Source organism: Motacilla alba, chromosome 1, assembly GCF_015832195.1.
Source record: "Motacilla alba alba isolate MOTALB_02 chromosome 1, Motacilla_alba_V1.0_pri, whole genome shotgun sequence".
NCBI classification, from domain to species: Eukaryota; Metazoa; Chordata; class Aves; order Passeriformes; family Motacillidae; genus Motacilla; species Motacilla alba.
In genome coordinates this window covers 6,200,791-6,252,218 of record NC_052016.1, presented here as the reverse complement: position 1 = coordinate 6,252,218, position 51,428 = coordinate 6,200,791, and the positions used below count along the sequence as shown (strand labels likewise).

The 51,428-nt window shown below is 43.5% G+C and overlaps 1 protein-coding gene across 7 annotated transcripts; it reads right to left on the bottom strand.

Annotated features, from left to right (window-relative positions):
- Nucleotides 1–19,658: 19,658 nt before the first annotated feature.
- On the bottom strand, nucleotides 19,659–39,278 carry LOC119706050 (norrin cystine knot growth factor NDP). 7 transcript variants are annotated; one of them, XM_038149202.1, is made up of 4 exons: nucleotides 39,202–39,263; nucleotides 29,134–29,190; nucleotides 28,147–28,501; nucleotides 19,980–20,474 (listed from the first exon to the last, which is right to left on the bottom strand). In XM_038149202.1, exons 3-4 carry the CDS (start codon nucleotides 28,363–28,365, stop codon nucleotides 20,247–20,249), a joined length of 447 nt encoding a protein of 148 aa, XP_038005130.1. In that variant the 5' UTR covers nucleotides 28,366–28,501; nucleotides 29,134–29,190; nucleotides 39,202–39,263; the 3' UTR covers nucleotides 19,980–20,246. The 7 variants fall into 7 exon arrangements, with proteins under 7 accessions (XP_038005119.1, XP_038005108.1, XP_038005130.1 ...); XM_038149159.1 differs by lacking the exon at nucleotides 39,202–39,263 and adding an exon at nucleotides 38,161–39,172 and having other exon boundaries at nucleotides 20,247–20,474; XM_038149191.1 differs by lacking the exons at nucleotides 29,134–29,190; nucleotides 39,202–39,263 and having other exon boundaries at nucleotides 19,659–20,135; nucleotides 20,231–20,474; nucleotides 28,147–28,493.
- Nucleotides 39,279–51,428: the final 12,150 nt, after the last annotated feature.

Genomic DNA, 51,428 nt, shown 5'->3' with positions numbered 1-51,428 from the left:
CCCAGGCTATCATGTGTTGATAAGGAGGTTATTGTGGATGTATTAGGTGTTACAATGTGGGTACATGGCAATGCTGCTGGGAATAATGGGGATGTTGTTCCCTGCACGTTTCCAGAGTCCAAGATGGCCCTGTGTAAACTGGAATGGCTTCAGTGAAAAGCCCTGAAAATAATTAATAGATTAGGGAATATGCTTGCTAGTGAAAAATCAAAATTTGAAGAGAAGAAGGTAAAGAGGTTATCAATTATACAGGTGGAATTCATTTCATCTTATGCTGCTCATGTGCACTGGCTCTCAAGATCTCTTCTCTGGACCATGGGAGGGACAGGTAGTTCTCGAGACTGGTTTATACTGTACTAAAGTAGTTAATCAAGACAGGCAGGACAATTTTCCTCCTGAGATTCCTGGCTCTCTCAGAAGACAATTGACTTGGGCTAAATAAACTTTGAGATTATTAGAACCAGTGAACTCAGTCCCACTCCAGGTATGTGCCTGGGGAGCAAAGAGCTACTCATACAGTTCTCCAGTGAAGGTGACAGAAGTGTATCTAATACTTCTGCCCTAGGAGAAAGGGAGAAACCAACACAAAACTTCCCTGGAAACTTAGCACTGGGTTTATTTTGTACAGACCATAGGATCTTTGCTCCTGAGAAGCAGCAGGAGGCTATTAGTTCAAGATGATCTGGCTCCTTGCTCCTCCAGGAAGGTTGGGACTACCTTGCAAAGGTCTGTGTGGTCCTGCTCATCCTCAGTGCCCTGGGACAAAGCTGAAACACCTTCCTGGGTGGGCACAAAGGACCCTTTAGCATGGAGCCTTGCACATTTTTAATGCCATTGCACAGATTTTATGCAGCCACAGACACAAGCGACATGAGCTGTGTGCTGGCTGGACCAGAATCAAGTTTTTATCTTGTAATTGCCCTTTGCATTCTGTGTTTGCTAAATACTCAAAATCCCAGCATTGCCAAGTGCTGATTTTAATCCAAATCTCTCTGTGCTAAATCTTCTGAGGTCAGGGCTTGATCCTGTTCTCTGAGGTTTGGTTTAGAGTTTCCATGCACATATTTTTTATTCTATATACAGTTTTCATTCCTTTCAGGCCTAAACTTCATCCAAAATCTTTAATTACCCTATAAATTCCAATGTCCAGCTCCTCATCAAATTTTCCTTGTCTACTTCTTCCTTTAACTCATTTCCATAAACACAAACATCCCCTAAACAATTTAAAAATTGCATATGTATCCTCATACAAGATGTACAATAGTTTAAAATTCATAGAATCTGGATCTGACAATAAGCAGGGCTTTTCATATTCATGCTATTTTTAGTGTCTTGAAGTATTTAGGGCTAACTTTGCTTGCTGTCTTCCCTTTTGTAGGTGTCTGCTTCTGAGGTGCTTGGTTATTTTGATAAGCCAGACTTGCAGAGGGGCTTTGTTTATACTAGCACTTCTGTGTTGGGCAGCTAGGATCACACATAAGTCTCTTTGTTTTCTGCAGAATGAGGCTGCTGTATCCATTTTATGTTTACACATCTCCTGTTGAAGCCAATCTTCTAGTATCAATGTAATAAAAATGAGTTTGGATGCATGAGAATTTTAACTACTGTCCATGCAGACACTGAACAATAGTTTTCAAATTGAAATATTATTCAATCTTCTCTCACATTTCTCATGATCAGTATTTTGGTTTCATGAGGTAGCCAGCACGTAGTTAGTGTTACTGTGGCTTGTATTTTACAAATAGCAGATTTTAGAGGAGATGATCGGTACCAAACTGGGTATTTTAAAGTGCTGCTATTTTACAGATGTGATCAAGAAACCAAACAGCATCAGAGCCCCTTGTTTTGTCCCCTTCCTCAGCTCAAGGGTATATAATTTCTTGCTGCTGGTGACTGCATTGAATGAAATTGCCAGGGCCGAGGGCAGCTTTGACTATTTTATTAAAGACCTCACCTGGCCCTGGCTCTGACTTAATGAACTAGATCCTTGAACCAGAATATCACCTAGAACCTAGAATATCACTTAGGATCTAGAATATCAACCATCTAGGTTGCAATGTGATAACAGAAGCTTGTCATGTTCAAATACCTGACCCTACTGTCCTCAGTCTCCTTGAGAGAAGGATTGCAGGGATCCTCCATCTTCTGCCAATTGTCGTTTCATGGCAGATGGCAAACAAAAAAAGAAATCAAGGTGAGCCTTCTGCATTTCCTCTGATGTGATTAAAGTCTTGATCCTGAGCCACTGTGTGCATTTTTCTGATTGAGTCCTTTCTGTATGCAGTGGCCATGGCTTTCCCTCATGCCTATCTAGGGAATGGTTGACACCCGATGGGGATGCGTCAGGTGTTTGTAAATCTTTGTGTGCAGGCACTCAGCAGTAGGGTACTCTGCAGTGCTATTTCCATCCACTTTCCTAGTTCAGACAGTGTTTTATTTTAAATCTTAGAATTGTAGAAAATCCTGAGTTGGAAGGGACCCACAAGGATCATCAAAGTCCGACTCCTGGCCCTGCAAAAAACAGCCCCAAGAATCCCAGCATGTGCCTGAGAGCATTGTCTAATGTTCCATCAAAACTCCAAATGGCGCCATGGGATCAGATCAAACCATGCATTGATTTGGGTCTGTAGTCTTTTTGAAGTCTTGCCTGCTTCCCTAACATCCTTTTTGTCTGTCTTGGTTTGCATTATTACTTTTGGTTCCACATTATTGGCATTTTCTGCTTTTGTTGTGTGAGCCTGAGCTCCTTCAGGCTTTGCTCCCATTCCCTGTATGTATCTGCAACATAAGCTCAGTGGCTGGGAAAACTGCTGTGGCATTTTGCTGAGAACAGTGACTGTGCTTACTGCTCTGTACTTGTTGTTGGGTCTCCTGCCCACCCAGGGATGCCAGATGTGGGGTTTCATGTTCCGGATTGGGGTGACCCCAAAAGATGGAGAAGTCTCTCCTCCAACCCGTGCCTTCGAAGAAAGACTCAGTAATCTTCTGTTGTCTGGTTTCAAGGTTGATTATTGTTGGTTATCTAAAAGATTCTTCTCCTGAACTGCTGTGACCCGTTCAGCAGCTCAGACAAAGGCACACTGCCCTCCCAGGGGGCTGGTGCCATCTTTTATATCATATATTACATACTACATGTTTATGCTTTTTCCCCAATGCCTACTATCTATATTGAATGGTGACTTTCTACTCTAAACCAATCTGTGAGTGCCAGCATCACCAAAGACATGGAGGCTAGGAAGGAGAAAGAAAGAGGACAGGGCACACCCAAACCCCTCCATCTTAGATCCCCTGACCCCCATGTACAAAACCTGGACCCCTGTGTACAAGGCTTAAAACCCCCCTGGACAGCACTCAAAAATCCTTCCTTTCACTTTGTGATTACTTCTACTATACTATCTAAACTTTTGTGTGTGGCTTGTAATTCTTCATGCAGAGTTAGTAATTTGCTCCATGGGCTAAGATCAAAACCCCACGTGTGTCTTTGGCTGCATGCCAGGGTCTCAGAGCCCCCTGCCAGTGGCTCTGGCCATCCAGGACACCCAGAGGGATGTTCTGGATTCCGACACTTGCGGTTTGTTAAGCTGAGGGGTGATTCATCCACTGTGTTTCCCCCAGTTTGAAGATAGGTCACAAAATAATTTTCATTGTTGGGTGTTTTTAGTGTTGCAGACTGTGGTGGGAGGGGCTGGTTTGTCTGCTGCTTCTGCCATGTATTTTTGTTTGACACGTTGCACATCACTGATGTATTTTGCAATCTTGTTCTGGTGACTGTCAAGGGTCAGTGGAGCAATTCTTGCTGCTGTCAGGGACTGCTTTCTGAAAGCCTCTGTTATGGTTTTTATTGTTATTCTAAAATGTGGCGAAAAACCTGTTTTTCTTTCCGGGTATTATTTTAAATGAAAAGAACCTTAACATGTGCAAGCAGACAGACATTTGTCTAAATCACAGTGCTTTCTGGAACTGGTACCTGTTCAGAAATACCTGGACAAAGGTACAAGAAATATCTCGTCTGGTAATTCTTTTGACAATTAAATATGGCTTTTAATCTATGTCAGTCAAGTGAAGCAATTGGAGCAGTTCTGCCAGTCAAGTCCACTGAATTCACAGTCATAAGTTGGCGTGGTCTTCAGGGCAGCCAGGACTTGGTGAAGGGAAGGAGAAATCTTGACTCCATGTTTCAGAAGGCTGGTTTATTATATTATGATATATATTACATAAAAAAGACCACACTGAAACTATATTACAAGAACAGAGAGAAAGATGCATCAGAAGGGAAGACAGGAATAGAAAGGAATGAATAATAAAGTTCTGTGAGTCCCAGAAAGTCCGAGAGCTGCTGCCTCCTTGATTGGTCACTGAGTAGAAACATCCCACATCGACCAATCGAGGAAGCACCTGCTGCATTCCACAGTAGCAGATAACAAATTGTTTTCATTTGTTCCTGAGGTCCTCTCAGCTTCTCAGGAGAAGAAAATCCTAGCAAAAGGATTTTCATAAAATATCATGGCTACAATAAGTGCCTTAGCACTGAGGTAAGATTTTAATAAACTGAGTGTATTTGCATACTTTCATACTTGAAGAATGTGTATAGACAGCACCAGAAAGAGCTGGCCTTTTGAATATTGGTTAGTGATTTCAAATACCTTGAGTTCATTAGAAAAGTCAGCATTTCACCTGGGATTTACTGACCAATGAAAATAGTAGACATAAGCAAAGTAAACACACTATGATTAATTAGCAAATATATGTGGTATTTTGTATTTCTGAAAAAAAAAAAAACCTGACATTTTCATACGAGGCTCTGAGATTGCACATTATATAACCACGAGGCTTGCTTAATGAAGGAAGATATTCTGAAATGAGGTACCTTGATGTGCCTGTGTCTTTTAAACTAAAATAGCCACATCCTCATGAACGCTGGCCTTTGCTACATTATAAGATATCATTCCCTTGAGAAGCAGGTGCAGCTTTCCCCCTGAGCCAGGGGTGGCACAGCATGGAATAGCACAGCTCCTGGAGATCACTGTGCATAAAACTCTCTTCTAGGTTCAGCACTGTGTTGCAGAGCTGGGCTGGCCAGTAGTGCCTGTATTTACTCAGGCTGATGAAAAGGTCAGAGATGAATTGACCTTTAAACCCATGCAGGTTTCACATGAGCTCTGTGTTGGTGGAGGGCCATGCCTTAAACCACTACAGACTTCTTCCAGGCAACTCTGTTCTACCTAAAAGTTCGGCTTTTCTCTCCCAAATTATTGTCTGGAATTTTCCATAGCTGGTTTCCCTTTGTGCAATTCTTTGTAAACTGCAACCATGCCTTCTGAACTAGATTGTGAAATTTTGTTGTCTAGTTGTCATCTAGTGGTGACATGGCAGTGCTGCTGAGCCTACACCCTCTGTGGTTTGCTGCTCCTGAGGAGGAGGTGGCAGATGTACAAGACTTTGGCAGTGAACAGCACACAGGGTGATGGAGGTAAAGCTGATTTATTAAAGACTTCATGGTGGCAGGAACTCAAATCCTGCCACCTCTACAGGTACTGTAGAGGAGTGCAGGTAGTGACATTTAATTGATCCAGATGTGGAATATTGTCATGACAGCTGTTCAGTGTTGATTGATTTCTCCATTAGGAATAGCTGTAATTTGTCTTCCCTCCTCTCTGAAAAGTATTCATGAAAACAGCCTATGCAAGGTGTCCTGGGCTCCAGATGAGAGTTGACCAACAACTGCAGAAACAGGCGTGGCACCTGTGAATAGGACATGCTCTAACAATGCCAGGCACAGGGAGGTGGAAATTTAAGGTCCCTTCCAAACCAAATCATTCTATGATTCCACAGACCCAGGATAATCTTGCAGGCAAGCAGTAAATCTTATGTGGCTACTTTTGGATTTGAGGACTTTCTTAAACTTGGGGACATTGGAACCTGTTTCTGAGGTTTGTATTTTAGGATGGCATTATGCATTCATGATAATTCTTCCCCAAATGACCAAGGCTAGATAATCATAGAATCATTTAGGTTGAAAAGACCTCTTATGATCATCAAGTCCAACTGTTTATATGCTGTAATGGACAGGAAGTGTATAATTTCTAAAAAACAGTTTCTGACATTCATAGCCTGCCTTCATCATTCCACCAACTGTAAAATGCATCCTGAACAAGGACCTGATAATGGTGTTGCTTGTTGCTCACCAAATAATCTCATTCTGAATTCTGAAGGCTCCAGCCCTGGCCAGGAGATAACTCCACTCCTGCCCCTGGCACAGGGAGCACTGCCCACAGGTCAGGCTAGGTGATCCCCCAGGAGAGGTGCCTGAGCTCTGGGGGAAAGTCACCATCACTCCTGTCTTCAAAAGGGCAGCAAGGACCACCCAGAAACCACGAGCCCATCAGCTTCACCTTCATCCCCAGGAAGGTGATAGAAGAACTCATCCTGGATGTCATCTCTAAGCCTGAGGAGTCATCACAGGCTAGTAAAAGGTGAAGGTGCAATACCAGAAGTCAGGGAAGCTGCCCAGAACCCTCCTGAATTGGGATCTCAGAGCTGCAGTGCTTTAGCAGGGACATACACCCAGGGGAACACTTACCTTTGGCTCTTTGCCTTTGGCAGAGATTCCAGTCACCCCCACAGGACTGCCCTGGGGGTGTAGCTCCCTGTGCCTGTTCTCTGTGGAACCAACATTTGCCTCTATTTTTTTTATTTGTAGTTCCCTATGCTCACCACTACCCCCTCCCTTAAAATATTTTCTCTTGGACTGTTTTTTTTGTGAGGTTTCAAAACATCTTTTCTCCTGCTTTTTGACTGTACCCTTTCCTATATAGTTTCCCAGCTACAAAGCCTAAGCCTATTATGGTCTGGACGCTGTACTTCAGACCAATGGCATAGCTGTTGAGAATCATCACTCCTGGAAAGAAAAAGTGGGGGAAAAAGGAGTAAAAGCACTAGTAGAGAGGCATCTTCAACACTATGTATCAGTTTCTCTGGGTTTGAATTGAAGGCACTCGACACAGTAGTTCATGTTTGGACTTAGGTGTTTATTATTTCTTAGCAGTAAAACAGTCTCACAACCATGAGTTCAGCAGCATTTCATTAGCAAGGCACAAAATGGCTAATGATGTCTTGTTAGAAGGTCTTTTAAGACTAAACTACCCAATTAAGAACTGACACCTAGATTGTTTTCCCTTTTAACCCAATAACTGATCCCTCGAAGCCCGCAATGTGGACCTTTCTGCCCCACTACAAAACATCACCCAAACCCATGAAGAAGAAGGAAGAAGGGAGAGAAGAACAACCTGCCTCCTCCCTAAAACCTCCATCTTGCTTCATATTTATTTCTATATTCTAAAACCCCAAACTCTAAGTTTTACACCCTGTGATATTGCACGCTTCTAACCAACTGCACACCTGTAATCCCAGTGCTATCAATCAATTTTGAAGCCTTCTTCACAGCCTCAGGTCAAATGCAGTGCTCTCTTGTGGGTCTATGCCTTTAAGCACAGAAAGTTTAAAATTCTCAGCATGCAGGGTTCCAACAACTATGGGTTCAGACTGTCTCAGACCTACAGCCACCTGCAGCAGGCACTGAGAGTTGGTGCTCACTGCTGCAAGCTGGGGCTAGATTTTCTCTAGCCAAACAACAGTCAGAAAAAATAGGGTACCTGGGCTTACACTTCAATGTGCCAAATATTGTCAGACCTCTGCAGGCTGCCCTGCTGTGTGAAACAAATTCTCAGTGTATTTACTTTTTCTAAATACTGTAGCTCTGCTGTCTTTGTAGCTCAGTTTTTGTGGCAGCTTGCAAGTGATTCTGCTTTTCTGCTTCCCAATTAGAGTCCTGTTGCTGCAATTTTTATGCAGCAGCCCCTCCACCAAGGGCACAAGCCTTGAGCTCCTCTGCTGAGTTTAGTGGCACAATTTTAACCCCAAGGAGAGGATTTTAACCCTCTCCTTGGAGGTCATGCATCATGAGCTTACCCTAAAGAATGATATTGTGACAAAATGGTCATGATGCACTGTTACACGCCAGGGCATGGAAAGAAACCTGAGGAGATCATTTAATTAACTGCACCATCTGGAGGCAGGATTGGCTATACCTAAACATTTATCTAAGCTTCTTAAAGGCACCTAAGGATGTGTCTTAATAGCCACCTACGGTATTTCCATGTTTTCTGTGCAAGAATGTTTCTTTCATTATGGATACTGTGAGTTTAATCCCTGCAGCTGCTTATGTTAATATTTTCAACAGATTTTTCCTTTAGCCTTCTCTTCTCTAGACTGTACAGCCCAATTCCTTCAATTCTTTCTTGCAGGCAAAGTTTTCCTGCCCTCTGATTATTTGAATTTCTCTCCTCTTTACTTTCCCCAGTTAGTGAATATCTTTTTTGAGCTCGAAATTGATCCCACTAATCTGGTTGAAGCATCACTAACACTGAATAAAGTGGAAGGGTTGCTTCAGGTACCTCACAGTGCTGCCTAGTATTGCATTTAGCTTTCACAAAGCAACATAATGTTGACTTATGCTCTGCTGTGACCCACCATAATCCCATATCTCCACCTGGAGAAGGTTTATGTTTGTACTGCTGATTATTCTTTCCTGTCTCACTGCATCTTTCAGGTTTCCCTTCTGTTTGCTTTAGGCAGTGCCTTCCATTTGTCAGGATTGCTTTGAATACTAATTTGTATTTGCAGCCCTTCCTGCTTAATGCCACATGCAAATACAAAAGGCATCCTCTCCATTCCATCATCTCAGTCAGCAATGGAAATGGGAAGGGCCTGAACTGAGGCAGTCTCACACTTGGACAGTGTTTGTGAGTAGCTACTCCTGGTAGGTTCTCTAAGTGCTACTCACCTCTCAGAAGCTCCATCTAGACCATGTTTCCTCATCTTATTTATTTGGATATCAGCACAGAGAATATATTAACAGCATCTCTGTGATTCCTGTTGATCTCCACAGCTGCTGTATGGCTGTACATGGTCCTGGGTTCTTTGAGTTAAAATTTTCCTTTTTTTTTTTTTTTCTGTACTGTTTATTGATCTGCATCTGTGACTTTCTGCTATAAGAATGATAGTAAAAAAATAGATTAGAGGGATGGAATTATTCCTACTTTTTTTTTTTTAAAGAAAGAAATAGGTTGATTCAACTTGAAGATTAAAACTGGAGAGGATATGTCTACCTCTGCAATAGGTGTCTAATTTCCTGTTGTAGACCACAAGCATCTAGTCAGAACAATCAGTCTAGAAAGTTACTCAGCTCACCCAGGGTATACACTGAATGTCTGCTCAGGTGAGTTGGCTTTGGGCTCAGTTGTCTCACCTGGATCTTCTCCACCTGCAGTAGGAAGTCAAACACAGGCCTGATTCTGGGCCCCTTAATTCAAGAGCCACATCCTGCCTGCTAAATTCTGTGTAACACACAGGGCAACATGCTGTCTTCAGGATGTTCTGGTCAAGTTTTGCTGAACATTTTTAGAGTGTAGAAGAAAGCCAGAGTAAGGATAATATTTACAGTGCAACTTGGAGTAATGCTGCAGCACTGGAATTTGTTATTGCTGATCTCAATAGATGTTTGCAGTGGTGGGTAGTGACCTGTAATGAGAAAGGGGTAGTGAATCTTCCTAACTGAGCTATGAGATCATCCTAAATTACTAATGTTGCTTACAGGAATTGTAATTAGGCATTATCCTGTAAAAAAAAAACCAAGGGGCTGGGGAGAAAAGTAAAGTAGTAACAGAATGAGAAGCAACACTGTTAAACTTTGTTTCCCTTGTAACTGGATTTCCTTTCAAAACATCTTCTCTTGGGTACATGAGAAGGAGGTCAGGATGCTGGTTTTGAGAGATTACAAAATAGTGAAGAACTTTTGGCACAGATGTAGTTTCAGCTGGCCAAGTCTTATGGGAAACATTACTGAACAATTTGCTTTTCCACAGGTCCTCAGAACCATTAGGGTTTTGGGGGGTACAAGATGGGACTTGTACTTCTTGAACAAGTAGATAAAAAGATGAAAAAAATAGTGAAAATCCAACTGAAACAAGCAGGCACTGAAAAGCAAGAAAGAAAATAGCATCTCCTGATCACTCTGTGATATCCATGCAAGATCCTCACTATCCCACAGCTGGCAGCAGGATGCCCTCTGTGTAAAGTTGCTTCTGTATAAGTTTGCTGTCCCAAACATCTGCTTACCCCAGAAAACCCTTGAGCGTATGTCCTGGATTGCCAAGCAAATTGTATCCTATTTGCCATCTCTATGGCAGTTGTCTTCTGTTCAGGGGGCAGTTTTCCTTATCTCTTCCACAACCACTCCTCCCTCTGGGGAGACATTTGCTGATAAGAGGCCACTGAATGTCACTGCATGGCTGATAAGAACTGCAGCATCCCACTGGGAGATGCTCCACCCAGAGAGAGGGAGGAGCCAAGCATTCCTACCTGGATATAATCTGGAGTTTCTGGAACACCTGCAGGGCTTTCTCCACTGGATTTCTCAGAGGAACAGCTACCTCTTCCACTGGATCTTCAGAGGAAGACTACACCTTTCTACAGGATCCCTGCTCCAACAGAACCACACCTGACACTCCAGGAGGGCTGCAGCCACAATTCCAATTGGATTGCTACCAACACCCTGACCCACAGGGTGTCAGGCTGTGTTCTGACTCTGTCAGTGCTGTTTTAGTTTACTGCATTGTTTATTCCATCCTTTTATTTTCTACACTATTAAAGAACTATTATTCCTGCTCCCATATTTTTGCCTGAGAGCCCCCCCTTAATTTCAAAATTTATAGCAATTTGGAAGGAGGGGGGTTTACATTTTCCATTTCAGGAGAGGCTCCTGCCTTCCTTAGCAGACACTTGTCTTTCCAAACTAAGACAGTGTAAAAACATAGTAGGCAAAATTTGAGGTCATGTCATGATCTTCTGTGAGTAGGGTGTGATGTTGCTGGCAGCTTTATGGATAAGAAAAGTGGAATGCAATGATTTGGCCTTTTCATATTTTGCAGATTTAAGGACCGTTCCTGTCCCCTACTGCAGTCTGGAGCTTTGCCCTGATGGGACCCTCTCATTCTTCATCCTCCTAAGCTGACACAGGCCCTGCCTGTGATGCCTGGTAGCACTTTTACAGTGTGCTACCAGTTTTACTTTTTACAGTTTTACTTTTACAGTTAAATGGGCCTTTACAAGCCTGGCTTTGTTAGACAAAATGTGACTAATTGCAGTCCCCAGTTGATTTGAGGTTTGCTGCTAGCACAGAGCTTTCTTCCACTTATTCCTGCTACTGCTCTCCAGCATGCCAGATCTCACAGAAAGGATGGAGGAATTAGGAACCACACACTTTGCAGCTGATTCCCTATGCTGAGCACAAATCCTCCCTCCTGTCCCAATCACAGAGTCTGCCCTTCCTGTCCTATAGCCCAGCGCAGACTTCTCCAGCCATCCAGTGGAATGTGCTGGGTGCATCTGCTGTCCTGTGCTCCCATGCTCATAGTACCTCCAATCTCATTTTTCAGCTTGTGAAGAGCCTGGCTATTAACCCGAGCTGTGAAAATCAGGAGATTATTTCTATTTTCTCTCCTTGCAGGGCTGGCCCAGGCCAGCTGTGTCCAGCAGGAAAAGCAGTGGTAAGTGAGCTCCACCTAAAGGCTTATCCTCAGCTCTCTCCCAGAAAGGAAGGAGGGATTCACAGGGATTTCATCATGCCTGAGCCTCACGCTGTGCTCCTCCTCCAGGGGAAAGTGTAGGTTACTCAGCAGAATCTAGGAGCAGTCTGTAATGCCTTTTGCCTGCATTGCAGCCAGGTGTGCTGCTGACCTAGCCTCATTTTGTATTTATCACCTTTTATTTTATTGCTTTGAAGGTCATTCTCACAATTATTTTGTCTGGCAGCCCTGGCACTATGGAGGCTTAAATGCATAAAAATATATTCATGAATATGTAAAAGTAGGGTTGTTTCTCTGTATGTTTCTCTTTTATAACACAATGAAAGACTGTAATATAAATAACTTCCAAAAAAGCTGTGGTTATCCAAGTCAAGGCTAGAAACTACAGCTTTTTGCATCCCAGAACAAACACTGTCTCATCTTCCCTGTGTGTGCACATACACATCATATTCCTGTATCTATCATTGCAGTTTAAGGGGAAAATATCACAATGTTGTGTTCTGAAATTCATGGTGCCTGCAGATGAAAAGCCACAATTAACACATGTATTTCCCCCTTGAGGCTCTTTCCAAGCAGGAGAATACAGATGAAGAGTGTTGAACTGTCTGTTCCTCATTGTTCAAGGCCTTCCTTAAAGGATATAATATAAGCAAAGAAACAGCACAGGAGAAATCAGGGAGCATGGGGATGGGCTCTCCCAGTGCAGGGACTCTCTTGTGCATCAAAGGGAATTAAATATGTGAGGCAGTAGCAACTCTGGTCCCTGCAGTGGCAATATTTGAACATTTGTAGCTCATACAAGATTAGAATTGCTGTGAAGTCTGCACAGTCTTGCTGCACACTTCCAGTTACTGGGAGTGTTTGGGCAGTGTGGAGATGGGTCTGACACCAGCAGGGTGACTGTCCCCACATGTTAAGAGGTGCAGGGTAGGTGAGGAGGAGCAAGGTAGGCAAGAAGAATGAAGAAAATGAATATAATTGTGTTTTCCTCAGTTATGAGCAGCTGACTTGTGAATATCTGATGCTGAGGGCTGCCAATAACCTGAGCAGGTTCTTTGCAGGAATGGATCCTTCCCTCCTTGCCTCCCTCCTCAGCCTCAGGCAGGAAGGCTTTGCTGGCCAGGCTTTGCTCTCACTGAAGTTGCTGATTGCTCCTCTTCTTGTGAATGAGAGCAGAGTTGAGCCAATATTGAGCACCCCTGAAAAATCTCACTCAGAATTCATTTAGTATTCATTCAATTGAGTATTAATGGTGGGATTTCTTTGGCTAAAGAAAATTCCTTACTGTCTTTTCATCAAAGTCTACAATATGGTGTCTTAGTTCCCCCAAGCATCCTCTGCTGTGTTTCATCTTCTGGTGTATTTTTGCCCACAGTTACAGTCTGTAGAAGAGAACTACCTTTTTGAATACTGTTCCAGATTTGAGAAATAGCACATTTTCTAAACACCATAAAATAATTTTGTTGACGTTCCAGTAATCTCTTTGTCAATGCTCTAAAGGAGAACAAAACAAGAGTTGGGGAAATCTGCATTTAAAAAGAATTAAACCCATGAAAAGCACAGATGGGAAGAGTAAACACAGACATCCAGTTTTGCGTGGGATCACCCTGATCCCTTCTCTACAAAACATTATGTCTGGAATATTTATTTGGCTCCAACAAGTGACCCCTGATGTGGCCACAGAGAGCTAAGGGTCCTGGGAGGATTTGGGCACCAAGTGATGTTTCACTTCAGGAGAATGCTGAGTGATTCAGGCCACCTGCTTCCTAAATTTTGTCCATCTTGCAAATAGTGGTGAAACACAGCTGCTTTCTAAGAGCAGTGGAGAGGGTCTAGTAGGGATCTTTGCTCTTCCCCAGGCTTTCAGAAATGGTAGAGGGCTGTGAGGCTGAAGAGAGATGTCTGTGAAATAGAGCCTTGTTTTGTATATGCATATATACATATACACAGGAATATGGCACAAAGATCAAGAGTTAGTACTTCTAATAGTACTTGATAAAGCTGTGGGGCTGATTGCTCTTGTGAGTGTTTGAGTTCTGCAAAAGCATTTTAAGTCATTTTCTAAGAACAAAGCAGACAATGAGCATGTAATTTCAACACCACAATACTATTAGTGTAAGTTCTTCAAATCTAATTTCTAATTCACTCAGGCACTTACCTGGGATATTTTCAGCCTCGCAGTTTTAGATAAAAGTCTCTCTGACCAGCAGAAGTTGTTTCTGTCTTTCCTACAGGGACTATCTGGGAACATGCAGCTGCAGAAAACTCAGCAAACTCAAGTGCAAAGAGCAGCTTAACATTTCTGCCAAGCTGGGAGCCTGCTTACCTCACTCAGCACTGCATTACTGACAACTGCTCTGGTGATTTTACCTCCTCGCTTATGTACAGCTTCTATGGGAAAACAGGATCACCCAAGACACTAGAGACTCATCACAGTCCACTCAAGTGAGGGGTTTTGATCCCCACCTGTTACAGAGTTGGTGACTGAAGAGTTCAGGGTAGAGGATTCAGCTCCAAAAATTATTTTGGAGGCAGAACTAGATCCAACAAGTCAGAAGCTCTAGTGCTTAGGGTAGGGAGTTGGGGTAATTAACCTTGGCACACAATTTACTGCAGCTCCCCAGATTAATCGTTTTTTATACAGTGATTGACTACAGCACAAAATATCAGTGCAAACCTCCATTATTTTTATGTCTGAAAAGCCTCAAAAGAATGGAAAATTATCAAGTCTTGAGATCCATGTAGAGCTTGGAATACCAATTGAGCATCTGAATGAAGACAGCTGTAACTCAGGATTTGCTCTTTAATTCTTTCAAGAATAAAAGATCATATTAATATATGTAGATTAGCTGGGAATATGATTAACTCTTTTAATATTTCATGGGATGCACTGCTGGTTAACATCTAAAAGAAGTATTAATTCTGACTCAGACAAATTATAGATGTCCTTTTGTATTTTCATACATGTTTCTGATTCCTTGACCTTTTCTGAATGGTCTATTAGAAAAAGAAAAAAAAAAAAGACAGAACAAAACACTTTGATGTATCATTCTTGGTGCAAGCCATACAAGATTACTTATTCTCCCTAATGAATTCTAAATTTTCTCATCTTGATACACAAAGCATCTTTTTCATATAGAACCACCTTTTTTTTTTGTGGAGAAACCATTTTCAGTGCATCAATGCTTACTAATATAGTTTGCAGTTTCCTGGTGATTGGCCTCTCTCTTTTAAACAATAAATAGAAATTGTGACCCTTTCCTTGCAACATAAAATGAATAGACTCACAATTTGGATTTCCATTAATCTTATTTGTACACAAGTTTGCAACACAGCAAACTTAACTGGGCTGGTCATTTCCATCAGCTTGCTGGACTTTTGTAAGAATATCAGTCTTATTATCTGTTAGCCACAATGTAATCTATTTTAGAAGGCTGTCAGCTCCTTGTCTTTCAAATATTTACAATCAAAGAAAGCAAGACACATCCTTCCTCTTACACCAGCTTTTTGTAATGGCATTTGGATTTTTCAAAAGTATTTATGGTCCAAGTCAGAAGAAAAATGCTCTGCTAAGCAGAACTGTGTTTTGTAGAGGGTTTAGTCCTACTTCAGGCAATTTCTGTGCAAAGCTACTGTCACTAAACAAGTAGAGCTAGATACTGAAAAAACACTCACCCACAGGAGGGAGCTCAGGGGCTTCTCTTTTTCTCACATCACGGACTAAGAACTGAGTTTAGACACACAGAGCAGCAGAGCATTGGAGTGTTCCAATGGGACAGTGACCTCTCCTCTTTTATTTCCCTCCTCTTTCCCAGAAACATTCTGCCTGCAAGTCAGGCAGTCCTGCCTGAGCTTCAGGGCTTTGTGGTAGGTCTGGAAGGGTTTGGTGGACAGGTTTAAGCTGAGGCTCACATGAAAGCCCACCAAAGACTGTGGTGTACCATGGATGTCAGTGAGTTTTACCTCTCATTTTCTGCATGAGCCCTGTGACAGTAACTTAAAAAAGCTGTGATAAAGGCCACTGGGAGGCAGCCTGGCTCAGAAACTCTTGGCAAAAGTTCTTCAAGGTCAGCAGGCAAGGTGAGGTGTTGTCAGGGGGGATGTCTCCGAGAGAGCAGTGAGTTATTCCTTTTAATGATTCTCACAAAGGTTGAACGAGTATAGTGGCTTTGAAACTGGGAGCAGAATAATTAAAATTTGCTACATCATGTGCTCTTTTATTCTGGCAAATCACAGATTATTTCTGATAGGCACCAACTGCGGGGGCATTGGAAGGCTTTTCTTACAAGCAAAGGGGATCACTGAAGCTCTGGTGTTTGCCTCTGGTCTCCATGTGTGGGGAAATGACTGGGGATAAAAAGATAATGGTACAGACATTATAAGGGAAAATACAGCTCCTTCTCCCTGGACAGAACACGGTCAGCATACCCAAATTCCCACACAATCTGGGGGGGACTAAACAAGGAGTGGAGTGGAGTGGAGAGTGGAGTGGAGTGGAGTGCAGTGGAGTGGAGTGGAGTGAAGATGTTACAGCTGGGCTCTGTTGAAACCCATGCAGAGGAGGAAACTTGGTGGTACTTTCTGATAAACCACCCAGCATCTGAAAACTGAGGGAGATAAAGATGTCCAGTTGAATCAGCAACTGTGGTGAAACCCCTCTCCTTAGGTAAGAGCTCTACTCTGTGAATGTTGAATGATCTCAAGGTGGCTTTTGCTGGGACTGGAGCTTGTTAGGATATTGCTTTGAATTAATATATTGTTTGAATAGTCTTTGCAGTCAGAAACAATCACCTGCGATCCTTGAACCTTAACCTGTCGCTGTTTTATTAGTAAAACATTATTCCATAAACTGTTAATGTGAGTCCTTCAAGGGTGCAGAGAGTGGGTGATTGTCTGGAGACCTAAAAGGAGGTTTTTGTGTTTGGTGTGACGCTGAACAAGTCAGCCCAACCAGCCTCTGACACAGCAGGACTGTTTTAGAAGAGTCTCCATAACAGGACACTGACAGATTGGTTGGCCCAAGGGTCTTGGCTTTCCTGGGGCACTGACAGACTAATCAAACACTAAGGGTTTGAGGAAATCTCCCCTTTTCACAGACACCATGATTGCAGTCAATCCAGCTGAAGCATAACCCCAACACTGCTAAAACAGTTGACTTTGACAAATAAGCCAAGCTCATTTCAGAAACTTAATCAAAAAGAGGGGAGAGCATAGGGAGGTGACAGTCAGAAATCTGTATCACCTCACCCTGAGCAAACCACAGGATCACAGCTCAACCAGCCTCTCTATGGGGGAAGATGGTGCCTGAGTGGTGAGGTGCAGTGAGGGGAGAAAAGGGGCCAAAGCCTTCTCATTCAAATCCCAGCAAGAGGATTCTCCAGCAAAGAACAAGCCCCACATTATCTGGAAAGCTGGGCATTGTCCTCCCTGTTGTTCAGTTTAAGAATCACTTACACAGTTGTCTGGCTTGAAAAACAGAGCTTTAGTATCCAGAGTGGTGTCTGACTAATAAATCAGGAAGCCAGCTCATCTCCAAGCATCATTTATACTCTTTCTCACCATGAGCTAGATGCTGTAGTTTTTACCTGAAGCCTCATTTTTCTTTGCTTCAATACACCATCTGAATTTAACATAGGTGGCACTTGTATCCTTCATTCAGAACTGAGTTTTGTAAAATACTGACCAAAAAGGTATCAAAATATGGATTTATAGCTGACTTTGGGGAATTTGGTTATGAAGAATGGCTTCACCTTTTCTTAAATGTTAGTATGAAGATTGTCTGACAAAGCCAAAAGAATTTGGAAGTTTGATTCATTGTTTAATATCAAGTTGTAGATATTTACAACTGGTTTGTTTTGCCATTTATCGTTTCTGTTATACTCCTTCCATGCATTTATTGGACTCAACAGTTTAATTAGATAATGTTGAATTCACTTTGACATTTATGCCTGGCAACAGCCTTAAAGATCACAAGGTGATGATTTTGTCAGAGGAACCGAGCAAAAGTGGAAGGAAGGGGTTGGGGGAAGAGGGGATAAAAAGGTTTTGTTGAAACACACATTTCTTTTTGAGGCTGATTTGAGCAGTTATAGTTCTGGGTCTGTGTTAGTGAGGGGGGTTTGGGTATAAACACCAGCCAAGCTCTCCTCTCACTACAGATATTCTCTTTTTTGCTAAATTGGCTCAGGCATGGTCTCTGCTGCACCCCGCTGTCTCTTTTTACCAGAGGACCTCAACCAGTCCCATGCTATTCTGCCAGATCCCATCCAACCCTTTCAGGCACTTGCAGCACCCAGATTTTGTGTCACAGCCCCCCCATTTTGCACTGGCAAAGGAGACCAGTGGCAGCACGGCCCAGGGGTGGTGATGCTGGATATAGCAATTATCCCTCAAACATTCCCCTTCCTTAGATAGCTGCATAGTGCTGCTGGTGTGCAGCGGTGCCTGTGAGCACGCTTAGAGGTCATGCATATTTTGCAGTGTAGTTATTTGGCTGTCAAAGGTATTGCTGACGTTTTGAATGAGGACTGGAATTTGCTATATATAATTAACAGTAGGGGGTGGTGCTTTTTTGGATAACGAGATCTTTAGATGCTGGAGGTTGAAAGAGAATGGAAAAGGGATGCACATATGATCTTTTATATAAAGTAGTCTGGTGATAATGCCCAGCTCACGCTCCCTGGACTGGCCCTTTGATGTTCAGACCATGTATCAGATGTGAAAGGAATGACTGACAGTCCTGGGACAACACATGGTGTCTAATGAGCTCACTGGGGCTCATCACTCCCTGTTCTGACATTTCAATCTGAGCCCATAGCTTCTGGGGTTTGGATTCACTCTTTTGTTTGCCCACAGCTCCGTGTCTTTGAAAATTGACCATCTCCAAGTCACCTCCAGAAGACAGAATTCTTCCCATGTACCACAAACCTCTCTGAATGGTGTCTGTGCTCTCACCGTGTCTTTCCGCTGCTGACTGCCATCCTACTCCAGGGTTTGGCTTCCAAGGCCAGGATCTGTCACCTCTGCATTCACATCCCACGCACATTCACCATGAGGAGGCAGAGGCAAAGGAATTAGGCTCTGCCTGAGCAGCCACAGAAACTCCTGTTATTGAGCTCCCGGGGGATTCCCTGTCACACACAGCAGTGTGCATCCTCGAGCTGCTGCACGTGGCATCTGCTGCAAATAAACTCGGTGCAGTAGAACAGATGGGCTGAACTCTGCTCTTGGAAAGAACTTCCCCTCCTTCCATGGGACCCTGCCAGACATTGCTGTGCCAATGGGAGCCAATCCAGCCTATCCCAGACAATAACTGTAGGACTGTGCTCACAGGAGCCGATGATCCTGACTCTACACAGCACAAAGATGCTCTCAACACCCTCGTGGCTTCTGCCAAAACAATGGCTCAGCCAGGTTTCTGTGAGCAGCAAGGACACGCTGCTGGCTGACTGCATATGCTGCCATTGAAGAACATAAGAATTTTAATATGAGATAAGAACAGTTATGTTGCTTCCTTGAAGTCACAATAGACTGTGACTGAACCTTCCTAAAACCTCATATTGATGAAGGAGGGACAGAGTTTCTCTGCAAATATCAAATACCATTCCCAAACTTTGGATCCCCTGTTGTTTTGAGATTTAGAAATTGGGGATTGCCTGTCTTTAAAAGGCAAAAGGGTGTTTGCTCAATGACCTAAGAAATATAGATGAAAATAAGTCCTAGGTTTAATCATCATTTTGGTAGCTCTGGTTCTGTACATCAACAAGTCTATTTAAATTAAGAAATTACTCCATCTAGTATGTGGCATTTCAATATTTGATTAGTTTTTAGCTTTTGAATAATGGCTTTTTCAACAGATGTGATGTGTTACATTTCCTGGCTTTTAGAAGGGAATAGTGAGTCTCATGACCTTTCCCTTCCCAAGAGTTGCTCAGCCACTGAACTGTGATGACACATGGTGCAAATAATTGTTTCAGCTAGGCTGGTATTCCAAGCATGGCATTTCATATCCAGTTCACTTTTCAATGGTTTATTTGTAATTTCTGCTAAACCACAGTTAAAGTTATCCAGCATTTGGCCACTAGGTCAGTAACAGATGACCCTTGCCAACAGCACAGATTGCTTTGAAGGCCAGTATAACTAGAAAACTGAGAATAAATTGATAGGTTAAGAGGTTGTCTGTGGGAACTGATGCCCATCCTCTGTCCAAATGTCACTTTCCAGATTGCAGTGCTGTCATCTGGCTGACCTTCTTCTCTGTTCCTCTGCTGCCCATGGCCTAAAGTAAAAGCACCTCTCTGTAGTCAGAGCTGAGTCTGAAAAAGAAGAAACTCTCAAAAATATCCTTTCAGAAAAAAAGAAAGGCTTCTTAAAAACAAGTCCTCGTGCTTTTGCCGCTGTCACAGCCCACACTGCGGTACCAGCACCATCCAGCAACCCCGGATATTTTGTACTTCTGCTCTCAGATTCAATCCAGCCTGGTTAGTCCTGTCCTTGCTGCAATCCTGTGCTGGGAGCACCGGCCTGACCTCGGGTTGTTCCTTGGGGCTCTTCCCCCACAGCAGCCCCTCCTTGTCCCCAGTCTTCCGTGCCCCCTGGTCCCTAGGAGTTGCACTCCTCGCAGTGGCAGGAGAGGATGTAGCGGTAGGTGGCCGTGAGCCGCATGCCCCCCGAGCACCGCAGCCTCATGGCCTTCAGCTTGGAGGTCTGGGGCCGGCAGCAGTGGCAGGTGGAGCGGAAGGGCTGCTTCAGCACCGTGCTGAAGGAAACCAGCGGCTCCGAGCGCGACGTCTGGCTGCAGCGGCCTTCGCAGCGAGCCAGCAGCACCATCTGCCAACGAAAACACAGGGTTAGGAAAAGTGTCCCCAGCACACAGCTGGCACCGGCAGTGGGAGCCTCCTTCCAGCCTGGCTGGGGTTTTGTCACTGCATCCCAGCCCCACAGCGTGCTTTGCCCCTGGGCTGTGTCTGAGGGAGTGGAGGAGATAAGGTGGGCAGGAGGAAAAACAAGGCTCCCCCTGAAATCCCCAGCACTGACACCAACAAGGACTGCAGGACCTGGACTGACCTGAGGGCTCCAAATGATCACTGCCAGCCCTGCTTTCCAGACACCGTGACTGCACCCGTGACTTGCTGACTCCAGATCCGTGGCAGTCAGGCTCTTAAATCATCAGCCAGGCTGATGCTTTGGTTGGGTATCTACCAGTGTTCTGAGTATACACACCAACTGGTTCTCATGCCTTGAGTTTGGATATATGAACATGTAAAGTAGAAATATAAAGAAGTTGTGTCACTATAGGACATGAAGCAACACGACGCGGACTCTAGCTCTTTCCAAGGTAAAAAAAGGACTTTTTAATTTCTGACTCTAACATTTATAGATTTCTAAAAGTCACAGTGGATTGGAGGGTGAAAGTGCCACCTCTGCAATGACACTGGACAAACCAACAGTCCATCACATTTCTCTTCTTCTATGAAAGAATGCAAAGCAATAAGTTATTCACATAAAGTGTGTGAGAAGGTTCGTTACAAGAATGTAAACATCAAAAGGCTTAGAGAATGTTAAAAAATCAGGGTGACAGAAGATACTCTGTTTATTGCTTTAAAGAAGTATGTTTCTAGCTCATTCCTTTGATAAAGATCACCTTGGACATGTATTTGCAATTATATGTTTATCTATATATCATTACATCAGTTGTATGTATATTAAATGTGCAGCATGGCATAAAGCAGTGAAAATGTAAAAGAAGTTAAACTGGTTGCCATGAAGATTCCTGAGTGAAATTTTCAAAAAACAGTGCAGCTCCATGTTTCTTCTTCTGAGTTCAAATGTGAGCTGTGACCAGAGCAAGGTGTCTTGCACAGCAGGAGGCACTAAGGAAGGAGAGTCCCTGAGCAGTCACCTACTCCCCAACAACCCCCTGAGCAGAGGAGATACAGCATTAAGCACTACATAAATCTTGGAAAGGACCCTCTAAAGCTCAGCAAATGATGTGTTAGGAACAGCTGTTCCACCTTGATAACGGGTGTTGTACAAGTTTGAACAGACTCCTATACTTTCATGGGGACGGAAATATTAAATCCATGTCAGCTAATTTTGCTTAACCAACATAAACTTCAGTATCAGCTTATTATATCATCTAAAGTAGGCAGAAAAACAGTTGTAAGTCTAATAACCAAGGGAGAACATCACATTTTAACCATGTTACATGTATCTCATGGGTTGGGTTTTTTTTCCAAAAAATATGAAAGAACAACTGCAAATGTGACAGCAAATACTTTACAGTGTTAAACCTTTTTGGGCTTCTTTCATTACACAAGCTCAACTGGCTGCAAATCTCAAAGTTATGCAAGCAGGTACATCAAATGTTTAATTTTCTTTTTAGTCAGAATTGTAAGGAAAGATGAGATAAAAGAGAGAGAATATTCCTGTAATCAAATAGGAAATGCCAGCACTGTCTGTGTCCATGGGAAAGATTCTAATCATGCATTGTACAGTGCTTAAAAATTACTCTTGCAAGAGTACTTTCATGCTCAATGTTTTGCTTGAAAATGTATTCATGTATTAATACATTAACATCTACATTTCCAGTCAACAAGGTCACAAAGAAGATGTCTTCATGAGCTGATGATCTGTGCTTGGTGCCACCTTGCTTCTTGGTTATGAGATGGCCTTTTGTTGCTTTCTGACAAACCTGTCATCCTTTAAGATTTGTAGCATAAATTTATGGTCTCCTTCTTGTGGTACTGCATATTCATACATAAATTAACTTCAGCTGTTTGTACTAATATGGTGGGAGGGAAATTTCAGTGCACTGTTGAGTCACACCTGAGGTTTAGACCCATCAGCTATGCCAAGCTCCTTAATAGCAGAGTCTTTAGTGTACAGAGAACATGAAAGGGACAATCACTGCAGTGCTGTCACCCCGTTACTCACAGATTAAGATCCACTTTTCTTCCCTTGCTAAACAAACCTCACTTCCCAGGCAGGCAGCTGGTGAAGGTATCTAATTAGATTCCAGCTATGCAGGTATCTAATCCTGCCTGTACTGCAAAGGAAAGGAGCAGATTGGGACATTTGACCCAGTAATTTCCTTCTCAGCATCTTGACAGCCCTTCTTAGGTCCCCTGCTTTGACCAGTTCACCAGGCTGTGCACTCTCTGTCACAGGCTGTTCCCAAATGTTTGGCTGAATCACAGAATCACAGATTTAACCAGGTTGGAACAGACCTTGGAGATCATCAATAAATGTTGGGGGTGAAGAGCAGTCTGACAGCACCTGACAAGTGTTTGAAGGCTTCAGAGACAACAGAGTTGAAATCTCCTCAGGAGTGGTGCAGGAGGATGTACAACAGCCAGAAATTGCTTTTTTGGGAGGTTCAGAGTATCCCTAGAGTCCTTTCCAAGCGATCATTTCTATGATTTCAGCCCAAATGTGACAGCACACACTGCTGTAGGGTGGGGCTGACTTCTGGTGGTTGATGCTTGGAGCTGGAAAAATCGGTCACTTTCTGGTTACCCTAAGAATTTTTATGATGCACGTCTTCTCCTGTATCTGCAGGTACTTTCAAAAAGGCCAATAAAAATAAAACATGCCCTCAAGAAACTGGCAGGACTGGATAAGAGTTATCCAGAGTAATTACAGGGTAGAATTATCTGATGTGCCAATATCTCTGCCTCCATATAAAAAGCTGGCTTCATAATGCAAACCCAGTATTTATAATGCCACTGCATTTACAATTTATTATTTACAGTTTATCATTTCTAAGCCTTGTCTTTAAAAGCTTGTTTTAATCTGTGGAGGCTCTAATTTTAATCTGCAATTTTGCTGGCTACTTAGTTTTCCTTAAGATTAAGGTCAGTGTTTATATAATGTAGAATCACACAGTGTTGGCTTTATTCTTTGTTTTTGAATGACAGTGTAAACTCTTAGCAATGGTACAAACCCAAGGTTATCAAGTTGAACTTTCAGGCTAAAAAAATATCAAATTTCCCATTTTCGTAGCTTTCTAACCTTCTGGGCTACTCAAAGTCCTAACCAAAATTTACCTTCCTCTTCATAAATCCAGAGCATCACCAGTGGATTTGGGCAGGTGTGCAAATGAGCTGGAAATACCATGTACTTTGAAAGCTTTGCCTTTTAATCAATTGCACTGGCTGCTTTGTGTACTACAGTGCAATAGAGATTATCACCTAAATAATTAGTAATGCTATGATGCATTGCACAATGATAAAAAGGGTGTGTAAATAAAGTAAAAACATGTGGGTGTTTTATAACCTGACGCCTCTTGGCTCTCCTTGGCCCCTGCACATGTGAATTTGTGCATGTCACCTTGCAAGGCTGGATCCAGAAGCACAGTGTCCTACAACAAGGGAACCACGTGGGTCTATGAGCAGCTAGGGAAGAATATTATTATCATTATCACCATCATTATCATTATCATCATCATCATTATCATTATCATTATCATCATCATCATTATCATTATTGTTATCATTATCATTATTATTTAAAGTCAATGGTCTCACAGGTACAAAAGAGAGCAACCTGAATCTGAGGCAGTATTTGAGCTGTATTCTGGAAATCCAGAAGCTGTGAACTGGTTTGTTATTAATGGTGTTTGTAGTCCTCTTTTCTGCACCTTCAGCAACAAGATGAACCCCAAAGCAGATGGGCTGAGATGCCTGAGAACAGATTTTCACACAGTTCTCGTGGCCTGGCTGCAAGCAGGCCTTACTGAAAATCTCCTGAGCTACCTCAGGAGTTAATGTCTTCAAACATCTGCTAAATCTTTCTTCATCTGTTCTGTGTCTCCCTGGGCTGGATTCTTTAGTCTGAGACTGTCAGTGGTAGCACACTTCTGGCACATCTGGACGAAGCACTTGTGACAGCCAAAACTGGAATTTAGGAGGCTCTGGGAGCAATGAGGGAACCCAGCACATTGATGGAGACCACTGGGTCTCCATGACAGAGGTCGGGTTAAGTCCAATATAGTCAGGAAAGGGAATACCTCATGAGTTGCTACAAACATTTCCTTGAAGACAAAAGAAAACAGCTTTTCTGAAACAAATGGCCTTCCTCCATCCCCCTTTTGTGTCTCTTTTGTACTTTTTGTTACTATAATAGACTATGTTTCCAATGGATTTGGAAAACTGTTTTCATCGCCTGCCTGAGGCCATGAGCAAAAGGGATTTTAATGATTAAATTATACTGGCTGGATGTTTAACAAATCTACTTCCCATGTGGGTGCAATTGGCAGCCTCCACAGAGAACCACAGTGGACATAATCCTTTTTCAGCCTGGACAGACAGCAAACATTATGTCTTACAATTTCTGAAGCCACTTTTAACTTCTGTAACTCTACGCTGCACCAAAAGGGAAAACATATGGAGTGAGAAAGGATATCTCAGTGAAACCATCACCCCAAAAAAGGGCAAAGTCTCTGCTTGACACTGTCATTCCAAGCTTCCACAATGGAAACTTGGTGGAAACAAGAGGTACCACAATTCCCACAGTTACTCCCACAGAACTTTCCTTTTTTTGTCTTGGTTACATTTTATCACCATATATATATATATATGTACATGTGTATATATATATATATATATATAAAAACAGACATTGCATCTAGTTTTAATTAGCATGTCTAATATTCCTCTGTGTTTATATGCTACTAGATCCAGAACAGAAGCCATATGTCTACCAGAATGATTCAGATACCTAAGACCTTAAAACAAAACAAAACAAAACAAAACAAAAAAAAAAACAAACAAAAAAAACCCAACAAAACCCAAGCAACATTAAAAAAGCTTGAAATAAAAGAGTTTTCTAGGAAATTATTTCACTTTATATGGAAACTGTTTTCATTTTCCACTTCATAAGAAAGTCATAAAATTCACAGTATTGTTATAGAAGTGTTCTGGAAACTGTGGTGGACTTTGGGAAGCCAGAATATGTGATAATATTTTTAAACATGATTTCCATTAAAGGCTTGATTTGAAAAGAATCACTGAGTTTTGCGGCCAGAATTGCTAGTGTTCATGTCAACACCGTTTTTTCCTCAAAGCTTTTGAAATGATATGGTTTTCATTACCATGCGTTCTGTGTTCTCACTTCCATCAGCCCCACTCCTAAAGGCCTGATTGCTTTTTTGCTTTTCTCTCTCAGTGGGGAAGCTAAAAAAAGGTGCATTGTCAATGGGTTCTTTTCCTTCCTTCCTTCCTTCCTTCCTTCCTTCCTTCCTTCCTTCCTTCCTTCCTTCCTTCCTTCCTTCCTTCCTTCCTTCCTTCCTTCCTTCCTTCCTTCCTTCCTTCCTTCCTTCCTTCCTTCCTTCCTTCCTTCCTTCCTTCCTTCCTTCCTTCCTTCCTTCCTTCCTCCCTCCCTCCCTCCCTCCCTCCCCCTTCTGAGGTCTAACAGGTGATCAGAAAGGTCCAGAGAGGGGAGGACTGGTGGCACACAGATACCTGTAAATGAAAGCCACACACACCCCTACACTTTGTCACTTTTGCCTCTTGCTGAAGTGAACTGCAATAAAATCAATATTTCACAAAGGATTCATGTCTGCAGTTCTCTGTGTTACGACCATGTGTCTCCCAGATGGTAGGGAGTTCTAGTCTAGCCTAAAAGCAAATCAAAAGACCTCTCCTGAATCTCAAGTAATGGATGATTCTGCTGTCTGGATCCAGAAGAAGTAGGGCAAAAGTCTCTGGGCTCCCACTGCAGTGAATCAGGCATGGTTATGCAAAACCAGCAGAGAGCACTACTGAGAGAACAGTGTAAGGCAGCCTAGAGCAGAGCAGGCTCCCTGTGCCCAATTTTGATCCTGTCAGCCACTCTCTGCTGAGCAGGCACAGGATGAGCCTGGCTGCAGAGTTTTGGCCAGGACAGCAGCTGGGCTGGTGCACAGAGCACCCAGCAGGTCTTCTTTTCTGTGGGCACTTCTGTCCATGATTTATTCCAGCTTCTGTGATCTGCAGCTACCTGTGGCATTCCCTCACCCCTGCACTGATTGTGGGGAGCAAAGGAACTCCTTCTGCACACGAAGGCATCTGGGGTGTCTGCAGCCAGCCCTGCATCCATCCCAGCTCTGGATCCTCTCCTTGTAAATTCTCCCAGGATTCCTGCTGCTGGGGTTTGCCTCCAGGCAGGCACCCCTCTCGGGATGAACCCTAACACACACCTCCCATCCCTCTCTTACCCTACACAGGGCTGGAAAGCACTGGAGCTGGCAGTCCTTCCCCTTCCTGAATCCTGGGATGTGAGTGCCTGAGGCAAAGCCCCTTCCCATGGGACAGAGGAATGGCCCAGTCATCTGAATGTACAGCCTGTGTTAACTCAGACAGAACAAATTAGGACAAGACAAAAGGGACTAGCAAGGATTTTCCCATTGTTTCTCCCAATTCTTTTTTTCCACATAATGAAATAAATGGCTGTAGGCTACATGTACAGGCTGCTAAACCACTTTGACACAAAACATTTCAGGCTTGAAATCCCAAATGAAATTTAATCTTGTATTTCTGTCTGCTCCTAAGCCCTACAGTTACCATCCAAGTGTCATTCTGCATGTAAACAAAGGCTTTGAAAAGGGGGTGGGCAGAGAGAAAATAAGCAATATTCTTCATTATCTTTTTTAAATTATCATTTTACAGTTTGGTTCTTTATCTCAGTACTTCACCTATAGTAGCTATGAACTTGCTTCAGATTAAACATTTGTTTGAAGGATGGGGAAACGGGTGATCTAAATTTCCAAACTAGCTCATCTCCTTGGGACTATCAGCTAAGATCCTAAATGTGCTCCTTTCCATCTTGTAATTTACTGCGTGTAAGCTTTACCATCATCATGAATTTCTCCTTTTGAACAGGTGAAAAGCGAATCAAGAGCCTTTACCTCCAGTCCCAGTTCTTACGTACACACAGGATATCTTCACATCTGCGGGTCTCTGCTGCTAGATTCTGGTACATTGGAATTCACTCAGAGAAAATCACCCAGAATGGCTCATTCTAACAACTCTTCCCTCGAAGCTGTGAGGGGGTGAGGAGAGCCTTGTTAAAAACGGGACCAGACTCCTGGTACTGAAGTGATTTAAGTATTTATTATAAGAAAAAGAAAGGCCTGAGGCAAGGGGGCCGAGCTGGAGAGTTCCTGTCGAGGATGCTGCAGCGCCTGCGCTGGGGCTCCTTCAGCAGCGATGTCCCCGATGTTCCAGGTGGAGTCAGATGCCCCTTTTTATCCTGTTTTTTGTCCCTTTGGATTGGTTTCTTTTTGGATCCTTCATTTGTATGAAGGTTTAATGGCTTGATTGGCCATTGCAGTTCTGTCCAGGCCGGCTCGTTTCTCTGGGGGCGGTGCGCTTTGCTGAGGTGTGTTATGGTACATTGAGGGCCGCATTTCTTATAACCACCCTTTAACCCCTTTTACAATGCAACAACCAAACTAACGGTACACGCTTAGCAACTATCAAGTATTTTACAACAGTTTCTAAGCTCTTTTTAACAGCCTTACCTTGGAGCTGCACTTGTAGAGAGGGTGGCTGATGGAGTCGACGTAGTGGTGCCGCATGCAGCGGCTGGGGTCGGAGTCGATCAGGAAGGAGCTCTCTGTTTTACTGTCCGTGTCTCCCATCATCACCAGCAGCGAGAGCATGGAAATCGAAGCCGCGAGTACATGATTTCCCATTGTCGAGGAACTTCTCGCTGGTAACAGCAGAGGGAGGTAGAGCATCAAAAACCCTCCAAATTCTGGAAGCCAGTTCCTTTCCAGGATGGTGAAAAGTCTGGTTTAAGTGTCTGAGCTGACATTCTTCTTCTCGAGTTGGAGTCTGATGAGATTGTAATCCATCAAAGAATCTCCTGCGCAGCTGGAATAAAAGCAACATAAATCACAATCCTGAGCGAAAAAACCTCTAGAGAAAATAGACATAAATAGTATTAAGGCACTCAGGACCTGTGCTAGCCAAAATACCTGCTCAGAGTGAGCATCATTCCCACAGTAGGTAGGGAATATGGCCTTAAGGAAGAAGATATCGAGGCCTTGTTATTTTTAACATTGTTCTATCTTTAAAGGGAGACAAAATGACTTTTGACTTTCAACATCACGAGTGGTGCAATGCCATTCTTTTCCACTTGGTGATGAAGTTAATCAGAAATTCCTGCAAATCTATAGGATTGTGTACCCACTCAGAGTGTCAAGGAGGGGCAAAACTTGTCTGCCTTCCACATTACAGATGGGAATGTCTGGCCCAGGCAGCACATGGAGAGGCTGGAGGCAGGTTGAGCTGTGACTCTGGAGGCTGCCTGGCCATGCCCTGCAGCTGCAGGGACAAGGGACATCCCCAGGGTGGAGGGATGCTGAAGGTCTGAGCCAAGGCATGAGCAAAGTGGTCTCCCAGTGACCCGCATTGCATGAGGAACCACCCAGGCCTCTGGCTGAACTGTCTGCCCTCTGACTACCAAATTCCCATGCACACACATCCAGGCTTTGTTTGCTTACTTGTCAGGCAGCACTTTCTGGGTGTCAGTCTTTTCCCAGCTAATTAAAGAGCAGCATCTGAAAAATACGTGTATTACTCCATAATATCCATGTACTATTCCAGCCATCAACTGGGAAGAAATATGTTCAGGTGGAGACATATGGCTATCTACCCAGGCATCTGGGTTTCTGTTTCATGTTGGAGATCAGGAGATTCTCCAGGAAACAGGTACAGGACAGCCCCTGAAACGCTGCCCAGAGCTTTGTGTCTGCAGGGGAAGGAGAGTGTCTCCATCAGCTGCTTCTTCACAGTCCCTTGATCCTTCTCACAAAGCCCTAGTCCCAACTGGGTGATTAATTTCACTTTTACTACAAACAGATATAACTTGAAAGACCTGTGAATTATCCATCTAAACACAGCCTGATGAAGGATAGTCAAAGGATACTCATCAGTACAGTTAAAAGTGCAAAGACTTTTTGAAGAAACTTAAGATAGAACAGTTCCCTACTCACCAAGAAATGCTCTGGCAGAGCCTCTTGAGTATTTAAAGAGCTGATGTGTGCCTTTACTGCCTTATAAAAGCCTCTTTCAAAATTGTTTTCTGGTTTGCTGGCAGTCCTCTAAACTGACTGATACTCATCTCCCAAACAGCCTCCCCACCAGAGTGCTTGATGATTTGTATATTGCTTTATAGCCTCCTCCAGCACTTCTGTGAGAGGAGTGCCTAGCAGTGACAAACACTTCCAGAGTTCATCCAAGTTGGGATGGCGCTGATGTGACAGCCAAAGTCTCATGCTGAGAAGAAATGTTATTAGGGATGCTCTGTGTGTTAGAGAGACAAAGATGCTCTGTGTATTAGACAGTTTTGTTGTTGTTGTTTCAGGCTATTATCCATGTGCTTAAGTAGGAAAGGAAAAATTATGTGACTGTGGATTTAAATGACAATGTATTTTTTTCTGCCAGAATCTGACATATGACCTGGTATGCTTCCCTCAGCAAATGGGGCATTAAAAACATGCTATGGCTTTGCAGTATAAAGAACTTAAACAAACAACACTAAACACTTAGGATCACAGATACAATTATGCACAGCCTCATTCATGCCAATAAATATCCCTCCAAACATTTTAGCAGCATAGGAGAGAAATCTCTGGGTCATGAGAGCTGGGACAGACTCCCTCCCCGAAGTGAACTCTGCTACTCCAGTTCATGCAGATGATGCCCAAGGATTAGCTAACAGGAGGAGGGATGCACTATTTTTTTCTCCATGTTTAACCTTTTACCTACATTCCTATTCTTTTTTATAAAGAGGCTGACCAAAACATGCTGCTTGGCAAGGTCTCCCTCCAACATAGTTAATCATTATTACACACCCAGTAATTCCCTCTCTGTCCAAATAAATTTACTTGATATTAGACGGTCTCATTTCATGTGATACTACACCCAGGGATCCCCATTTCCCATTCTCTCTGTCCCACTGTTAATTCTGTGCTTCTATATCTTTCCATGGTTTTGATCAGGATGATTTAATACAGTGAGAGAAATCTCAAGTCCTGGCTCAGTTTTCAAAGGCTTATCTCCCTAGTTTTCTTCAGGAAATAATTGGATGACACAGAGTCTGCCTCATGAAAACTCTCTGAGAAAGCTGGACAGAGAGAGGGAAAAGTGTGAGAAAAAGAACATGGCTGTACCTTCCTCAGGATAAGCACAGCACAAAAAGAATTAACACTTCCACAACCTGCTAAAATTGCCCTGATATTTCACTAAGAAAGAAATGTAGCAGGTTTTGGTAACAATGATTTGAAAGAAGTAAAAAGTGTCACATACTTGTAAGAATAAAAGAGAGAAAACCATTGCAAATATGATCCATCTCTTGTGAAATAAGTGGTTACAGCTATTTATAGACATACTGGTAAAATGTGTAGGTATATCTCCTGACATACCTATGGGAAGCATGCACATACATTTTTCAAGCACATATGCTATATATAACATATAAAACATGCATGGAAGAAAAAGTCTTTGAGAGAAATTTAAACACATGGAAGTTAGGGTGTGGATTTTTGATTCTGTAAAAAAAATTCAAAATATTTTCACTTAGGTACGTCACCATGATGAGGTATGTTGGCTTGATATTTTCCATTTCCAGCTGATATTGTGCAATGGCATTTCACTTGAACTTAGCATTATTATTATCTTTTTAAATTAAAAATTGCATTCCTTTTGAAATGCTGTCTGAAATTATAAAATCCTAGATAGCACATGCTATCAGGATTGGCATAAGTAGTTTCCAGTCTATACTTCTGTCCAAAGAACAGAAGCAAAAACAATTGTGCTCATAAATCATCATTACAATGACATTTTGTTTCATTTGGAAAATACACTTTTTTGTTAAAATCAACAATTGCACAGAGCAAATTTTCCTTCTATTTCAGCTGGTTTTTTCCTCACTTTCTTTCCATGCAAAATGTGTGGTAGATAGCTCGTCTGCCAAGCTAACCAAAAGGAAGCCTAAACCCTCCCACTTTACTCCATCCTGTAAAGAAAAGGATGCAAATGTAACTTTATATCCTCAGGCTGAAAATTTGCTACAAAAATATATGGCCTAACAGTGGATGAAAATCACTACTTCACATTTTTCTCAGAATTCACTGAGATGTAGGAAGTACATTTTGTTAGCAATGGCTTAGTTTCCTTTCCATATAACTACTTTTCAGGATTTCATAGAGTAATAACATACTAAAGCTTGTTACAGCTGTTACCTAAAACTGCTACAGCTGTTAGCCTAAAAACTTCATGGAAAAATGGAAGACACCCCAAAGAAAAACTGTATTAGCACACAGTCTAAGACTGTATTGTATATGGACACGGGTGCAAAGTTAGGATTATTTTTCCAAATCCACGCTCTTATTAACTGCTTTCTGAATAAAAAAGGTTTCTTATCATAGTTTTAATATCATTTGGAGAGTGCAGAAGGCTAAGGTTTTGTTTTGCTTTAAGGACAGAAGAACATTCCATCATCTGGAATTATTTAGCCAGTCACTTTGTGAGAACGTAAACAGAAATTCCCTTTTTGCTATGTGTCTTGGAAAAAAGAAAGAGCTGAGCAGTTCTCCCAAGGTCTATTGGATCTGCACAGCTTTTGCCCTGGGAGGTGGGAAGGGAGCAGTGGAAAAGCTCATCTATGGTGTACTTCTAGTTAGCTGTTCCCTGAGCCCCCTATATTAGGCATGAATATATGTTCAGCTTGGCCTTCATTTGCTGGGCATTTTCTGTGTTTGAGATTCCTGCTTGAAGATGAGAGTGCCATTTAAATCACTCAATGATTTTTGGGTTTTGGAGGCTGCCAAAATCCCGTTGAAGCAGCGGTGTGTGTATATAACTTAAGCCTGGCCTTGCACGCTGTGCATATTTAGTAAACACAATTACTTGGATCCTACCATGTGGTTCCCTCAGTCTGAATTTGTTATGTAAACAGAAAAGCTGCAAGACCACTCAGTTTCTCCAAACTCCAGACCTAAAAAAGTGTCACTAACCTCATATGTGCATTTATATGTGTGTGTGTGTGTCAATTCCCTGCTGCTGTTCTGACAAAAAAAAAAGCTCCACAAAGTTCTTCATGAGACAAAAGTGGATTTCTCAAGAACTTTATTGAATTTAGAGAAGATGCAATTTTCCAGGAAGATAAGGATTTGGGAGCTTCACTCTCCAAGGTCTTGAATGGAGTGGAAACAACTGTGACGGGCAAATTACTCATTCAGGCTCCACAAGGGTTTGTTCTGCAGGGTTAAATTCTCCACTGCCATGACAAAGGCAGCATGGTCTGTTCCCAAAGACCCTTCAGCACCCACAGCACTCAGGTGGCTCCCAGCCCACACAGCCATCCACACCATGCCTGGGAGCAGCTTGGGAAGCACTGTGGGACTGAACCTCACCAGTGACCATCTGAGCCATTCCAGAGGACAGTTCAGGGAGTAGGAGGCGCAGCCCCAGATGAGAGGCTGTGTCTGACCCAGCCTTCTGTAGAATCACTTCAGATCCTTTGTCAGTTCCAGCGTATCTTTTAGCTCTGTAAGTAAATGCAATCATCTTACCTAGCTATTTTACTGTGGCCAGCAGTGAAGGAGCTGGTCTCCTGTGCATGCTATCAAAAATCCTCACTTCACTCTGCAGCTGCCTGTCAAAGCTGACAGAGCCACTGAGTGTCCATGTGGCAGCCAGGCAGCAGCAGGTGAACATAGGCAACCCCAGTCATCTGAGAAATGCCTCCACACAACATTTGAACAGGTTTCTTCCCATCCTGAGGCAAGGCAAACACCAAATCAAATATTTTGAGTGAGATCCTTACAGCTCTAAATAAGTGAATGTTCTCCCGAGGTCTTGGTGTGCTTAAGAGGTTTTGCTCTCCTGACATCCAGCTGTGTTGGAGCTTGTCCCCTTCCACGCCGAGGGGAATGTCTTCATCCATGGTCCAGGAGCTCCACCCACCCATCCCACAACAGGGCAGCGTGTGCCTGCATGGAGGATACACAAAAAACATACACTCCTGGCCAGAGCTGGCAGCAGCTGGTGGGCAAGAGGACAGGGAAAGGAAAAGGGCAGCAACAAAGAAAACAGGCTCAAAAGAAGGAAATTTAGGAGTCTTTATCTGGTTGTCCATGGTAGAGAAGTCCATCTTCTGGTCCTACTAAAGCTGTGATGAGAGAAACTCTTGAAAACCATTTTTTACTGTGAGACTTCCTTAAGTCTTTTAATATTTCAGGAGATGAATGCCTGTGACTGAAAGCAGACTGAAAAAAGAAAAAAGAAGGACGACCATGGCATGTGAAGCATAAGAAGCAGCATGGCAATTGCAGCAAACATAATGGAAGCACCCTGGGAGCCTCAGCACACGTGGGATGAGCATACATGGGACTGGTTCCCCGGGCTTGTTTAAGGCCCCAAAAGTGTTCCTGCCGTGGGGACCCGGTGCATGAGGTGGAACAAATCCAGCTGAATGGCACTTGAGCTGCCTGAACTTCCCTCTGCTTTTGAAGTTCCCAAGAACATATCGAGCCCTTCAGGTAGTAGGCGAGGGGGAGCAGGAGGTGCCTTCCTGCTCAGCAGTTGAAATAACAAACTCCAGTGGGTACTGCGGGCTGGCGCCCGGCCAGCAGACAGGCACAGGCCAACACGGAGAAAAGGGTTTAATGCACTCCCAAAGAATAACTACTGGGGGACAAAAGAGTGCTTGTATTTTTATTCTTTCCTTTTCCTGCTTCCAGGAAGCTTTAAATAGATTGATTAGGGGCATGCATGGGATATCTCTCTAATGAGGGAGTGGAGCCTTTTAATGGTGAGGTGATGCCAGCCTTGGATTCTTTCTTTATTCTTGTGTCTCACTGAATAGCAGAGTAGTCATGGTCTCGAGTCTCAGACAGCAGAGGAATACAATTTTCCACTTGGTCATCCATCCAGAGGGTGCTGGATGGGATTACTCCTTGGTGAAGCACCAGGTGCAGAGCTGAGCAGTCTAGGGCTGCCCATCCCTCTCAGGAGGCAAACCAGCAAGGGTGGCTGCTGGCTACAGAGCAAGTGTTCCCAGCCAAGCATTAGCTATAGGATTTGCTTCAGTAATTACATCTACTTCAGTCTTATGACCCAACAGGAGGCAAAATTACTCTTGGCCAAATTACAAGTTGCTGAGAGGTCTAGGGCATTCAGGCATGTGTCCTCTACCTGTTGGAGTGTGTTACAAGCAGGTGGGCGGTTTTTGTGCTCTGTCTTTTGCATATTTTCCAGTGAACTCAAAGGCCTGTAGTCATCAATAGATGCAGGAGTAGGAATGGGTCTTTTTATTCTTTAACATTAAGCAAACACATCCCTGCCACTGGGACCAGCAGAGAGTGTTATGCATGCCTGAGACAGCACATGATTGAAGGGGATGTTCCCTCTCTTCTGACCCCAGGGGCAAAATCCTTTCCTCTTTTATACACAGGCAACATTCAGACCACCATCCATATACCTCATCCTCTGAAAATTAGGGAACCTAAATATCTGGCTCATGGTAACAATTCTGTCTTCTAACAAGGGGAGCAGCGTTCCCCTAGGTCCCACTCCCTTTGAGCCGTGCTGCTATGACAGCAATGTGATTGTCACTGCCATGGTATGCTTAACCTTTGCCAAACCAGAGCTGAGGCATTAACTCAGATCCTCAACCCACATGTCTTAAAGGGCAACGTAACCTGTGCTGCCTCGGCCCGACACAGTCTGCAGCTCAGTAATAACAAGCACGAAAATGTGACAAGCGTGAGCCGTAAAAATGATTGATGCAGCTAGAAAAATAACAAAGAGAAGCTGAAAAATAGCAATGAGGAGGAGGAATTCCTGGGACCAGTGTCTCCATGGCACCAGCAGCCCCCTACTCTCACACCAGAAGAGAGGCTACACTCTAGTGGAAAGGATCTCCATACCACACAATGAAATTCCAGCAAACAGGACAAGGACTGATGGTGTCTGGAAGCGGTAGTGCCACTGCTACCCAGCTAATAGTTTGAATTAGATTATGTGAGAAAAGGAGGAATATATAGACGACCAGCTGCTCAAAGGCTTACTACAACCTTGCTTTTATTGTTCTGCTAAGTTAGAGGTGGGGCATCAGAGGGATTCCTAACATACCACTACTGAGAAATTTTGATATGTTCCACACTGACACATATAAAAAGGAAATAACAGCTGATCATAGCCAGCAGAGACTGCAACATCTCTTTATATGCATGCACAGAAGCGTGGTCAAAGTGGGGTACTCTTGGCTCAGACACCTGAGCTAACCTGACCCAGCTAATCCATTCTCCTGCCGCTGAGTTGAGTTTCAGCAAAAGGACTGTCAAGTGTGAAGTCAGGCAGCAGAAAAAAAGATGATCTGGACATGGCTATTCACCCCATCCTGAGATACCAGGACATGGAGAAGGGCAGGGGAGCTGAGAGGCAGAACACTTAACACTGATGAAAAGAAACACGTGTTTACACAAGCGACAATGATCCGGGGGAACAAGATATCACAGAGGGCAAAAGTTTAGCTGGGCTCAGCGAAAGGACCTGTTGCATATGGGGGTTACAGTCACAGGGGTTTCATTTCTGAAGAGTTTTTGGAAGGGTTGTAAACCCTCAGGACTCTGAGAGCTCACTGGATGGGGTTAGGAAAAAATCCTTTGCCCCAGCAAGTTACCCCATAGCTGCTGCCACAGAGACTTTATGCCTTTCTTTGATGTGGCTGCTTCCAGAGGTGGATTGCTCAAATAACAGGGGGCTACAGTCTCATGCAGCAAAACCCTCTAAAACTCACAGACACAAGTCTCTCCTCACACTCAGAAGGAGTATGAGACAGAGAAAATTGTAATACTTATAATACAACTATCAAATATTTATAATTATAATTAAAATAGTGCTTGGGAGATGGGGAAGCAGAAAGAGAGGATTTTGTTTTCTTTCAGTTAAACAAATAATCCATCAGACAAGTTGCAAGAATTACTGTCTCAGTGGTTTCATGCAAGCTTTCACCATAGATAGTAAATTCTCTCCAAGTTCCAAGGACAACCCTGAGCACCTCCTAGTGCATCTGAGGGCTGACAAGCCAGGCAGGGAGCAAAGTCAGCCCCAGGAGAAATGGGCAATGAACCCAGCCACGGGAGGATTCCCTGTCAAATGAATCACAGCAGGCATCAGTGTGAGCTCCCAAGGAAGAGGCTTGTTTCCCTCCCACCTGGGCAGGAGAGACTGCAGCCCTGGCCAGGCAAGAAGGCAAGAATATGCAGATGCTGCCACAAGCCTCAAAAGTGAGTGAGGGATGGTTTCAGTGGGGAAGAAGGCTTTTGTGGAAATCAGCCATGCCTAAGGAGCTACCTGGGGTACTGCTACTGCAAACTGTACCCAACACTGTCCATAACAAATATGCTGCTCTACAAAGGCCAGTCATCAGCACACATTAATCTGATCCAAACCAGGCACTGCACAAACCCAGGAAACCTGCATGGGACACCTTCAGATAGAGAAATGAGCCTGTTACTAATCATCAGCAGCCCCTAATTATACCCTGACCCTAAATTAAATTGCATTTTACTTTGTAAGCTTGAAATACCTATTCCTTCCACATTTGTTTTTAACTGGGCAATCTTACAGCATTGTTTTAGAATACAAAATAAGATTTCATTAGCAGCAAGAGCATATCAGTTTATATATAAGTCAGACTGGGAATCCCTGATTCAAGCTGATAAGTAGTTACTCGCCAAATAGTTCTGTTTAGGTCCGGGAAATTATTTATGTGTATAACTACTCACAAATATGAGTAAGGTCCCACAGCAAGAGCAAAAGTGAGCATTATTAGTAATTCAAAAGGAAGGGGGAAAATAATAGGTACAGGTCCTAAAATGTAGATATATTCTTTCAAGGAGGGACAAATAACAGCACTGTGACTGTTAGAGCCACACTTATTGCCACGCCAGGCAGCTGGCTTGCTTCTATTAGAAAATAACCTTGCAATAAAGTACTGATTTCAAGTGAGTTTGTCCCCACGGTTGGTTTTAAATAATCATTTGCCTTCAAGTGAATTTGTCCTATTACCAGTTTTAAAAAATCTTTTGCCAGTCCTTTTTCAATAGGCAGAGTTCAGTCCTCTCAGCCACGGTTATAAAGCTTTAGAAACTGTAAGTACCATATAGAATATAGGAAATACATGTTTCATCTCTAAAGAGCTGCAGAAACCTTAGGGAGTTGCTTGCCATGCTGTCTCTCCCCAGCAGAAACAAGTTGTGTGGTGGGGAGGCTATGAGAGGAATTTCAATGAACTCGCAGGGTAGGATAAGGAACCTGCCTGGCAGTGCCACGAGAGTCAGCGCACGCACACGGGCACACACACACCCCCCACCTTGCACATACAGATTTGTCACAAGAAAATCTCCCACCCCCAGCACACGCTGCGTGTGACACTGCAGCAGCAGCTGAGACTGGTCTTTGTTACTTTGTTCTTCGCTGATGGAGCCGCTGAACTTTTACGGGATGAGTTCACTCACCTGAGTCCCACGGGGGGCCGGGGCTGTTCCTCAGCCGCGCTCCCCGGGCAGGGTCCGCTCCCGAGCCCCGCGGCGACCCTACGCTGGCACTCGCTCACCGGGTTCACGGCGGCGAAACGCTCCCTTCGTCCCCGAGAAGCGGAGAACAGCCATGCTCGTGCCTCTGGCGCTGACACGCAGGGAAATGCTCTGCCGGGAGCGGGGGAGAGCCTCCCTCTCTCCTTCAGCGGGCGGTGCGGGGTCGCGCAGCATCCTCCGTGTCAGCTGCGGGCGGCACAGCCACGCCGCGCTCCGTGTCACGCCGGCCACCTACCAAATATACCCCGGGCACCCCGGCGAAGCCGAGCTCCGGGGCTTTCCTCGCAGCTCTCGGCCAATAAAGAGTGCCTGCTAAATCTGTCCTAATCCACAACCAGCGCTGTCCGGTCCATTGGAAAGCCTTGCGGAAGTTTGGATAAATGATAACGTGCGAATTATGAGCGCTCCCGCGAAGCGTGAGACACAAAGCTAGAAATAAGTATTGCCTGTTGTTTCAGATTATTCTGAGCACTCCAGCAGATGACTGGCAAGAGAACAGCAGGCGTAAGTAGTGATAGAAGTAAACAGTCCAACTTTAAAGCGGCAGGCTAGCCCGTGCTCATAGAGCCCTATTGTAGTGGGACAAAGGCGGTGCTGGCGATACCAGCGCTCTCTCGGTGAATTCAGGGCTGACTCCAGCATGTCCACTCACCCCAGACATGCCAGCACTGAGCTGCAGGCTGGAGCTCAGCAGGCTCACAAGAATAGGTGAGGTTTAACCAAGTTGCTCAGGAGCACCCTGGGCCACCTCTTTGACCACATACAGGCAACCTTCACACAGGAGGTAAGGACACAAGAATGAGGAGACACCGGGACTAGAGCTGTGTTGATTCCATTTAAACACAGTTTAATTTTAAAAACGGTACAAGGAGAACGTGTCTTTGTCAGATAAAGAGATTAAGCACACAGTTTAAGTCCATGTAACACTCAAAATCTGCAGGAATCTCTTATTTGCATGCTTACCTTTGGAAAATGCAGCACTCCTTTCTTCCCTCAAACCCTTTGGAGAGCTGAAAGAGGTCCTGTTACTTCCAAATGCTTTTGTTCTGCTGTCCCTCCGTCACATGGCTTGCCTTTTATATTTGCAACACACAAAAGTTAGGGCTGTTGTTTAAGAGAGAGAGGGAGAGAGAGGGAGAGAGGGGGAATGTCAAATGGAAAAGTGCCATTGCAGTCATATATCAATCAGGGCAGCAGCAGCAGCAGCTCGCTGGCAAATGGGAATTCCACAGAAATGTGAAGCTCTTGTTATCTGAGAAATCACAAAACACCACCAAGCTCCCCTCTGCAGGGACTTCTTATTATTGACAAGCCAGGAAATAGAAGGAAATGTAGGTGCTTTTTAATTGCTGTTATTGTTTCAGATCTGGAGATAAGGACGCTGTGGCATGTGTGAACCAGTGGAATATAAATCCTGAATCAAATTCCTTCCTAAACAAATGGACCATGTGCAAGATAAAGCAAACCGCTGAGAAGCAAGGTAATGGAGCTAAGTGAAGAATCTGACAGTAATGATTTAAAGAATTTGATAACTGTTTGCACTTGGAAAATATCCATAGAAAAACTACCTGCTCCCTGGATTACTCATTAATCTCTTTTCTTTTTTCTGACCAGTTTTTCTTAGGCTTTTTTTAACTGTGATTGATCTCAGATATCCTTAATTCAAGATATGCTGCTTCACTACAATTGGTAAACTAAATCATCTGACATTCCCTGACGCTCCAGTTGGGCAAGCAGGCAAGCATTTTCTGTATAAATACTTCTCTGCAAATCTGCAATTCCCCTGCTCTGAAGTTTCTGCCAAATAAACTCAGAATTTTGCTCAGAGAAGAAAACATTGTCTTTCTACTTTACACACCTTTCTCTGAAGAAGGCTAAGTTTGAAAGAAAATATCCTTAAAATATTTTATAAAATATTATGGGTGTATGCAAAAAAAAAAAAAAAAAGAAAAGCCCTGAGAGGCTGGAAAATCCCACTTAAAACAAGCACATCACAGCTCTGGATGCACCAAATCCTCTTCTCTGCAGACAAGGGTGTTTCACTTCCCTGTGGAGTGCCCCCTAGTCATCCTTAGTCATCCTGCAAGATTGTGTGAAACACAGACCTAAGCTGGTTAATTAAAAAATAGGCAGCATAGCTGGCCATTCACAAGCTGGATCTGTTCAGAGGCACGGGCCAGCAGATGGACAGGGCTCTGTGCTGATTGTCTTTGAACTCTAAAGGCAAGTTGGTATTTGATGGATGATGTTATTAGCTAAATGTCTTATGTGGTATAAGATCAAAGAACAGATGGGAATTATGCCTTAAAAATAGAATAATCTAAAAGGGGCATGGCTTTTAGATGGGTAAGCATCATGGAAACAATAAAGGAGACTTTCTTCTGCTTGCTTTGCTGCACAGCCAGGTTTGACTGGTGGGATAAACAAACAACCCACTTAGGACCACAATTCTTAGGATGTCAGTTTTGCTGCACATTTTCCCCTTCATATTCAGCGTTCACGTTGTTTTGCCTCTTGAATCAACCTTGTGTTTCTCTCCCTGACCAAATGTGTCCCAGCTCTCTGTTTCCTTGCAGATGCCACTGAGGTCACCCAGCGTGGGTGGTGGCAAAGCTCAGCAGCGCCTTCACCTCACTGTAACCACAGACTGAGACTGCTGCTCTGGCACAGCTCTCACCTTAAACAGAGAGGCTACACTCAGAAACCTTTCTTAATTTAGCCAATACCCTCCTTTAAAATGAAGGCTATTGGTCATTTTACTGCTGTGTTGTCTGTCTTTTTCCACTGGCAAGAAAGTGATTTAAATACTCTGGTTACTTTCACTAAGAACCTCCCATGTGCAAGACAAAGTAGCTTCTGGATGAAATCCTCCAGGAAACAGTAGATATCATACTCATGGTCTTCACAGAAAATGGTACTTTAAGGTTTTTTTCTGGCACCACTTAGGCTTCTTATCTTTGTGTCATCTGCAGGTGAAAATATCTGGGTTTTTTGGGTTTTGGGGTTTTTTTTGGTTTTTTGGTTTGGTTTTTTTTTTTTTTTTTTTTTGGTTGGGTGCTAAGCATACTAAACAATTATCAATAACTCCTCAAACAGTGGTATTTTTGAGATGTAGTGCTCAGCAGTTTGCTACCACAACACAAATCCTTAGTACAGGAAAATCAGCAAAATGACTTCCAATTTTTTTATCTTCAGCTTCCAGACTCTGTTTGGCAGCCAGTGGAAGTTAATCAGCAATTAATTGACTGCACAGCCTGGTGACTTATAAACTGACACTCTCATTTGTGGCCTTCTGAATGAACTTGCACATGATCACAAGCTCAAAAGTAGAAACATTAAATGTAGTCTCCGCCCAACTCAAGAACACTGTGGTCCATAACTTTTTCATAGCTGCTCATAAATCTTTAGCCTCTCTCAAACGCTGTGCCTTAATCCCACCCATAAAACCAGACATTTTGAAGAAACAAATAAAAGCAGAAAGAACAGGAGCTCAGAGCTCAGTTTTCAAAGACCACTAGACATCTGAGATGACCCCAGATACAAGATAATATTTCCAGAAGATTTAAGGTATTCTGCTCCCATCAGTTCTGATCTGAGTTCCCTACAAAAGAGGCTTATCTCACTTAGAAGTATTGGCCTGAAAACTAAATTTAGGCTCTTCCAGAAGCAAATGTAGAGTTTCCATTCTAAATTACTTTCAGTACAGGCTCAATTCAGATTGACATCAATAGCAGTTTTTCTCTCTGTGAACAACCATAGATATTCTGCTGATTCAGTTGAACTAAATATATGTATTTTTTTAAAAAATAGATAATCAGATGAGATAAATCCCTTCCTTGTAGTCTCAGGACATAATTTTGAAGAGGTGGAGAGCCACTACTTCATAGAGTTCTTCCAACCTCCCTAGTTCAATCCCCATAAAGTGCATTGGAGACCTGCAACCCTATTCTTTATTCCACCACCACTATGTGACCTACAAGACTCATGTTTGTCCTCAGAAAAGTGTTGGACTACCATTAGCTGCAGTTCAATGGGACCCAAATGTTTGCCCTGTTGGCATCATCAAGCCCACGTTCCTTCTTCAAAGGAGCAGGATTTCACCTCTCCATCATGCATGTGTTGTGAAATGCATTCAGACTTGTGCAGAAAACTCAATACTTCATTTTCATCTTAAGGATTTCCCAGTGCTGCCACTCTGTAGTCGTCCCCAGGAAATTTTGACATTCTGAGACAGCAGGTTACAGACCTCAAATCATCAAATGTTCTGTCAGAACAGGCATTGTTTGGTATCTGTGCTGGTTGTGTCTTCAAAGACCAGGAAAGGAACACAAACACAAGGACAACCTTTAAATGTAGATACACCCTCACACACAGAGACATTGCACCCTTTTGCTGGAAGCAGTTGGAAGAAGTGGGAAGCACAGGAATGCAGTTCAGGGAAAGGCCGTGCTTTGTTCCATCACTGAATTGATGAAGGAGGGTTTGTATTTGGGGATTGGCCATCAGTATTCCTCTCATAGTTGTGAATGTAGGAGGAACTGAAAGCATTGTAATGGCAATCTGCAGCAACCAAAAATGTAATACTTAGATTATGAGTTTATACTTTGTGTGTGTAAGAGGCACTCAGAATTCTTAGAGGAAGTATTTTCTGTAATTTTAAAAATAAAAATAAATATTAGGCAAATAATATTCCCAACAAATAAAACTACATAACCACACACAGCAATGAAGGAGCAGGTGGCACAGAAGTCTGTTTAGACACTCAAAGCTTTTCATCTTTCTCCCCATGGTGCTTTGTCTCAGATTTGTTATGCAAGGATATTTAAATACCTAAACACACATAATCCTCTGTAAACTAAACGAGTCTCTTCTTTCAATGTTTTTGTGTATTAATGAATGTGTGCTGTTAACAAACAGCAAATGGAAATGTTTATTCAGTAATTTACACAAATATTGTTATTACAGCAAGGCTCCTGTCATCTGGGGATAAGGCTGCTATGGAGAAGTCTGTGAAAATTAGGTCTAGATTATATGCTTATTAATTTTAAGCAGAAAGACATGTTGCCTCTGGACAACACTTAGCCTTTAGGCTGACATGAAAATGCAGTTGCAGAAGGACAGAAGTTGGTGTCCCCCTGGCTCCTCCAGCAGGAAGAAGCAGTTGGCCAGGTAGGGTCACTTCCTCAGAAGTGTGCTGTCCACAAGGCACAAATTACTGTGGACAGTAATTTTGGCATTATCAGTGCTTAAAAAAAGACCAGCTGAGGAGCCTGGCAATGCAAACAGTGTGCCAAGGGATATCCTAAATGAACAATGTCATGGCCATGTCTGGGGGAGAGGTGAGTGATGCTGTGGCATGGGAAGATTTTCATGAGTTGTTCAGGCACACCAAGTCACAGCCAGGCTGCTCTGCACTCACCAGGAGCCCTGATGGACAGTTTGTACAGGACAAGAGAAGAAATTTCAATTCCTACATATTTTTCCCTGTGTCCCTCATGGTTACCCACTCAGGTTTTCCCCTACATAACCATCAGCTCCTTGATCCCCACATCCCTTGACAATGTGGATTTAAACTCTTTGCCCTTTGCTCACTTCCACAATTTTTTCAACTGCTTTTAAAGCCCCTTCAAGACTGCTGGCTGAGCAAGGGGCAGCATACCCTCACTGAATGGCAAACACATCCTGTGGCTTCTTGCCTCCTCAGGCTGCAAGTTGTGGGGGCATTGGTTTCTCCCTGCAGGACAGCAACAGGATACAACATTCCTGCCCAAGCACCACACCTCCTCACATGTGCAAGAAATTGTCCAGAAACTTAGTTTTCTCTGTGAGATCTCAGCCTTGCTGTTAAAATTGATTTAATTTGAGCAGCTGGATGAAAAGCTGCAGGGAGACACTAACATCAGGGCTGAGAGACAAAAAGCAACTCAATTCTGTGAGAAACTTGTAAATAAGAGAGTAAAAATAACTGTTCTACCTTCAGGCTGCTGAAAGGTGGAGTGCCTTTTCCCTAGAAGAGACTGTTGTCACCCTGATCCTTGTCCCCATCCCCTTTGGAGCAACTGGCTGCACCTCTCTGGTGTCCTTTGCCACTACTTTATGCCTAATGGAGAAAGAGGAGAGCTGCTGTGCTTCCCTGAATTTCAACAACATGGATCAACAGTTCTGCAGACACTTGTGAGGTTTATCCATCCTTCCTGAAGGAAGCTGTCTCAGTCTCAGCTGGGCTCCTCTCTCTGTCAGTGGAAACCAAAAAACAGGTACTGGCTGAAGGGCTGCTCCTTTTCCTCCTGATGGGAGGTGGAACTCCCTTTTGGCAGTATCTGTTTATCTCTATTAATACCAAAAGGAGCCAAGAGTCAGCTTGATTTAGTCATCCAGCTGTTGAACACCTTGGTTAGGGCAGATGAATTCCACCTTCAAGGTTGTTTCAAATTATCTTACAAGCATGTGCAGTAGGTGCTTCACCTACCAGCTAACAATCCACAGTTGCACGTAGGTCAGTGTTAAATATCACACCTTTTTCCAAGGCTGCAGGGAAAGTTTTGCATCAAACACTGTGGGATAATGACTCCTGATATACAGTGAGCAATTTGCAGCATATGTCTTCCACCTGACAGAGAGAGAAAGGATGTTTCTGTGAAAACTTGTGATATGTCAGATGTTTACCAGAGTACCAAAGAATGTGGAAGCTTGCATGTGGAAATTTCTCCAGTGTTTGTATCTCCACGTCCCCTCCTGGGTGATGTGTGGTGCACCTTAGGCATCAACACTGATCTCTGCACCCCACGATTCCAAACCCCAAACAATAACATTTCTGCTGATTCCTGTCCTCTGTTTCTCAAGAGGTCTGAGTTTGTCAGAAAGTCCTAAACAGCACCCAGTGGCACAGCTGGAAGTTTTGCATTACTACAAACTGGGGGTTAAGGATTCTAAATGAGGTTTGAAGTAGCTTCCTTCAGCAAGGGTCAGATCCTGAGGGCTCCCTTCAATCTTGCATGTCACAGAGCATCAAACTGCAGCTTCATTTCTAGGATGTTTTGTACAAGAAAACTCTAAGGTAGCGGGAATATCTCCACTCAGTTCAGAAAAGCATCATTGCCTTCCTCAGGATAACATCAAATTATGATTGTGGTTTGAACAACATTTCCATAATGACAAAAAAACTACCCACAAATTTGCTTGGAGCTGTAAAACTGACCTGGCAAGATACAGCTAGCTACTAACAATAGCAACCTTATTTTATTGCAGCCTCCTGCCAATACCCACACAATATTCTTTTCTTGCAGTAAAAATGCAATAAGCAAAGTGGAGAAGATGTTTTTCTGTGCTATGTACTATGAAAAATTAAAGTGAAATCATTTGTCCATGACTCAGGTTTGTGTGTCCATGACTCAGGTTTGTGTGGCCACTCCCTGCACAACACCTCATGTTTTAGAAGGAAGCACTAAATGAAATTCAGTCTCAGCTAGCCAGTTTGGGTTAAATCTGCAGGGCAACTCATCATATGGGAAGTTTCTGGGAAGAAATGCTATTTAGAGCAGGAAATTGGTGATTCATAATTGACATTAACTTCAGTTACCCTCCAACGTTCATGCTGAACTTCATGTGAAATTATTATAAGGAAAGAAAGGCCATTCCCTTGAGCAAGTTCAAGTTAATGTTTAGGAAACCATTTAAGTTATTATTAGGACAAAAGTCATTACAGTAGAATGGTCAGATGCTCAGATTGCGCCCCCAGCTGCAAACCTGTTCATTTTAATACCTCTTTGCAGGTAGCTCTTCAGACATTTGGTCATTTTGGCCAATTCAAATCCTGACTTCACCAGTGTCCCAGTCAAATCTCCCGCTGACAGGACAGAGACAGAAACAAGTCCTTTTCTAGCACTAATTGCACTGAAATCCAGGCTGGTGTCCAGTTTTGCACACACCAGTCCTTGTGATCCTGGATGAGCTCCCGGAGGAGGTGGGAGCAGAGCCACAAGGATGCATCCGCACATGGGCATGAGGACTTGGCCTCAAGGCAATATTGGGACCATGCTGGCAGATATCAAAATTGCAGAATGATGCAATTCAGCCAGTGGAATGAGACAGCCCAGGGGCTGGATCCTCAGCTAATGAGAGCCAGCAATGCCCTGTGGCTTTTGCTGTAAGCAGTGACCTTGCACCAGGGGCAAATCTGGTGCCACCACTGCCTGGTCCTTGGCAGGTGGGTGCTTTGCCTCTTGGTGTCCACAGCAGAGGTGAATCTCTCTGAAGTTCCTCAGAGTACTACACTTTATTCAGTCTAAAAGGACATATGAACTCAATTATTCCACCATAACATTAGCCTAGAATAAGGAATTAAATAGACCTTGTTATGGATTTTGGCGTGAGTAAAGTTTTGGCATCTTATACAAATTTTTATGATTTTGGGTTTTTCTGAATAGAAGCAGAAATATCTTTCTAATATAGAATATGCCTTAAACTGCAATTGTGAATCAGAGGCAGGCTTCAGGTAAAGAGATTAAAGACTCATACAGTTATAAATTTAAGTACCTTTGAGCTTGAGAAAAGCCCTTTAAACCACAGCCACTTTATTACCTTTAGAAAAGAGGGATTTGCATTCCTCTCTACAAGGAGAAATGCTCTGCAGCCCCAGTGCTGTGTGTGACCAAGGACCCCAGAAGAAAAGCCAGTCACTCTCCACAGCTGGTCAAGTTCCTGGTGTACAGAAAGGTGACAGGTGATGGAAAGCCAAAGCATCCACCATCCTCCTTGAGCTGCTACTTGGGCTGTGATAAATGAAACAACAGAGGGATTTTTTTCTTTGGGGGGGTAGCAAGAGCATCAGCATCCAGCCTCAGGAGCAAAACAAACTGAGAAAACATTCTTCATGTCAGATCAGAGGTGTAAAAAGTCCTGGCAGGGCTGAAGCATGCTGGAGTTGAAAAGGACACCAGAAAAGGGTATAACCTGTGGTATACTGAGAGCGATCACGGTAGAGGCTGAGAGAGCTTGCAAGACAAAGGCAGAAGAGGTAGGAGTATGAGCCAAGAGATCATTCATTGGTGGTTCCAAATGATCTTCAGTTCTGCTGGACAAAGGAATCATTGTATAAAAGTGAGTCCTGTCCTTCATCTGAAAGCTAAAAAGATAAACAAGAGGTTATCAAACAGAGGCCAGAAACAGGAAAGTTTGCCCTCACTTAGCAGAGCCAAAGCTACAGCACAGCTCCAGGAGCTTCAGGAACACACCCCTGGCAAGAGCCTCTCTTGGAATTACTGCTTGGGTTAGAACTTGGAGGCTACTGCAAGAAGCAGAATTGACTCTGGGATTTCCCAAGCACAGGATGTCAATCAGAACAGGCTGAGGATGATGCAAGGCTGCACAGAGACTGAAAAGAGCCCTGAAATGGGAGGCAAAGCCCAGTCTGCTGCAGTGGGAGACACTGAAAACCACTGATTGTGTACATACCTTGGCAAGCCACAGCTGAGCTCAGCATTTGGGAAAAGAGTAGCAACAGATTTCCTTTTCCGGGAAAGAATCCACATGAACCTGTGGTGCACAGCATGGGAGAGGAGGATGGTGACAGCAATTAGAGGCAAGGAGCTTATTTACAGGAGCCATGAAAAATGCTGTGGGGCAAGATAAAAGGACAACCAGCCCATAGGCAAATGGCAATAATCAATTTTCAGCTGGACAGAGCTGCACAATCTGATAAGGGTCTGACAGGGTTACGAGCACTGAGAGAAAAGCTACAGGCAGCATGAGGGAAGAGAAGAAAGGGCTCAGGACTGCTCCTCACTGAAGGAGATAAAGGCAAATGAAAGAGAGAGTTCATAATAATGTCAGAGATTTTTTAAATGTCACATCTTTGATCTCACCCCCAGGGTGAGCACACTGGGTCAGAACAGCAGAAATGGCTGGGGGACTCGTCAAACTGCAGAAGAGAGCACAAAACCACCTCAATGTCCCCATCTCCCCAGGGGTGGCTGGAGCCTGGCACCCCCAGACCAGGGTGAGGTTTGAAGCACACTGCTGTGAGAACTAGTGGTCCAGGGAGAAATTCAGCTCTGGAGACACTCCACATCCATCTACAGGAAGAAATGTTGCTTCCTTGCAAATAAGGAAAATTAAGGCATTATGTGAAGTTATGAGGGCAAGTTTTCCTCTCTGCCCAGAGGGAATGGCTTCTGGGAGACAGCTGACAGCACATACAACACCTGACCCACCCAGGAGGGCTCTGATATTGAGAGTCCAGAGGAGGGACATGGAGATGGCTAGAGGGATGGAACATCTCTCACAGGAGAAAAGGCTGAGAGAGTTGGGATTGTTCAGCCTGAAGAGAAGGCTCCAACCTTATTGCAGCCTTTCAGTGGCTGAAAAGAGAATTAAACTGGAGAGGAACTTTCAAAAGGGCATATAGGTTTAGGACAAGGGGTGATGGCTTTAAACTAAAAGAGGGTAGGCTTAGATTATATATTAGGAAGAAATTCTTTGCTTTGAGGGTGAGGCATTAGAATATATTGCCCAGAGAAGTTGTGGGCGCTTTATCCCCTCCTCAATTATACCTCCCCTTGGCTGCACTGAGACTCTGGGCAGCTGCAGCTTCTGTAAGCCTTGGTTGAGGTCACAATCTTCTACCAGCTTGAAACATCTCCTTGGAATGACTGCAGTGATGCTTTGTAACTGGATGGACCCCTCCAGTTAAGCTCACCCCTTCCATTTCAAAAGGCCACTCTGCAAGTTAAAGCAGCCAGGCTTAACTTGTTTGCAAAACTGGAGGCCTAACATGAATTTCATCAGTGAGTCTCCGAAATCCACACCAGCACTAGATTTCCCCTTCCAGCCATACAGTGATAGCACCTATTTTGGTATTTTCAATACTTTTTGATCGAATAAATCCAATTAATGGGATGGTGCTATTGCATTGTTTCAGTGCTTGAAACACAGTACTGTACAATACTGATTTTTCATGGTAGTTTTTGGGAAGGAATCATGGCTGTGCTCTGAGCTTCCTAAAACTCTCTGGAGACTGGGATGATGGTACCTGCATGTACCTCCAGTTTACTGTACTGTTGTTGGACACAGAAAAGGGATGATCACTCTGTAGGAATTATTTTTTCTCTTTTTTTTTTTTTGATGTTCTCACTTTAAAAATGAGAGGCCTTCAAGATCAGTTGTCAAAAGAGGGATGCACTCATAACCAACAAGACCAATAATTTTAATGCCACAGAGCAGATCGTGGTACAATGAAGGCTCTGGGAGTCGTGCACACAGTCAGTGCACCTTGGTCCCTGCTAGCACAGCTGTAGTTCCTGTGTGCCTGAGCTGCCTGTCCTCAGATCTGCCACCTGTGAATAGCCATGCAAACTCACCTTTCTGGTGCTTCTGAAGTGGGAGTTAAGCCTGTAGGGCCACACTGGATGTAGAACAGATGTGTGGAGCACAAGGAGCTGCAGTGCAGACAAGACACCAGCATCTCTGGAACTGTGTCTTCTAAAGCTGCTTACAGGCAGGAAAAATCCCTGTCCTCTTTTCTTCATCCAATTCTCTCTCCTTTCATTACTGGGGGTGAGTTGCAGCTTTCAGATCCAAACTGCAGCTTCCACAGCAGTGAAAAGTCATGGTGCCAAGCCCCCCAGAAAGTGCTGAGGGGAGGAGGACTTTGCCACCACGGCAGGGCAGCACAAACACCAACCCTGGTGGTGCATCCTGCAAAGGCTCCAAACCATGAGGCTGCTCCCAGGAACTGCCCTCCCCCTGAGCTGGGCTGCTCCTCACCACCAGCATCCACTGCTGCTCAGTGTGGAGCAGGATTCTGGCTGGGTGCACATCTGCCTGGTGCAGCACAGCCACACTAAGAGCTCTGTGATTGATGCAGTAAGATGTGCTGTGCCATGGCACAATTGTTTACTGAATTAAGATAATCAAATAGTGAAGTCCAAACGAAATGGTTTTGCTTCTTCAGAGCAGAAATTCTCGAAATAATTAAAATCAAACCTTCTGATATAGAAATGAAATGTCATGGTTTGATGACTTTGTTTTTTCTAAGGATTTGGGCTGTGGTTTTTTTCTGAGATTATTACATTTTCACAGAACATTTCATTTGCATTTATGCTGCACTTTCCTGTAGAAAATGATGTCATTAGAAAACACAATTTATCTCTTCCTGAGTATTGCAATAGTAAAATTGCAATTCAGATTGTCTGCAGTTGTAAATCAAACACGCTTATTTTAATGGCCTGGTCTGTAGAGCTGGAGGCCAGCTCTACCCATCCAGTCTGTCATGAATTGATGAACATCCCTGTTCCCCACAGCAGTCTCAGAGTGCTCATAACACTAAAGCATTGATGTCTCTATATGAGCAGTTTCTTTAATTACCATTGCCAATTCTGATTTTCCAGGTAAAGGCAGCCACCTTGCTCAAATGTTGGAATCATTTATCACCTGTCATGAAGGAGAGAGTCTCTTGGCATCCTCCTGTGCAGTAAGATATGCTTTGATCTCAAAGCATTCTATCTACGGTGTAGTAAGACAAAGCACCACCTGCTATGAAGCTTGACAGACTATATAAAATATAATTTATGTACATTACCATCTTGTCTGACATAAAAGAATCACATAAGAGAACAAGAAGCAAAAGAAATGTTGTAACTGTAGTCGCAGGCACAAATATCTTTAATTTATGACAGACTTAATAAAATAGGTTTTCTCCCAAATACATTACTCTTTCCAGGAGCTGTGCAGTGACTTCATTTCTATGGTCTTAAATGAAAAGAATGCCTGTAGTCAATACAGCACTACCAAGTGAAAAATAAAAAGATCCAGAAGTTCTGATAAACCTGTCTGGTCAGTCTCATGTGTACAAAGGACCAGAAATCCAAAGACAAGAGCTAAACCCGCCAGTCAATATGTGATTAATTTTCAGATCTTCAGGTACTTCAGAACTCCATTAGCAGCAATACCCCAGCAATACCCTCCCAGATGCACAGGGATGAGCAGTAACATTGTCAGGAAAGATGAGTTCCAATTCCCACTAATGCACATCAACACATCCAGCTCCCTCAGATAATCCAGAGATGCCATCCAATTCCAAAGGGAAACCAAAATCCTTCTGTTCATCAGCAGATTCCAGGTGGGCAGGGGCCACCTTATAAAATGGGCAGAGGAAAAGGAAGTGTTTGCTGCCAGAGGAATCTGGTGGAATG

Excerpts from the sequence above, each read along its gene's own strand:
- LOC119706050 (XM_038149211.1), bottom strand. The coding sequence starts at position 28,365 with ATGCTCTACCTCCCTCTGCTGTTACCAGCGAGAAGTTCCTCGACAATG. Across the intron at positions 20,475-28,146 it reads TCTACAAGTGCAGCTCCAAG|ATGGTGCTGCTGGCTCGCTG; the intron begins GTAAGGCTGTTA and ends TTTCGTTGGCAG.